Raw genomic sequence first — 72089 nt, forward strand, 5'->3', positions numbered from 1 at the left:
AGGGGAGAGGAAAGGAGAGGAGAGGAGGGGAGAGGAGGGGCGTCACACTTGTACTCGGGAGATAAGCGGCCGTAGCCTCTGATATCCCGACGATAGCCGCATGTAGGTCAGCGGCGCCTGCGGTCGGGGGACTTATGCTGCGAGTAGCCGGCTGCATCTCCCGGCTGCATCGCCGCTGACCTCCGTGCCGCACATGACCCGCTAACGGCCGCCATGTTTTTCAGAAATGCCGCATCGCTGATTGGCCGCGGCCAGACCAATCAGCGACCCGGGATTTCCAGGACAGACAGACAGACAGAAAGACAGACAGACAGAAAGACAGACAGACAGACGGGATAAGACAATTATATAGTAGATTAAAGTTCTCTGCCAGGAGGAACTAAACATTTCTCCTTCTGTCAATGAGGCCTAAGGCGTAACGTTTCTCCTTGTGGAGAGTGACAAGCCAGGCCTGGCATGTCTGAGTGAGGAGACTTATAAGCCATGCACGCTCCTCTGGGAAATTAAATATGCAAATTGTTTCTTCAGAGAAGAAGAGAACTAGAACTGCATAGCGCCACCTATTAGAAGCAGCGATCCTAAATGTCAATATCGACTTTTTAATATGACTTAGGATAGAAGGCAAAAAAGAATCGCAATTTGAAGACACAGTGTTTCGGGGTGTTGCCCCTCATTAGTATGAGATCTGGTTTGGCTAGGTGAGAGGCACTGGACTCGGTTCTAAGGGGTAACGTTTCTCCTTGTGGAGAGGAACAAGCCAAGCCTGGCATGTCAGAGTGAGGAGACTTATAAGCCATGCATGCTCCTCTGGCCGCTGTAAATTAGGCCAATATACCAGGCACTAAAGAGTGCCATATTTTGTAATGTGTCCTGGTGTTGAGAAATAAGATGTCTATCTATCTGTTGTAATAATGCTGCTCACTTGGGAGTGATCTGAGGTATCACAGGAACCGTTTCTATTTAAAATCCGGCTGGTTTATTTCAGTTCTCATAAACCACATCACAGGAAAACTTAAATACAGCCTTTCCGACACCAAGTGAACATAAAATAACTAGTCCATACAATAGTGCTGTTAGCCTTCCGGCTTAGAGTCCAGCTTCTTAGTCCTTTAGCAAAGGCACTCAATCCAGGAGATCTGCACACCTCCTTAAACACACAGACATGTATGAGACAACCAGCTCTCATTTTATCAAGTGAACCACACCCAAGGGTGGAGATATGGTGAGCAGCCATTCAGCTGCTCATAATCAACCTGTCATGGCCGATTAACCCCCTTTTGTCCTAGCATTACTCCAGGCTTATTTTCCATCCACTATGTGTCTAACAGCCACCTTACATTTTCTATCTCTATCTATCTATCTATCTATCTATCTATCTATCTATCTATCTATCTATCTATCACATATCTTTTATCTATCTATGACTCTATAAAGGGTCTTTGCAAAGTTTGAAAACCTTTAACATATAAAAATCATTATTTTCTGCTAGACATTTTATTCCGGTACATGTCACATGTACAGCACATGGATGATGCACACGTACACATGGACGGCACACGGACACTGAACACTGATAACACTGGTACTGTTTTTTCCAGTATTGGTATCATCAGTACGTGTGAAGTGCGATTATGGCGATACCAAAGTTGGATAGTTATTTTTATTTAAGCAATGAAAAAAAAATTGAGAAATTGGTTAAAAAAAAAAAAATTGGCCTATGTGAGACACATAATGTTTTCATTGTTTTGTCATTGGAGCTCATTTTTTTGTGTGGCGAGCTGCCGTTTTTTATTGACACTAGTTTGTGGTTTGATTGCTTTTTGTTGCATCTTTTTATGGAGGAGTGGTGACCAAAAAAACTGCAATTCTGGCGCTTTGATTTTTTTTTCTCTTCTCTGTTTATTTTACAGGTTAACTAATTTACTATTTTTATAGGATGTGACAATATCAAATATGTCTATTTTGTTCTATTTCTTTATTTTTAAATGGGGAGGAAGTGGAGTGATTTTCATTATTTTATATTTTTATTGTTTAAAAAAATATATTTCTTTTTTTAGTCTACTTATAGTACTTCAACCTGGCATTGTATGATAGCTTGTTCTTTATTGTATAATACTCCAGTATTGGAGTGTAGTGTGAAAATAACATTCTCCTATGAATCCCAGCCACTGGTCAGACTTCACAGGGGGATGGTATGTATCAACAGGGTCCTTTAACAGGCCTTATCCTGTTATGATAGCCCATTGCCATCCTGCTATCGCGTTGCGGTAGGGGTCGATGGGAGTCAGTGTGCGCTCACGTAATTTAAATACCACATATGTAATTATTCTCCAGGTGGTATGCGCTCCCGGAACACAGTAGTTGGATGCGGTGATATATTAAATAACCAAATTTTATTAACATAGCATTGTGTTTTACCAAGGCTTTAACTCTTTCACTCCCATATTATCAAGAGCTTTACAAGCATAGAGGTATAAACATTAAAAACTAATCTGAATGAATCCAATAAAAAAAAACAAAAAAAAATTCCAATGTCATGTATAAAATTCATATCTCAGTAAAAAACTTTTATTTATTTATTTTTTTTACATTTTTTTTTCTTCCTTTCTACTCAACAGTTACTGCTTATATATTTATTTTATTCTTATCCTTTATGTGTTTAAATTCTTTTCCTTTTTTTTCCTTTTCTCTCCCTTTCCTTTTCCAAAAACTTTTTAAAAACTTAAAAAAAAAAAACTCCTATAAAAAATGTTTCCCTTTTTTTTCCCCTTTTCCTTTCCCCCTTATCCTTCCCTTCCTTCCCTTTCTCTCTTCCCCTTTCTTCTCCCTTTTTCCCCTTTAAAAAATAAATAAATAAAAAATTTACAAAATAAATATAGGTGGTGGGTTTTTCTATTCTATTCTCTCCTACCTTTTTCATTTATCTCTTTTCCTTTTTAGCTAAACCCCTTCTACCACATCATTTAGCCCATCAGGATATAATGTTCTTAATCGAAAGATCCAAAAGGATTCTTTCCGGTTAAGCATTTGTATTCTATTTAAACACTTTGAACTTATTTGTTCAATTGGGGTGACAATAACATTAAATTGTTTATTATGTTTTAAACATAGGTGTCTAGATAGACTATGTTCTAATATTCCATTTTTGGCATTGTGCCTGTGACCATTCATGCGGGCACGCAAGGGTTGTGTTATGCGGCCCACATATTGTAGTCCACAGGCACAGGTAATCACATATATGACATAGTCCTTATCACATGTTAGATTCTGTGTGATTTCATACATCTCTCCAGTGCTGTAGGATGTAATGGATCTGCTATTATGTCCAATGATGTTACAACTACAGCATTTCTTAGAATCACATCTATACACCCCTGGTTTTACATCCATATGGTTTTTAGAGAATTTTTTCTCTGTGTTAGTTTTTGTCCCTCGTTCGATGTTTTTCTGAGGTTGCTTGGTGCTATTAACTGTATGACCCCTGCAAAAAGTAATCCCGGGCTTCTCTGGTATACAATTTAAATACCGCTGTCCGTGACTGTCAGCGCCTTTTAAATGATTAAACATCAGTGATCGGAGCTGGCTCCAGTCGCTGCTGTTGCGATCAGATGCTGACTGTGTAACACAGTGGGCATTTGAAAGGTATGGTGCAGGCTCAGCTCCACTCAATACATGGGGAACAGAAATAGAACGTACTATTACATTGTATGTTATGAAGAGGTTAAAATTTGTATTTTGTGCATTTTAGATGTGTTGATTTTTTTTTTACTTTGTAAACCTTAATAAACACATTTCAACTACAAAACAAAGGAGTGCAGAAACGGAAAAAGCCTATTGCAATTCACTTTGGAATTATCCAAGGATATCAAGTAATAGCCAAAACAACATATTAACAAAATAGAATAGAATAGATTATGTCCCAAAAAAGGTGAAAATACAACCACTGCGAATAATCAAGACATTTGTATTAGAAAATAGACAAAAAAATAATACTAAAAATAAAATGAATATAAAAAAATAAATAAAAAACAGGGAGAAAAAGGGAGACGGGAAGGGAGTAAAAAAGAGAAGGAAAGAAACTTAGGCAGAGAGACAGTAAAATTGTCTCATAGAAAATATTAGTGCCCTAGAAAGTAATAATGTCTCCTGTTTGCCCCTTTAACAGTTATAATATCTTGAGTGTAATTACTCTATGTCTGGAGTTTTTATAGATTTGCAATAAACAAGGAACTTTACGAGGACCCCATGCTGGTTGTACCTTCCTTTTTTTTACATACCTCGAGTGCCCCTTTCAAGTAATAATGTTCTTGATGCCCCAACACAGTATGATGGCCCCACAGCCCGTCACACACAGTATGATGCCCCCTCAGCACACTATAATATAGTAGGATGGCCCCAAAGCTCGTCACACACAGTATGATACCCCCTACACATAGTTTAATGCCCCACAGCCTCCCACACATCATAAGGGCTCTCACAGCCCTCCACACACAGTATCATACCCCCTCGACACAGTATAATATAGTATGATGGCCCCACAGCTCGTCACACACAGTATGATACATATAGTTTAATGCCCCTTTTGTCCCCTAACATACCATAATGGCTCCCACAGCCTTCCCACAGCAAAATGGCTTTCACAGCCCTCCACACACAGTATAATATCCCCTCAACTCAGTATAAGATAGTATGATGGCCACACAGTACCATAACCCTCCACACAATTTAATGCCCTGTTGTCCACCTACACAGTATAATGGCCCCACACACAGTGTGATGTCCCCTCAACACAGTATAATATGGTATCTAATGGAAATTTAAGCATAGTTGGACCAACCTCTTAGTTTGGAGTCCACTGTGCCATGTTGATGAGTTAGCTTGGTGACACATACAGTAACTACACATTTGAGCCATGGATGGCAGTCATCAGTTCCAAATGGAATTCTAGAGTTGGAAAGGATGATGCTGGTCCGAGCCACACCCCTGAGGAGTCTATACAGTAGTCTTTGCTGTGAGCCTGGTCAGTACGGGGGATTCGGTCACAAATAATCAAGTCTCAGCAACTCAATATAAAAGTCCTAAATATATACATATGTGGCAATCATTATATTGTAAGCTGGCATGCCATGCTATTAATATAGAGAGTCATTCTAAGGCCACAGCCCCACTATCAGTATTCGGTCAGTATTTTTTCTCAAGAGTGGGAGCCAAAACCAGGAGTGGGTGATAAATGCAGAATTGGTGACTTGTATCTATTATACCTTTTCTCTGATTGTTCCTCATCTGGTTTTGGCTCCCACTCTTGAGAAAAAATACTGACCAAATACTGACCAAATACCGATAGTGGGGCCGTGGCCGTAAAAGGCAAATTGGATATTAGGTTTGCTCCCTTGTGTAGGATCGTAAAGGATCAGGGTGTATAAAATGTATAAAGGATATATACTACAAACATTGGTAGTGCAAAAATAGGCACAACACTAGAAATAGCTTGCCTGGGATAGATAGCAGCGGGTGTGGGCTGCTGTTCCATGGGATTGTAGTCTTCTGATGCTAGTTGTCATCGGGATTTGGAGGTATTGCAGGGGAGTAAAACAATGATAATATGCAATCCAGAAACAAGAGCTGCACAGGAAGAGGAGTTGCAGAGATAAAAAATATATTTTATGTAGAGGTATTAAAAAACAATGCATTTCAGTGACGGACTGAAACGCGTTGTTTTTTAACACCTTTTAATAAAATTTATTTTTTATCTGTACATATTCTCTCCCTGTGCAGCCACTGTTTCTGGATTGTATATTAATGGCTTATTTTCTCTCCCTAGAAAGTCATTCTAATATACTTAATGCTCGAACGTTAATAGCGCAGTGTGTTCGTGGCGTTGTACGTTTAAAGAGCAGTTCGGGGATGACAATATGATGATTCCTACATCTATACAAAAAAATATGTAAAGGGTTGAGACCAGCACACCAAGAAATGATCATGAGTCCATGACACCAAGAAGTCCTCTCGAGACTTTGCAGACATAGATCATAGCTCCTACTATTACCCCATTTCACAAGCATCATTTTTTGTTTTCCAAAAGTGGAGAGAGATCTGCAGGAATACCAATCCATTCTGGCAGAAAAGCAGAAGAATACTTAAAAATATTTAGATAAGGAGAATCTGGTAACGTGAAGTTTGTTAGGTAAATCGTTTCACCTCCAACCAAATATGCAGCCCAGTATCCAAATGTCCCAATGGTCATGATGGTGTGGTTACAATGAGCCAAGAGGGCAAAATCACGGGCAGGAGACCCTTCTTGACCATCTCCAGCAAAGTGGACGTCACCTAGTGAATGATCAATGTTTTTCTTACACCAGTCCATCCCGTTACTGGTCACCAGAAAAAGAGGGTTGTCATACTTTCGTCTGAAATAGTCCATGGCTTGTTGGAGGTAATTTTTGTCCGCCACTACTCCTCTCCTTTTCTTAGGCATCACCTCTACATAATCTCCCCTACGAACATGGACCCCAACATAAGTCACGTTAGTCTTAGGCCCTTTCAATTTTTCTAAGAATGAATTTGCCTCCTTTTTGATACTATCGTGGAAAGTGAACTCTCGTAGAATCTCTTCTCTTATGTGATGATAGAAGGTCCATGAACATGGTGTCCCAAAAAGTTTCACGTATTGTCCTGAGATGTTTAGATATTCTGGGGACATCCAATCCTTTAGTGTATATTCCGTCCATTTGATGGAGTCAGCAACTTCTTGAGGGATAACAGGCAATGATATCTTAAAAATATTCCCAAGTTCACTTTGCATCTGGGGTAAAACATGGGCTTGATGATCATTGAGCTTGGCCAGGGCGTAAAGGACAGCATATTCTCCCATCTTGTTTCCTAAACGTGCGCTGGGATGCGCAGTCCATATTACTGCATTATTTCTAGTTTTGGTCGATATATGTCTTCTGTTGACATGATGGAAGTATGAGATAATCACAGTGATCAAAATCACCAAAATGGCAAATATTCTTGATAAAGAGGCTCTCATGGTGGGTTACATAACAGAAACTGAACTCCTAGAAAATAAAATGGTGAAAAAGTTAGTAGAGAGCAATAATGGCCAAACGCACACTTGCCATCAGTCCAAGTTTAGCAAAATCATGGCTAAAAACTATTTGGGGTTCTTCGGCATGTATTAGAGGTCCCCAATTTTTCCTTCTATGTGTTCAGTGTGCAAACAATCAGTTTTTATTTTAATAGAGGTAATTTGTCAGCAGGGTTTTGCTCTGTAATCTGAAAACAGCATGATGTAGGGGCAAAGACCCTGATTCCAGTGATGTGTCACTTACTAGGCTGCATTCTGTAGTTTTAATACAATCAGTGTTTTATCAGCAGGAGATTATCACTGCAGGATTAGGTGTCACGTGCAAGGCAGTCCAGCTAATCTGTGTAACCCCGCCCCCATCACTGATTGGCAGCTTGCTGTCAAAGTGCATGGCACAAGGGAAGCTGCCAATCAGGGATGTGGGCGGGCTTATACACAGCTCACATCTACAGTAGATAAAACAGGGATTCTATCAAAACTACACCAAGCAGCCCGGTAAGTGACACATCGCTGGAATCAGAGTCTCTGCCTCTACATCATTCTGCTCTCAAATTCCATAGCAAAACTCTGCCGACAGATTCTTTTTAAAGAGATACTAAATTTCTAAATACTGAAGGTCAGTTTTTATGTACAGGACTAGAATTCTGGAAATGTTTTAAGAAGTTCATGTATAAATGGCGGCACATGGTTAAATGACATTACCACAGGGTCAGTACGATTATATATTTTTTAGATTTACGATTTTTGCACAATAAAAACAGTTTCAAAACATTACTTCTCTCCACATTCCAAGACACATAGCATTGTTTTTATTCCATTATTGTGTTAAAGGGGTTGTCCAGACTTGGTGCTGACGTCTGCAGTCACTCTATGTAACTGCAGACTTATGAATCCTCACATCACGCACAGTGCACACTGTCAGGATTCTTTGGTGCAGGCAGATGTCTGACCATAAGTACAGTATGTGACTTGGAAACATGTTATCACATGCCGACTAGACATGCACTGCCTTGCTTAATACAAGTGAACTGAGCGAGGCCGGGCATGTCTAGTCGGGATGTGGCTGGGAGTATGCAGATTGCATATTTGCAGTGAAAGTATCTGCTAACTCCTGGCGCGCAACAGGAGAATCGTGAGAGAGCGCACTGTGCAAACTGTTAGGATTCATAACTCTGCAATCACTAAAAGTGACTGCAAACTTTATCCAAAAGCAGGGGCAACCCCTATACAGATGAATTCAAACACACAAGTATATTAAGTGGCTACGGATGCACATGTATGAACATCTGTGCCCCTATATGTTGTAGATGATGCACCTTTACATGAATACCCAACTTTATATATACATAGAGAGAGCCAGAAAAAGTATCCTGTTTTATGTACAGAACAGACCAAAAGTTTGGACACACCTTCTCATTTAAAGATTTTTCTGTATTTTCATGACTTTAAAAATTGTACATTTACACTGAAGGCATCAAAACTATGAATTAACACATGTGGAATTATATACTTAACAAAAAAGTGTGAAACAACTGAAAATATGTCTTATATTCTATGTTCTTCAAAGTAGCTACCTTTTGCTTTGATGACTGCTTTGCACACTCTTGGCATTCTCTTGATGAGCTTCAAGAGGTAGTCACCGGAAATGGTTTTCACTTCACAGGTGTGCCCTGTCAGGTTTAATAAGTGGGATTTCTTGCCTTATAAATGGGGTTGGGACCATCAGTTCTGTTATGCAGAAGTCAGGTGGATACACAGCTGATAGTCCTACTGAATAGACTGTTAGAATTTGTATTATGGCAAGAAAAAAGCAGCTAAGTAAAGAAAAATGTTGGCCATCATTACTTTAAGAAATGAAGGTCAGTCAGTCTGAAAAATTGGGAAAACTTTGAAAGTGTCCCCAAGTGCAGTTGCAAAAACCATCAAGCGCTACAAAGAAACTGGCTCACATGAGGACCGCCCCAGGAAAGGAAGACCAAGAGTCACCTCTGCTTCTGAGGATAAGTTTATCCGAGTCACCAGCCTCAGAAATCGCAGGTTAACAGCGGCTCAGATTAGAGACCATGTCAATGCCACACACAGTTCTAGCAGCAGACACATCTCTACAACAACTGTTAAGAGGAGACTTTGTGCAGCAGGCCTTCATGGTAAAATAGCTGCTAGGAAACCACTGCTAAGGACAGGCAACAAGCAGAAGAGACTTGTTTGGGCTAAAGAACACAAGGAATGGACATTAGACCAGTGGAAATCTGTGCTTTGGTCTGATGAGTCCAAATTTGAGATCTTTGGTTCCAACCACCGTGTCTTTGTGCGACGCAGTAAAGGTGAACGGATGGACTCTGCATGCCTGGTTAAGCATGGAGGAGGAGGTGTGATGGTGTGGGAGTGCTTTGCTGGTGACACTGTTGGGGATTTATTCAAAATTGAAGGCATACTGAACCAGCATGGCTACCACAGCATCTTGCAGCGGCTTGCTATTCCATCCGGTTTGCGTTTAGTTGGACCATCATTTATTTTTCAACAGGACAATGACCCCAAACACACCTCCAGGCTGTGTAAGGGCTATTTGACCAAGAAGGAGAGTGATGGGGTGCTACGCCAGATGACCTGGCCTCCACAGTCACCAGACCTGAACCCAATCGAGATGGTTTGGGGTGAGCTGGACCGCAGAGTGAAGACAAAAGGGCCAACAAGTGCTAAGCATCTCTGGGAACTCCTTCAAGATTGTTGGAAGACCATTTCCGGTGACTACCTCTTGAAGCTCATCAAGAGAATGCCAAGAGTGTGCAAAGCAGTCATCAAAGCAAAAGGTGGCTACTTTGAAGAACCTAGAATATAAGACATATTTTCAGTTGTTTCACACTTTTTTAAGTATATAATTCCACATGTGTTAATTCATAGTGTTGATGCCTTCAGTGTGAATGTACAATTTTCATAGTCATGAAAACACAGAAAAATCTTTAAATGAGAAGGTGTGTCCAAACTTTTGGTCTGTACTGTATATGTTAAACAAACTTTTTACTGCAAGGAAAGTTCGTAAAATGGCGAAATGCGTCATACAGGAACTGTGCTACATACAGTTCCTGTATGACGCATTTTGCCATTTTATGAACTTTCATCGCTGTAAAAAGTTTTACTAACATACATAAAACAGGATACTTTGTCTGCCTCTCTCTATGTATATATATACTGTATAGTTGGGGTATTCATGCAAGGTGCCTCATCTCTTAAAGGGTCAGTGCGTACATTAGGTTTTTTTTTCAACTTAAACCATAATACTACAAATAGTCTAACCAGGATCATCACTGGCCTTAAACATTTCTATGATCGATACAGGTGCATCTCAAAAAATTAGAATATCATCAAAAAGTTAATTTCAGCTCTTCAATACAAAAAGTGAAACTCATATATTATATAGAGTCATTACACACAGAGTGATCTATTTCAAGTGTTTATTTCTCTTAATGTTGATGATTATGGCTTACAGCCAATGAAAACACAAAAGTCATTATCTCAGTAAATTAAAATAATTAACAAAAAACACCTGCAAAGGCTTCCGATGTGTTTAAAAAGGTCCCTTAGTCTGTTTCAGTAGGCTCCACAATCATGGGGAAGACTGCTGACTTGACAGATGTCCAGAAGGCAGTCATTGACACACTCCACAAGGTCCCAGAGTCTGGAGGAAGAGTGGAGAGGCACACAATCCAAGCTGCTTGAGGTCTAGTGTGAAGTTTCCACAATCAGTGATGGTTTGAGGAACCATGTCATCTGCTGGTGTAGGTCCACTGTGTTTTATCAAGACCAAAGTCAGCGCAGCCATCTACCAGGACATTTTACAGCACTTCATGCTTCCCTCTGCCGACAAGCTTTTTGGAGATGGAGATGTCATTCTCCAGCAGGACTTGGCACCTGTCCACACTGCCAAAAGTACCAGTACCTGGTTTACACACAACAGTATCACTGTGCTTGATTGGCAGCAAACTCACCTGACCTTAACCCCATAGAGAATCTATTATAGAGAATCTATAGGGTATTGTCAAGAGGAAGATGAGAGACCCCAGACCCAACAATGCAGACGAGCTGAAGGCTGCTATCAAAGCAACCTGGGCTTCCATAACACCTCAGCAGTGCCACAGGCTGATCGCCTCCATGCCACATTGCCGCATTGATGCAGTAATTGATGCAAAAGGAGCCCGACCAAGTATTGAGGGCATTTACTGACCATACATTTCAGTAGGCCAACATTTTGGATTGTAAAAACATTTTTCAAGCTGTTGTTATAAAGTATTCTAATTTACTGAGATAATGACTTTTGTGTTTTCATTGGCTGTAAGCCATAATCATCCACATTAACAGAAATAAACACTTGAAATAGATCACTCTGTGTGTAATGACTCTATAATTTATGAGTTTCACTTTTTGTATTGAAGAACTGAAATAAATTAAGTTTTTGATGTTATTCTAATTTTGTGAGATGCACCTGTACTTTGTAAGGAGATGTGGTATTAGTCATTCTCCAGTAATAGTGAAAACCAAGTGAAGCCCATGAATATAAGTAGTGCTGTTTCTGGAAGAAAACAGATATATGTTTTTAATATCCTACAAACCTTGTAAATACCTATATGCCTGAATATCATTTAGTTATGCTAAAATATTAAGTGCCAGAAGAGATACTTAGGGAAAATCAAGTTTTATTTCAGTCATAAATAGCCAGAGGTAACCCCTAAAATAGCTGGTCACTCAAAGCATGATCTATTACTGAACATATACTGATATCTACCAATTTATAATACTGATTTCTAACATGTCCAATTTATACTACTGATGTCTTTTTATGTGGCAGAGAAAAGCCTTAGGGTCCTCAAGGCACTGTTACAACCCAGGGTTATGCTGTATCCTTTAAGAATTAAAGCACTAAGATGATGGTGACAAGGCTTTGTCAAAAGTCAATGAGTGACAAATGCAACACTGCTCAAAAACTAAAGGGAACACTTAAACAACAGAATATAACTCCAAGTAAATCAAACTTCTGTGAAATCAAACTGTCCACTTAGGAAGCAACACTGATTGACAATCAATTTCACATGCTGTTGTGCAAATGGAATAGACAATAGATGGAAATTATTGGCAACTATCAAGACACCCTCAATAAAGGAGTGATTCTGCAGGTGGGGACCACAGACCACATCTCAGTACCAATGCTTTCTGGCTGATGTTTTGGTCACTTTTGAATGTTGGTTGTGCCTTCACACTCCTGGTAGCATGAGACGGACTCTATAACTAACAGAAGTTGCTCAGGTAGTGCAGCTCATCCAGGATGGCACATCAATGCGAGCTGTGGCAAGAAGGTTTGCTGTGTCTGTCAGCGTAGTGTCCAGAGGCTGGAGGTGCTACCAGGAGACAGGCCAGTACACCAGGAGATGTGGAGGGGGCCGTAGGAGGGCAACAACCCAGCAGCAGGACGCAGGACCGCTACCTCCGCCTTTGTGCAAGGAGGAACAGGAGGAGTACTGCCAGAACCCTGCAAAATGACCTTCAGCAGGCCACAAACGTGCATGTGTCTGCACAAACGGTTAGAGACCGACTCCATGAGGGTGGTATGAGGGCCCGACGTCCACAGATAGGGCTTGTGCTCACAGCCCAACACCGTGCAGGACGCTTGGCATTTGCCACAGAACATCAAGATTGACAAAGTCGCCACTGGCGCCCTGTGATGAAAGCAGTTTTCAATGAGAATATTTCATTCATTCAGATCTAGGATGTGTTATTTGAGTGTTCCATTTATTTTTTTTAGCAGTGTATGATGAGCACATCCCCTGATACCATGGCAGATAATATAAAAGGTTCTTGTTTCCTGTGAGTAAACGTTAGACATATGCAGACTATGCAGAAAGGCAAAAGGAGAACTGTGCAGCAAAGAAACATCTGCAGCAGAGCTAGCTAGCAAGTGGGAATAAGAAGCGCTAGCCATAAAAGGTGTGCTACCCCAGGACTTTAGAGAGGGTCAGAGAGGAGCAACTAATGAATTCCAGCTTGTTCTGCAGTCCAAAGGAGTAGCGCACCACCATTACATACAGAAAGAGGTTTGATGAGCTACAGAAATGAGAGCGGGAGGTGAGTGAGAGAGGGACTGTGAGTTTGTAGTGTGTTGTATTGAAAGGTGAAAGTAAAGGAGATACTGAAGGAATTATCAGCAGACTGTGTGACATGTCACATGTGTAAGCCCATCATTGTTGTAAATGGTAACAGTCTATTTTGCCTCTTGTCAAACTGTTGCCTTTTGAGAGAATTTTTAACCAACAAGGTCATTGCTTTCCAATAAAGCTGTTGATATATTGTGTGTACTCCTACATTCCTTCCGAGCTTTGCTGTCCTGACAATGTTCTGGCAAATAGTCACCTTGATCTCTTTACAACTTGCTCACCAAAACATTGCATGCTATCAGGATTCTCTGGTGCCAGCACCAGGAGTGCGCGGTCATGTGATCACAAGTACACGATTTGAATAATCCCAGCCACATTCCAACTAGCCATGCTGACCTTGCTAAGTGCCAATGAATTGAGTAAGACTGTGCACGTCTATTTGGCATGTGATTGCATGGAAGCAAACAGCATAATTGCAGTCACATGACTGCCCACTCCTGGCTCCGGCACTGGAGAATTCTGATAGCACCCAATGCGCACACTGAGTATTCAGAAGTCTGCAGTCAGAAAGAGTGACTGCAGACTTTAATCTTAAGTTTGGACAACCCCTTTAATGCTTTTATCAGAAATGTGTCACTATGTATCACTTTGAGATTGAAAAAATAAGATGGAAGCAGAGAGTAGATGACAACCTGAGATGATAGACCCCATTGATACAGATTTTTACCAGCACCATCATCAAGGTCACTGTCTTCAGACTATTTATAAATTAGTGACAAAAGATTTCCCTACTGTTGAGATTGATGATATGAATAAGAATAATTTGAGAAAATGCAAATTATTTGCTCTCAAATCCTTGAAAGAGAATAAGTCTATCATAATATGTGCTGCGTGATTGGCTCGAATATCAAAGGGAGGACATTAAGATATTGAGGGATGTGAAATGCTATAGAAGGTTGGACCAAAACCCACTCTCACACCACCTTTGTAAATATATGGGAATGGTGGGAAGGACAACTGCTTCGGGTGAGAGGACCTTTCACTAAATTTTTCATGTTGACCTGGACAAAGGATGTTCTAGTAACTGAAGAGTGTAATAAAACATTTTTTTTCATCTCTCTGTAGCAGAGATATTAGCAATCAAAGAACTGGCACCTAATGAATTAACTTTTGTTAAGTCTATTTCGGTGTTAACAGACAGTTTTCACTGGGGGCGTGTCCTTCTTCTCCCTGTATGAGTTGCTATTACTGGGGGCGTGTCCTTCTTCTCCCTGTATGAGTTGCTATCACTGGGGGCGTGTCCTTTTTCTCCCTGTATGATTTGCTATCACTGGGGGCATGTCCTTCTTCTCCCTGTATCAGTTGCTATCACTGGGGGTGTGTCCTTCTCCCTGTATGAGTTTCTATCACTGGGGGCATATCCTTCTTCTCCCTGTATGAGTTGCTATCACTGGGGGCATGTCCTTTTTCTCCCTGTATGATTTGCTATCACTGGGGGCATGTCCTTCTTCTCCCTGTATCAGTTGCTATCACTGGGGGCGTGTCCTTCTCCCTGTATGAGTTTCTGTCACTGGGGGCATGTCCTTCTTCTCCCTGTATGAGTTGCTATCACTGGGAGCATGTCCTTTTTCTCCCTGTATGATTTGCTATCACTGGGGGCATGTCCTTTTTCTCCCTGTATGATTTGCTATCACTGGGGGCATGTCCTTCTTCTCCCTGTATGATTTGCTATCACTGGGGGTATGTCCTTCTTCTCCCTTTATCAGTTGCTATCACTGGGGGAGTGTCCTTCTTCTCCCTGTATGAGTTGCTATCACTGGGGGTGTGTCCTTCTTCTCCCTGTATGAGTTGTTATCACTGGGGGCGTGTCCTTCTTCTGCCTGTATGAGTTACTATCACTGGGGGCGTGTCCTTCTCCCTGTATGAGTTGCTATCACTGGGGGCGTGTCCGTCTTCTCCCTGTATGAGTTGCTATCACTGGGGGCGTGTCCTTCTTTTTGTATGAGTTGCTATCTAATAACACCCAAAGGTTAACTCATTAGGTGCCTAACACTTTGATAGCTAATATCTCCACAATGGAGAGGCGAAATTGTAAAATTCTAAAAACATCTTATTCCTCTCCAAAGCCTTTATTACATCGTGTGTCCATGAAAAGTTTGGTGAAAGGTCCTCTTACCCAAACCAGCTGCCATTCCACCTTTCCCAAATATTACAAAGGTGGTCTTTGAGTGGGTTCCAGTTCAACAAAAAATACATTTGGTGAAAGGTCCTCTTTCTCACTATCCAAGACCCGAGCTCCCCCTTCTTCCACAATTTACCAAAAATCAACAAAGATGAGAGGAACCCCCCCACCAGGTAGACCAACAATATCAGGGATTGGTTCCTGTTTGAGTCAATCATCCCATATCATTGATTTACATTTGCAGCCTTTAGTCACTAAATGACATTGCTACCTGGAGGATTCTAGTTCATTGATGTGATTTATGCAAATGGTGTCAAAAGCAATAAAGAGGTTGTGCACTATTTTTTCATGAATGACCTGTCCCCAGGATAGGTCATCAATGTCTGATCGGTAGGGGTCCGAATCAATTATTAAAAAGGTGTTGAGAGTAAGAATGTGAGTGAGGGACAATGAGCAGGATAAAGACACAGATAGGCTGTGTGCCCATGCGTTTTTAATGAGTTTCTGCAGCGTTTTTGCAGCTGCGGAAACGCATTAAAAACGCATGGTAGAAGGCCTGCCATGTTCCCCAATGATACTCCGCATGTGCTGTGCACATGCTGCGGAAATTTCCGCTGCGGATTATCATTGCGGAAAAAAACGCAGCACTACCAATTATTTTGCGGAAGTGCTGCCTTTTCGCCGCCATTGATTTGCATTAGAACGTGCCAATTCCGCAATACTGCATCTGTACTTGCGTAATTGGCGCGTTCTAATGTGCAGATGGTACCCGGGTGTAGAGGAGAGGAGAGCCTCATCCACACCAGGTACCATTAAAAAATCTGTGAAAAAAGAATAAAATAAAAAATAAATGTATATTTACCTTCCGGCAGCCCGCGCTGCGCTCCTCCTTGCTTCTCGGTGGATTGAAGGACCTGCGCTGACGTCAGAGTCATGTGACGGGTCACATGACGCTGACGTTTGCAGGTCTTTCAATCCAACGCTGCCGGCAAGGGAGAACGGAGTGTAAAGCAGGACACTGGGGGCCATCGGAGGGTAAGTATACATTTATTTTTTTATTTTTAACCACTCTCTCGGGTCACACTATATAAATCCATGCTGTTTGCATGGATTTATATAGTGTGACCTAGTTGTCACAAGCACTTTCCAAGTGATGCTAATCGCTTGGAAAGCGCTTGTCAATCCGCATGCGGAAATGTCAGTGAATAACGCTCCATTTCCGCATGTCCCTGGCAGGAAAATGCATGTACAATCCGCATGTACAATCCGCATGTGCAATCCGCATGTGCAATCCGCATGTACAATCCGCATGTACAATCCGCATGTACAATCCGCATGCGTTTTTTTCTGCCAGGGAGATGCAGAAACGCTCAGGAAAAAATCCTGAGCATTTCTACATCGTGGGTACATAGCCATAAGAACAAACATTAGGAGCAGGAAACGATAGATTTGAATAAATCATACTCCGACAATAGCAAGAGCATTAGGAACAGAGAGATCATTCTCTGGCAATAGTAAGAGACAAGCACTAGGACCTGGGAGTGTTAAGTATCAGTCTTTTGCTCATTACACTTTCCATCCCAGGGACCTCATCACTATGGTGTTTGGAAAAGTAGTGGCAAGGCTCCTTAAAGAGAACCTGTCTCCAGGATTTTATATTCCAATCTTATGGCATGTATATATAGGCACTTTAATTCTAATTAAATCCTTGCCTTTCTTGAAGAAATCCATTTTGCTGTATAACCCCACCCACACCACTGATTGGCCACTTTCTGTGTGCACTGTGCATAGGCAGAATGCTGCCAATCAGTGGTGGGGGCGTGGTTATACAGAGCTTATGAATATGGAGGACAACATAGCACTAGACAGCTAGGCCTCTAGTGCTAACTTACTGCTGATAAAACTTTTTTCAAAACTGCAGCAAATAGCCCAGTTTGCCGAACGGTAAAAATTATGTGGTAAAAATTGATACACTCACAGCAAAAATCACACTAACAAGAATTAAAATTCCCCCAAAAATTCAAGAAAAATTTATATAAATTTTTAACAGCAAAAAAGGGCAGCAGTGTTTACCTGCCCAGATCTTCAAAGCCAAATGCACTACCAGCATGCTGCAGACCCACATAAAGATGGCAGACACACAGGTGCAAAATACTGATGAGACAATCACTCACAACCTACCATTTCATGGAGGGGGTGACTGCTTAATATTAGAATTGCACAAAGATAGAATTTTAATTCTTCTTAGTGTGGTTTTTGCTGTGAGTGTTTAGAGTAGGACTCGTAAGCATGAGGACCCTTGACGCGGGTTACGAGCTTACGTATTTCGGCCAAAATGTCAACTAATACCTCATATATTATATATATATATGTAATTTTACACATGACTCGCCCCCTTGGCTGTGGGGCACTCGGAGCCGGGCAATAGGGAGACGATGGGGGTAGTAGTGGCAACCCGGTCCGTGGCTCAGGGTGGTCAGACCAGTGGCAGTCCATTATAAGTTTTAAGTGATGTCCGACTACGCCACCCGTGGATTGCGGTCAGGGCTAACCGCCGCTGCAGTGCAGATCGCTGGGGCTGATATAAATGTGCAGCACTGAATTGTTCAACAACGGGAGGAGTATGGCCCCAGGGCAGAATATATAATGGATGATGGAGGGGATGATTCCGACCGCGATAGCCAGGAAACGGAGGCCTCTTAAACAGTTCAGGGTCTTTATTAGAACAGGTAATATGACCCAGAAACAGGCCTGGCTAGGAAGGGGCCTGGATGTCTGAGAACAAGTGGGAGGCTGGCCCTGGTCAGGGTGAGGGTGTAGGCCTACCGTGCTCTCTGTGCTCCTTCTGGCTATTTCCCTCCTTGTAGGGTAACAGCCCACGTTCCCGAGCTCACCGTGTCCTCTCGCCCGTATGGCTTGCAACGTGGGTCCCTTTCTACTCCCGGCCTGGTACGGTTTTGCTGGTCCCTTCTGCTGTGGCGGAGCCTCCGGGCTTCTTAGGCCAAGGAACATACAGTCCCCTGCGGACTGGTTTCTGCTGTGGGACGTGGAATCCTCACAGCCTCAGACACCAAAGTCTGGTAGATTAGTCTCTTTGTCTGCCAGGACAGGCGCACTTCGCCTCTTGTCCCTGGCTCGTGGCTCTCCTACTGCCACACGTCCTCTTAGGCTGCAACACAACTGTCTGTCCCTGCTCTGGGATACCTCTCAATCCAGAGACAGGTTGTCCAGTTCTCCCTAACCCTGCCCCCAGCTCCAGCTTTTATAGGGGAAGCCTGCTCCCCCTACTGGCCTGAGACAGGAGGTATTGCATGCTAATGTTCCTTGACTAGAGAACCTCCCCCTTGCTCTCAGACACAGCTTTATTATATTTGTGGCATCCAGGCCAGGGTGACACATTCCCCCCTAGTAAAATTTAGTACTCCGGGACTAACAAGAAACAAGAATAACATGCATGACCATAAAACATTAGTAGACAGACGACGCACAGGTTGAGTTCTTAAGGTTACAGTGTGGTCTGTGACCAGGTGTCCATATCACCAACACAGCGGGGAGCCTTAACCAGGTGGGGGGGTCTGTCCTAGCCCCAAGTCTTTTACAGTCTTAGTTCATTCCTGGGTCAGGCTCCGAACGCATTCCATACAAAGTCCCGGTTATTAAAAGTTCATAACCTTTGAGTCCGTACGGTAACTGTAAGAAACTGAAATACACAATTACTAATCATGCATGTAACTTTGCAAACATTTCAACACTTGGCAACAAGGTTATTTACAGATTTCGCGCACCCTATATTCTCCAGCGAGCGGGTATCTGCCCCTTTGTGCTCCTGGTTGATCTCCTTAACCCACTGTCTGGTGGTGGACCGACCTGGCTTTCCCCACTAGCGTTAGGGGTACAGCTACCAGCTGGGTGTACAGGTAGGGCAGGCAGCTGTCTGCGGGTCCTTTGGCTCACCGCAGGCATGGCAGGCTCACTGTCGGCAGAGGGTTGACTCTCCTGGGCTGCTGGTACAGGCTCTTCTGCCTCTGGAACTGCTTGCTCTTCTTCACCTTCCGGCTCTGGTGTAGGTTGTTGCTGAGCCGGTTGCAGGAAATGCAGGACGGGTACCACTATGGCATCGTTTATTCGAGTCCAGGACTGAGGGAACTCTCCGAGAACGGTGCTGATCATTTCTTCCTTGTCCTCTGCGGGTTCAAGGTCACTTTGATCCTCTTCTGCACTACGGAGTTGCTCGGGGCACCTTTTTAGGTGGTCTCTGGAGATGGTACTAGTGGTTTCTCCTCCATCCCTGGTGATCACTCACACCTTCGAGTTGTCGTGATCAGACTGCAGTACGGTGTAGGGTTCCCTTTCCCACTGTTCGTCCAACTTATGTAGCCTTCTCTTTCACTTCAGGACCTGCTCACCAGGTTCCAGGGGACCAGCAGGGGCGTGTTGGTTGAAGAGTCTTTCTTGCCTTTCTCTCACCTGGGCCAGGCTCTTCTCCACACTCTCCTGTACCTTCTTGTACTGCAGTTGCCTTTCCGTATCCCAGTCCGCATCCGGGGAGGTGTCCTCAGGTGTTAGGACTCCCATCTCCAGGTCTATGGGCAGCTTACCTGGCCTGGCTCGCATCAGGTAACCGGGGTGCAGTTTGTAGCATTCACCGGGATATGGTTGTATAAGTCTATTAGATTCGGCAGTTTTTCTGGCCACAGGCTGCGTTCCTCCAGGGGCAACGTCATCAGGAGATCAATGACTATATTGTTCATTTTCTCACACATCCCGTTGGTTTGTGGGTGGTAAGGCGTTGTCCGAATCTTCTTACAGCCATAGAGGTTGCAGAACTCTTGGAAGATTTCAGCCTCGAACGCTGGACCCTGGTCTGTCAGAACTTGTTCCGGATACCCCTGTGCATGGCAGAAGTATTGCTGGAAGGCTCTGGCCGCCGTTTGGGCTGTCAAGTCTTTTACCGGGACCACCACTAGAAAACGGAAATAGTGGTCCACGATTGTCAGGGCGTAGATGTATCCTGACCGGCTTAGAGCCAATTTGACGTGGTCCAGAGCTACAAGCTCAAGAGGCTGCTGGGTGATGATGGGCTTCAAGGGTGTCTTCTGGCTGGTGCGGTCTTTTCTCCTTAAGTTACAAGGGCCACAGTCCCTGCACCACTTCTCTACAGCCCCTCTCATGCCGACCCAAAAGAACCGTCCTCTTAGCAGGAACTCCAGTTTCTTCCAACCGAAGTGCCCCGCTCTGTCATGGTAAGCCCCAAGGACCATAGCTGCATCCCGCCTTGGGACCACGACTTGCCAGGTCAGCTCGTGTGTCCGGTGGTTGACAAGTCTTCTGCACAGCTTGCCTTCATAGAGGAACAGCTTGCTCTTCTCTTTCCATAGCTGCTTGGCTTCCTCTGGAGCATCCGGATCCATGCGGGCGTCTTCCTGGGTCAGCAGATCTTTCACCAGGCGGATTGCAGGGTCACTATCTTGGGTCCCGGCCCAGCTGTGGTGAGGTAGGGGATTGATCATAACGGTTGTTAAATCTTCCTCCTTCATGCGGTGGGAGTATTGAGCGACTCCATACCGGTGAAACGCGGGGAGTTCTACCTCCTCCAGCTCTTCTGGGTCTTCGTCACCTTCAGGTAAGTGAGGCATTCTCGATAGGGCGTCAGCGTTGGCATTAGTTTTGCCTGCCCGGTACTTGATCACGAAGTCATAATTGGAGAGACGGGCCATCTACAGCTGTTCCAGGGCACCAAGTCTTGCACTGTCTAGGTGTGTTAACGGGTTGTTGTCCGTGTACACATGAACTCTGCGGAGGCCAGGTAATGCTTGAAGCGTTCCGTTACGGCCCACACCACCGCTAAGAATTCTAGCTTGAAGGAGCTGTAATTCTCCGGGTTCCTCTCGGTGGGCCTCAGCTTCCGGCTGGCGTACGCGATCACCCTTTCTCTGCCCTGTTGGTTTTGTGACAGTACGGCTCCCAGTCCCACATTACTGGCATCTGTGTGAAGAATAAAAGGCTGGCCATAATTAGGGTAGGCCAGGATCTCATCCCCTGTGAGGGCCATCTTCAACTGGCGGAAGGACTCCTCTTCCGGTTTATCCCACTTGAAGGGTGGCTTTTGGCTTCTGGACTTAGACTGTCCTATCAGGAGGTCCTGCATAGGAGCTGCTATCTTAGTGAACCCGGGGATGAACCTTCGGTAGTAGCCTACTAACCCGAGGAATTGTCTCACTTCCTTGATGTTCGAAGGGCTTGGCCAGCTCTTGATTGCCGTGACCTTGTCAGGGTCGGGGGCTACTACTTCCGCACTTACCACGTGCCCTAGGTACTGGACCTTCGGTTTCAACAGGTGACGCTTTGATGGTTTCACCTTCAGGCCATAGCCTGCCAGGGCTTCGAACACCTCGGCCAGGTGCTTTAGATGGTCCTCGTAAGTCTTCGAATAGACGATCACGTCGTCCAGGTAAAGGAGGACCGTCTCGAAGTTTCGGTGCCCTAGACAGCATTCCATCAGCCTCTGGAAGGTCCCTGGTGCGTTGCAGAGCCCGAAGGGCATACAGTTGAACTCGCTCAGTCCCATCGGGGTGGTGAAGGTGGTCTTCTCCTTGTCAGCCTCTGCCACAGGAACCTGCCAGTACCGCTAGTAAGGTCCAAAGTAGAAAAGAAGTTAGCTGATTTTAGTGCGGCTAAAGACTCCTCTATTCTAGGCACTGTATATACGTCTTTGTGGGTGATACGATTGATTTGTCTATAGTCCACGCACATTCTCATGGTGCCGTCTTTCTTTTTTACCAGAACCAAGGGGGCTGCCCAGGGGCTACAGCTATCTCTAATGACCCCAGCTTCTTTCATTTCCCTCAGCATACCCTTGGCGTTCTGATAATGTGCAGGGGGTACAGGCCTGTGTCTCTCTTTTATTGGTGGGTGGCTCTCCGTGGGGATATGGTGTTCTATCCTTTTTACTCTGCCGAAGTCTAGCGGGTGCTTACTAAAAATTCTCTCATACTCCTGGACCACCCGGTAGACTCCTTGTTTTTGGTGCAGGCGAGTGGAGTCAGCACCCACATGGAGTTTCTGGCACCAGTCCTCCTTTTGTTTCTGGGAGCCATTACCCTCTGCCTGAGGAGATGGAGGCAAAGGCTCCACGGCCCTGATAGCTTTGTGTTCGACAGCAAACAGTTTGGCAAGTGTAGCGTACCTGGGTAAGTGTACCTTCCCCTCCCCAATGTTGAGAATGCAGACGGGCACCCTCCCATGACGGACATCAACCACCCCCCGGGCTGTCAAAATGGTGGGCCTGCTGTCTGAGTACACGGGTTCTACCATGGCTTGGTAGTCTTTACCTCTCAACCCGATTGCAGTCCGACACCAGATCATCATTTCACTTTTGGGAGGCATGGAAATGGGGAATGGGTCACTCAGTCTTACGCTACCGATCTCACCACCAGACAGTTCTACATGCTGCCGTCTCATCAGGGCTTTTATCTCCTTGTTGAGGACTCTCTGTTGGCTGGAACTAGCATTCACCGCCACCTGTTGTAGAATTACAATTACCTCTGAAAGACAATTTTCAATCACGTTAGTACCCACAGTTATTTTAGGGTGACTTTCACGACGGTCAATGTCCACAATAATCACTCCCTGTGCCGGTAGTTCAACTTTACCAATTTTAATGGTCATCTCCTTGAACCCCATCTGTGGCACGGGCAAGCCATTACTGGCGATGATGCTCAAGTCACTGTCTGGATACCGTGTTATATCAGCATCAGTCCAATACTGCTTAAAAAGTACATAAGGGATAGTAGTTACTTGCGACTCGGTATCCAGCAAAGCGCTCATGGGGATACCGTCCAGCACCACGGGTAAAACCGGGCGCCTCCTAACGTACTTATCACGCCAATTATAAGGGCCTGGTGATCTTATGCCTGGGGGTTGGCCCTCTGCCCCAGGTTGGACCCGTTTAAATTACAGTACCTGGAAATGTGTCCGGGCTGGTTGCATCAATGGCAAATGGGCTGTCCATCCACTGCGTAGCGGTCTGTGGGCCTCCCTCAGAACGACGGGATCCTCCTCTGTCGACGCCACGGGACATCCTCCGGACTTGAAGCCAACTCGATGGATCTTGACGGGTCCACTTGTAACGCCTGGACGGTCCTGGTCAATGCCGCAACGCTCCTGGTCAGCTCCTGGACTTGGTGGTGCAGATCTTTCGACGGGGCTTGGTTCAGGGCCTGTGCATCAGCCCCCACGGAGTCCATAGAGGACGGCGCCGCCTCCTGGTGGTAGGTAAGAGCAGGGCGCCGGGGGTTTATAGCGCCACTTGTTGCGGGTTCACGGAGCACCCTTATGGCCCTGTCCTTAAACTGGGCAAAGGTCAGATCAGGGTTCTGAAAGAACATGAGGCGCAGCTGGGTCCTGTGGGCGCTAGACAGCAGACCTTCTATGAACTGTTCTGTTAGTAGCTTATCCGTATTCTGCACGCTGCCAGTGTCAGCTTGTTTGATGGCTCTCAAGGCTTCCTGCAAATTTAGGGCATAGTCTCTGATGCTGTCCTGTGCCCGCTGCTTACACCCGTAGAACCGCATTTTAATTTCAGCGGAGGTACGTGTATCAAAGGTACCCCGCAGCCGGGCCAGAATGTCCTTTACAGTTCTTTTCTCCTCAGCGGGCCATGACTTTACCTCCCGCTGGGCTGCCCCAGTTAGCTGCCCTGTCAGTATGCTAATCTTCTGTTCCACTGTCAGGGGGTAAACTTGGAACAAACTGTACAGCCTTTCCTTAAAGTCAGTTAGGGCATGGGGCTCCCCTGAATACTTGGGCAGCCAGGCCGCTCCAGGGATGTAAGGCAGGGAAAATGGCATCACCGCTGCTGCTTCTGCGCCGGTGGAAGTGGGCGCCTCCGTGTCCGACATTTTCCTCCCCCCTAGTTAAGCGCGGCCTACCTTCCGACGATCCTTTTCTGTAGGCCGCGGCTCTGCTGGTGCTGCTCTGGACGAGGACCTTGCGTCGCGTCCTGGTGACGTCAGCTTCGCTCTCTCTCCCTTCCAGGACCTTGCGCAGCGTCGGTGTGTGGGGCGGAGCTTCGGGTCTCGCGCGGTTTGGACGTCCACGCCCCTCTTCTTCCCGCGCGGCATTCTGAAGATGGCGTCCGATGGCGGGAAAACGGCTGAAAATGGCGGGAACCGACGGAAGATGGCGGGAGCCGCCTGAAAATGGCGGGAAACGGCTCCGGATGGCGGGAAAACTCTTCTTCAGGTGCGTGTACAATCTTTTTCAGGCACGCAATACCCGTTTGTGGCGGGTTGGTTACTATCCTGCTGACTACGCCAAAGCTGACTCGCCCTCTGGGCCGTGGGGCACTCGGAGCCGGGCAATAGGGAGACGATGAGGGGTAGTAGTGGCAACCCGGTCCGTGGCTCAGGGTGGTCAGACCAGTGGCAGTCCTTTATAAGTTTTAAGTGATGTCCAACTACGCCACCCTTGGATTGCGGTCAGGGCTAACCGCCGCTGCAGTACAGACCGCTGGGGCTGATATAAATGTGCAGCACTGAATCGTTCAACTCCCCACGGGAGGAATGTGGCCCCAGGGCAGAATATATAATGGATGATGGAGGGGATGATTCCGACCGCGATAGCCAGGAAATGGAGGCCTCTTAAACAGTTCAGGGTCTTTATTAGAACAGGTAATATGACCCAGAAACAGGCCCGGCTAGGAGGGGGCCTGGATGTCTGAAAACAAGTGGGAGGCTGGCCCTGGTCAGGGTGAGGGTGTAGGCCTACCGTGCTCTCTGTGCTCCTTCTGGCTATTTCCCTCCTTGTAGGGTAACAGCCCACGTTCCCGAGCTCACCGTGTCCTCTCGCCCGTATGGCTTGCAACGTGGGTCCCTTTCTACTCCCGGCCTGGTACGGCTTTGCTGGTCCCTTCTGCTGTGCCGGAGCCTCCGGGCTTCTTAGGCCAAGGAACATACAGTCCCCTGCGGACTGGTTTCTGCTGTGGGACGTGGAATCCTCACAGCCTCAGACACCAAAGTCCGGTAGATTAGTCTCTTTGTCTGCCAGGACAGGCGCACTTCGCCTCTTGTCCCTGGCTCGTGGCTCTCCTACTGCCACACATCCTCTTAGGCTGCAACACAACTGTCTGTCCCTGCTCTGGGATACCTCTCAATCCAGAGACTGGTTGTCCAGTTCTCCCTAACCCTGCCCCCAGCTCCAGCTTTTATAGGGGCAGCCTGCTCCCCCTACTGGCCTGAGACAGGAGGTATTGCATGCTAATGTTCCTTGACTAGAGAACCTCCCCCTTGCTCTCAGACACAGCTTTATTATATTTGTGGCATCCAGGCCAGGGTGACACACACACTTTTATTCCAGGGTGCACCCAGGCCCATCAGTGCGGGCATTGTAAACTAGGGTGTCTGTTCCCAGGGGGTGCACTTGGATAGTACCGGGCAGCCCACCTAGTCGAATAGTATGGGCGTAACTAATAGGCTGTAAGCCGGATACTGTGCACTACCCTGGTGTGAACAGCACCCTATACAAGCCTATCTTTGTGCAATTCTAATACTAAGCAGTCACCCCCTCCATGAAATGGTAGGTTGTGAGTGATTGTCTTATCAGTATTTTGCACCTGTGTGTCCGCCATCTTTATGTGGGTCTGATGCATGCTGGTAGTGCATTTGGCTTTGAAGATCTGGGCAGGAAAACACTGCTGCCCTTTTTTGCTGGTAAAAATTGATATAAAATTGTTAAGAAAAATACACATATGTGGTATCAACACGTTCAGAAAAGTCCAATCCATCAAAATATAAAAACAATTAACCAGATTGGTAAACATCGTAAATAAAAAAAATTCAAGAACACCAAAATTTGATTTTTTTGCTATTCCACAAAAAAATTCTGTAACAAATTGTCACATTTATCCCAAAATGGTATCAATAAAAATGTTGTCTCGCATCGCAAAAAAAGAAGCCACCACACAGCTCTATCAACAAAAAAAAAGAAAACATTACGGCTCTCGGAATATGGCGACAAATCCCCAAAAAAGTTGCAAATTTCAGATTTTTTTTCCACCACTAAAAAACCAAAACACTGAACATGTTTGGTATGGCCGTAGTCATACTGATGAGCAAAATTATTTCATGAGGTAATTTTTACCACAAATTGCCCCCTCAGTGTCTCCACATAGTAATAGTGCCCATTGGTGTCTCCACATAGTAACAGTGTTCCTTGGTGTCTTCACATAGTAACAGTGCCCCTCTGTGTCTCCACATAATAACAGTGCCCCCTCGGTGTCTCCACATAGTAAAAGTGCCCCTCGGTGTCTCCACATAGTAATAGTGCCCTTGGTGTCTCCATATAGTAACTACTCCCTCAGTGTCTCCACATAGTAACAATGCCCCTCTGTGTCTCCACATAGTAACAGTGCCCCTTGGTGTCTCCACATAGTAACAATGCCCCCTCTGTGTCTCCACATAATAACAGTGCCCCCTCAGTCTATCCACATAGAAAAAGTGCCCCTCGGTGTCTCCACATAGTGACAGTGCCCCCTCGATGTCTCCACATAGTAGCAGGGCCCCATCGGTGTCTCCACATAGTAACAGTGCCCCCTCGGTGTCTCCACGTAGTAACAGTGCCCCCTCGGTGTCTCCACGTAGTAACAGTGCCCCCTCGGTGTCTCCACGTAGTAACAGCGCCCCCTCGGTGTCTCCACGTATTAACAGTGCCCCCTCGGTGTCTCCACGTAGTAACAGTGCGCCCTCGGTGTCTCCACGTAGTAACAGTGCCCCCTCGGTGTCTCCACATAGTAACAGTGCCCCTTGGTGTCTTCACATAGTAACAGTGCCCCTTGGTGTCTCCACATAGTAACAGTGCCCCCTCAGTGTCTCCACATAGTAACAGTGCCCCCTTGGTGTCTCCACATAGTAACAGTGCCCCCTCGGTGTCTCCACATAGTAACAGTGCCCCCTCGGTGTCTCCACATAGTAACAGTGCCATCTCGGTGTCTCCACATAGTAACAGTGCCTCCTCGGTGTCTCCACATAGTAACAGTGCCCCCTCGGTGTCTCCACATAGTAACAGTGCCCCTCTGTGTCTCCATATAGTAACAGTGCCCCCTCGGTGTCTCCACATAGTAACAGTGCCCCCTCGGTGTCTCCACATAGTAACAGTGCCCTCGGTGTCTCCACATAGTAATAGTGCCCCTCGGTGTCCCCACATAGTAACAGTGCCCTTTGGTGTCCCCACATAGTAACAGTGCCCATCGGTGTCCCCACATAGTAACAGTGCCCATCGGTGTTTCCATATAGTAACAGTGCCCCCTCGGTGTCTCCACATAGTAACAGTGCCCCTCAGTGTCTCCACATAGTAACAGTGCTCCTTGTTGTCTGCACATAGTAACAGTGCCCATTGGTGTCTCCACATAGTAACGGTGCCCCCTCGGTGTCTCCACATAGTAACAGTGCCTATCGATGTCTCCACAAATTGTACACCGTAAAAAAAATTCCCAAAAAACAATGTCAGAATTGCATTTTTTTCACAATTTTTCCCCACTTGGAATTTTTTTCCTGTTTTCTAGTACACTATGCAGTAAAATAAATGGTGTCATTCAAAGCTACAACTCGTCCAGCAAAATACAAGCCCTCGTATGTCTATGTGGATAGAGTAATAAAAGAGTTATGGCTGTGGAAAAAAGGGAGGAAAAAACAAAAATGGAAATTGGTCCCATCCATCGTGAATGGGTTAAAGAGGACCTGTTACTTTGTAAAAAAAATTGAGCTAAATACCTTGATAAAATATTGTTATTCTGCCACTCTTTTTCGTTTTGCGATGTGTTATTCCATTGCAGAGATATTCACATTTGTTTGTTTTTTTTGTAGCGCAGTATGTGAAATCTCTGTTTTCAGACCAAGTGATTATTCAGAGTCTTCTTTGGGGACGTGTGTTTTTACCCCTCCCTCCCAGATGCTGCCCATAACAGCTCATCAACTGATCTAGCAATATATCAAGAGAGAGAAGCTCTGGAGAGGGACAGAAGCGCACACAAAATAGGGCTATACCGTCTGGCAAAGGATAGGTATAATCAATGGTAGCACTCACCTAAGGGTGTTGTGTGCAGGCACAACAACTATAAATGCATGAAAAGCCGCCGCCGCTGCTACCCCGTGGCTGGAGGAAAGGGGTTTTCCAGAGGCAAAAATGAAAGCTGGTGTTATGTTCTGCTACCAGAGCTAAGGAAAGAGAGGAGATCTGTCCCTACGATAGAACTCAGCTTAATCCCTACGATGTAACAGGGAACCTGATCCTGCGATCAGACCTGCTAAAGTCCTAAGCTAGTCTGTACGGAGACCTATAGATGTGGGGAAGGAATCCCTACAAGTACTAAGGACTGGGAGGAATATGGGACACCTCCTAACAGAAATAGTAGCAGACAGACGAACAAACAAAATATATAGAACATAGAGGTCAGTAGACCAAGCAAACTAACAGAGCAAGACACAGAGCACAGGCTAGCTAGAAAGTAGATATACAATGAAGTCCAGCAAAGCCAGAAGGGCGGAGCAGGATTAAATAGGCCAACAAGGTCATGTGACCAGCAAAGGAAAAAAAACCTAAGAGCAAGGTTCTAACAGTACCCCCCCTTCTAAGAGGATCCTCCGGATCCCCTAGGACCAGGCTTATCAGGAAATCTCCTGTGAAACGCTCTGATAAGTCTGGACGCGGAAACATCATCCGACCTCACCCAAGAGTTATCCTCGGGACCGAAACCTTTCCAGGCCACAAGATACTGCAAACTACCTCTATACCGTCTAGAGTTAAGGATGCGAGAAATTTCATATTCCCCGTCCTCCACCACCGGAGGAACAGAGGCAGAGGCGTCACAATCCGATACAACAGCTTTTTTCAACAGAGAGACATGAAATACCGGATTAATTCTCCAGGAGGTAGGAACCTCCAACCTAACAGCAGATTGGTTGACAACCTGAAGCACCTTAAAGGGCCCTACAAACTTGGGACCCAATTTCTTTGAAGGAATCCTCAACCGCAGATTCCTAGAGGACAACCAAACCATGTCACCAACAGCGAACAAAACCTCCTGTCGTTTCCTATCAAAGTAGTCTTTAGATTTTCTGTTGGCCTCCTGAAGATTACCACGCACATCCGTCCAAACTCTCTCCAAATCACCGGAAAAATTCTCCTCCTCAAGCACGGCAGATCCCAACTTGGAGAACGACCCAAACGACGGATGTCTCCCAGAACAACAAAAAAAAGGCGAACAACCAGCAGAAGAAGATGTATGATTGTTCAGAGCAAATTCAGCAAGTGGCAGAAACTCAGACCACCCCTCTTGATTGTCTGCCACAAAACAACGCAAGAACTGCTCAACATCCTGGTTTTTCCTTTCTGTCTGGCCATTAGATTCAGGATGATATCCGGACGAGAACGACAAATGAACTCCCAACCTATCACAAAAGGCACGCCAAAAACGAGCCACGAACTGAGGACCCCTATCAGAAACAATGTCAGTAGGAACGCCATGAAGTCTGACAATTTCCTTGACAAAGGCCTTAGCGAGAGTTTTAGCGCAGGGCAGTTTGACGAAAGGAACCAAGTGACACATCTTGCTAAAACGGTCCACGACCACCCAGATGACAGTAAAACCCTCAGAGGGGGGAAGGTCAGTTATAAAGTCCATAGCCAAATGTGTCCAAGGAGCACTGGGAACCTCCAAAGGACAAAGCAACCCCGCAGCAGGAGTATGTGAGGACTTAGATCTAGCACATATAGTACATTGACGCACCCACTTAATGACTTCCTTCTGCCATCCAGGCCACCAAAAACTGCGACCCACCAGTCTCTTGGTCTCAGAGATTCCGGGATGACCTGCCAACCGAGATTCGTGACACTCAACAAACAAATCTCTCCTAAAGGTCCCAGGCACAAACAACCTCCCATGAGGAGTGTTAGAAGGGGCATTCTCCTGTGCTTTAAGAATCTCATTTTCCAAAACGGAGTCCAAAGCAGCTATCACAACACCTTCTTGTAAAATGTTCTCCTCTTTCTCAGCACCGACTATGGGAGAAAAACTGCGAGACAAGGCATCCGCCTTAACATTCTTAGTACCAGGGATGTAAGTAACGGAGAAATTAAACCGCGAGAAAAACAGTGCCCACCTAGCCTGACGGGCATTCAGGCGCTTGGCAGCATCAAGATATATCAGATTTTTATGATCCGTAAGAACCTGAACGGGAAATTCCGCACCTTCCAAGAAGTGGCGCCAGTGTTCAAATGCGAGTTTAATAGCCAATAATTCCCGATTACCAATATCGTAATTCAGTTCAGTCTCCGAAAATTTTTTTGAAAAAAAGGCACAGGGATGTAATCCATCCCCGTTATCCTGAGACAATACTGCGCCAACCCCCACAGAGGAAGCATCAACCTCAACCAAAAACGGCCTAGTAACATCAGGCTGCATAAGGATGGGAGCAGAGGTGAACCTCTCCTTGCGATACACAAAAGCTTCAATGGCCTCAGAAGACCACTGAACCGCATCAGCACCTTTCCTGGTGAGATTAGTCAGAGGTTTGACAATACTAGAAAAATTTTTTATGAATTTTCTATAGTAATTGGCGAAACCCAAAAACCTCTGTATCGATTTCAAACCAATAGGCCTAGGCCATTCCTGCACAGCCTGAACCTTAACCGGATCCATCTCAAAACCTTTGCTGGAGATAATGTAGCCCAAAAAACTAATTCTCTGTACAGCGAACTCACATTTCTCCAGCTTAGCAAAAAGCGAATTGTCCATTAATAACTGTAATACCTCACGCACGCTCCGCCAATGAGACTCCAGATCCGGCGAATAAATCAAAATGTCATCCAAATACACAACCACATTTTTACCGATCAAAGGTCTAAGGATGTCATTAATCAGATTCTGAAAAAATGCAGGAGCATTAGTAAGACCAAAAGGCATAACCAGATTCTCAAAATGACCCACAGGAGTGTTAAAAGCAGTCTTCCATTCGTCACCCTCCTTCATGCGCAACAGATTGTATGCCCCCTTAAGGTCAATTTTAGAGAACCACTTGGCCCCCATTAACTGGTTAAACAGATCAGGAATCAATGGCAGTGGGTAAGGATTGCGTACAGTAATTTTGTTAATCTCACGAAAATCCAGACAAGGACGTAAACCGCCGTCCTTTTTTTTTACAAAAAAAAATCCAACCGCCACAGGAGACTTAGAGGGCCTAATGTGACCGGCGGCCAAACTTGTCTGTATGTATTCCTCCAAAGCCTTCCTCTCAGGAATAGTAAGGTTAAATAAACGACTTTTAGGAAGAGTCGCTCCAGGGACAAATTCAATAGAACAATCATAGTCTCTATGGGGAGGCAAAACCTGCGATTCATTCTCAGAAAAAACTCTCCAAAAATCCTGAATAGGAACAGGCAATTCTCCCCTATCCAAAGCTGCAATACGCCCGTTACAACACTTGTCATAACATTTATGGCTCCAGGATTTAATTTCACTGGTAGACCAATCCAGTACAGGATTGTGAAATTTTAACCAGGGCAATCCCAATATTACTGGAGAAGGCAAGTTATTCAACACTACCAAATCCAATTTCTCATGGTGAACACCATTAATAGTGAGAGGAAATTCACAGACCTTGAGAGTAATATTCTTCAAAGGGGAACCATCCACAGAAACCACAGCAATGGGGGATGATAAAGGTTCAGGTTTTAAATTGAGTCTTTCCACGAATCCCCCATCAATAACATTCAGAGTAGACCCACAATCGACAAACACCCGAAATTCCATTAATTTTTCCTGAGCAATCGTGGAAGCAGCTAAAAATACACCCTTGGAATTTAAACAGGCAATACAGGCATGACTGACCATTTTTTTTTCTTTCTTCATACGAAGCTCACAGCCTTTAATCAAATGACCAGATTTTCCGCAATAGAAACACAAGCCTTCAAAAAATCTACGGTCTTTTTCTTGAGAGCGAGGTGCCACCGATCCAATCTCCATCGGTTCACCACTGTTAGTACACACATTCTCATAACCAGAAACTGACATAGCAGAGGATTTGCTCTCATTAACCCTTGCACGCAGTCTTCTATCCACCCGTATAGCTAATTGCATAGCCTGTTGCAAATCTTCAGGTGTAGGATAAGCAATTAGCAGGTCTTTAACCCTTTCACTGAGCCCAGCAAGAAATAGACTTTTCAGAGCAGAATCGTTCCACCCTGTTTGAGTAGACCAACGACGGAAATGAGTACAATATTTTTCCACATTACCTGATCCCTGTTTTAAACGTCTCAACTCAGTCTCAGCTGATGCGACACGGTCAGGATCATCATATAATAGTCCCAAAGCAGAAAAAAAACTATCCACTGATCTGAAGCATGTATCACTAGGTTGCAAAGAAAAGGCCCACTCCTGAGGCTCTTTGCGCAAAAGTGACATTATGAACCCTACGCGCTGGGATTCATCCCCAGAGGACTTAGGTCTCAAACGAAAATACAATAAGCAAGCATTTTTGAATGAAAAAAATTCTCGGTGTTCACCAAAAAATAAATCCGGCAAACATACCTTAGGCTCCAAGAAATGTGCTCCAGGACAGTTACTCACGTGCTGACGGAGCTCGGCCACCTCCAGAGAGAGTCCCTGCAGGCGATGAACCAAATCCTGAACCGACACCATGATGGAACAGAAAAATCTTTCCTTAGAGAATTTGCTGGCTGGACTTACTGTTATGTTCTGCTACCAGAGCTAAGGAAAGAGAGGAGATCTGTCCCTACGATAGAACTCAGCTTAATCCCTACGATGTAACAGGGAACCTGATCCTGCGATCAGACCTGCTAAAGTCCTAAGCTAGTCTGTACGGAGACCTATAGATGTGGGGAAGGAATCCCTACAAGTACTAAGGACTGGGAGGAATATGGGACACCTCCTAACAGAAATAGTAGCAGACAGACGAACAAACAAAATATATAGAACATAGAGGTCAGTAGACCAAGCAAACTAACAGAGCAAGACACAGAGCACAGGCTAGCTAGAAAGTAGATATACAATGAAGTCCAGCAAAGCCAGAAGGGCGGAGCAGGATTAAATAGGCCAACAAGGTCATGTGACCAGCAAAGGAAAAAAAAACCTAAGAGCAAGGTTCTAACAGCTGGCATATTTAGGCAGGCTGCGCCATGGGATTACAAAACGTTTTTTATTAATACCAACGCGTTTCAGCGCCAGACCGGCGCCTTTCTCAAGGTATCACTACCTTGAGAAAGGTACTTTGAGGTATCAGTCTCAAACGCTGCCGAGCGGTGATTGACAGCATCTGGGAGAGAGGGGTGAAAGCATATGCCCCAAAAGAAGACTCTGAAGAAATGCTTGGTCTGCAAGAAGAGATTTCACATACAGCACTCCAGGAAAAAATAGTGAATATCTCTGCAATGAAGCAACACAGAGCAAAAAGGAAAACAATGGGAGAATCAGCATAGCCTGGGGATTTTTACACCTCATTCTCCTCTGCAAACACATAGCCTGGAGAAAATGAGGAAGCTGGTAGGAGAGAGTCCATAGCTCCTCTGGTGAGGACAGCTGTGGACATACCTGCAGATAAGAGGTGCTGTTGAAACACTGTACCTAATATATAACTGCGCCAGTGCATTAACTGGCAACTAACATCTCACTGGAAAGTAACTGTGATTGCTAGATAAGAATTGAGCCTTCACAACCAGTGAGCTTGACGTGTCTGTGTATTTTTGCATAAATGTTTTCAAAATGCTCCAGCGTCATTCCTGTTTTCTGGACTATTTTGGCTCACACGCCAGGAAGCAGAGGTTAATTAAGTGCACCCTGGCATCACAAATGTTCCCTTTTGTCCCTGCCATGGCAGAGGGTGACTTCTGCACACCACCCTTTATGGAGCCTAAAGTTGATACGTCTTACCTTACAGATCCGTACTCCTACATCGCTCAAGGCGACAAATGTTTATTTCCTTCCGTTGAATTGCACGGGACTGAGAAAAAAAAAGTACAGAAGTAGGAGGTGTCACACAGAAAGCCGAGACTGAAACTCCAAAACTGAGAACAGATTATTTCATTGTGATCTGACGGGAACACATCAATGCCCCCACACTTGATAAAATAAACACGACTGCTCTTCGTCATGTGTTGGTGCAGGGGGCTGCAGGTCTGACCTATGCTGGGAGGATTTTTTGCTGTCACCACCATCATCTGACTCTCCAGTTTCTAAGCTGCGGAGCTCGTGTTTTTTTTCATGCAGCAAATATAGAACATCACGTGAGCCGAGCCAGTGTTGCTTCTTCTAAATAATGGCAAACGCCCATCCAAAAGTGGTTAAAGTCATATGATGTAAGTATATTACAATATTAACCAAGCAGAAAAAAAATATCTGGGCAATCGCTTAAAAGCCTCTTCCCCCCACTTACCCAGATGGGGGTCTCTATAACAAATATGACCCTGCCTGATATTGAAAGAAAAGAAAAAAAATTACTGCAAGACTAATATTACCAAAAATAAACACTGTATATGGATTAATAGTACCGCCATGCTACGCACATATAATACTACCACATAGCAATGGAATAATGCCAATATAATGATCGTTAGCAGTATGACTGTACCAAGACCAATATTACTATGAATATTCCAAAAGAAGAGACAAATAATACCGCCAGACCATACCCACATATTACCAACATGTACTGTAATCATAATACTGCTATACTGATCATTAACCAAAGACTTATATTACCACCATACAGTGACTATTGTAATGGTAGATATCAGTTCTACACTGAGGTTCTGCAGATCACATAATATATATACAGTACAGACCAAAAGTTTGGACACACCTCATTTAAAGATTTTTCTGTATTTTCATGACTTTGAAAATTGTACATTCACACTGAAGGCATCAAAACTATGAATTAACACATGTGGAATTATATACTTAACAAAAAAATGTGAAACAACTGAAAATATGTCTTATATTCTAGGTTCTTCAAAGTAGCCACCTTTTGCTTTGATGACTGCTTTGCACACTCTTGGCATTCTCTTGATGAGCTTCAAGAAGTAGTCACCGGAAATGGTTTTCACTTCACAGGTGTGCCCTGTCAGGTTTAATAAGTGGGATTTCTTGCCTTATAAATGGGGTTGGGACCATCAGTTGTGTTGTGCAGAAGTCTGGTGGATACACAGCTGATAGTCCTACTGAATAGACTGTTAGAATTTGTATTTTGGCAAAAAAAAAGCAGCTAAGTAAAGAAAAACGAGTGGCCATCATTACTTTAAGAAATGAAGGTCAGTCAGTCCGAAAAATTGGGCAAACTTTGAAAGTGTCCCCAAGTGCAGTTGCAAAAACCATCAAGCGCTACAAAGAAACTGGCTCACATTGAGGACTGCCCCAGGAAAGGAAGACCAAGAGTCACCTCTGCTTCTGAGGATAAGTTTATCCGAGTCACGAGCCTCAGAAATCGCAGGTTAACAGCAGCTCAGATTAGAGACCAGGTCAATGCCACACAGAGTTCTAGCAGCAGACACATCTCTACAACAACTGTTAAGAGGATACTTTGTGCAGCAGGTCTTCATGGTAAAATAGCTGCTAGGAAACCACTGCTAAGGACAAGCAACAAGCAGAAGAGTCTTGTTTGGGCTAAAGAACACAAGGAATGGACATTAGACCAGTGGAAATCTGTGCTTTGGTCTGATGAGTCCAAATTTGAGATCTTTGGTTCCAACCACCGTGTCTTTGTGCAACGCAGAAAAGGTGAACGGATGGACTCTACATGCCTGGTTCCCACCGTGAAGCATGGAGGAAGAGGTGTGATGGTGTGGGGGTGCTTTGCTGGTGACACTGTTGGGGATTTATTCAAAATTGAAGGCATACTGAACCAGCATGGCTACCACAGCATCTTGCAGCGGCATGCTATTCCGTCCAGTTTGCGTTTAGTTGGACCATCATTTATTTTTCAATGACCCCAAACACACCTCCTGGCTGTGTAAGGGCTATTTGACCAAGAAGGAGAGTGATGGGGTGCTATGCCAAATGACCTGGCCTTCACAGTCACCAGACCTGAACCCAATCGAGATGGTTTGGGGTGAGCTGGACCGCAGAGTGAAGGTAAAAGGGCCAACAAGTACTAAGCATCTCTCGGAACTCCTTCAAGAGTGTTGGAAGACCATTTCCGGTGACTACCTCTTGAAGCTCATCAAGAGAATGCCAAGAGTGTGCAAAGCAGTCATCAAAGCAAAAGGTGGCTACTTTGACGAACCTAGAATATAAGACATATTTTCAGTTGCTTCACACTTTGTTAAGTATATAATTCCACATGTGTTAATTCATAGTTTTGATGCCTTCAGTGTGAATGTACAATTTTCATAGTCATGAAAATACAGAAAAATCTTTAAATGAGAAGGTGTGTCCAAACTTTTGGTCTGTACTGTATATATGTATATATATATACTGTATATATATAGATCGAGTGTATGTGTGTATAATGTGCAGATAAATGTACAGGTATATACTGTATATATACAATAGACAGTTGACATTCTCACTGACTGTAGTCATCAATTTCCTTTTTTTATTTGACGAGCCCCCAGGGCCGTGGGGTACTCGGCAGCCGGGATTCTGGTTGCCGGGGGATATCACGGTGGCTGGCCCGGTCCGTTACCCAGGGCGGTCAGTGAAATGGGGAAACTTCTATTATTTGGGGTTTTGTAGTGACGCCACCTGTGGTGTCTGGTGAGGATGACCAGCGCTGCAACAGTCCTCTGAGGCAGATGTTAGGGCAGCAAATGATGGGACAGCTCCCCACAGGTGGAGCAGGCCTCAGGGCAGTGTAGGGGATGAACTGGATGGTGGTGCAGGGGAGAGATGGCAGGTCGGTCCCGGAGGAAGGATGGACACTCACACAGGGGGTCAGCTTCAGTACCTTTACTGGTGATGCTGCAGGCACGGTCCAGGGTACTCCAGGTGAAGGGCGCACTTCTGGACTCTCCCCAGTGAGCGGGTATAGGGCCTCCTGATCCGTCGCTTTACTCTCTTAGCTTCTGGTCTGCCTGGAGCTGGGACTAGCTTGGTTACTGTCTCTTTTTGCACCTGCTGACCTGGTGGTAGGGTCTTCTCTTTGGAGATCACTCTCCCTGGATGCTGGAACTTCTGTGACTCCTAGCCCTGGTACTACAATCAGCATTCGGTGGACCTGGGACCTGTAGTTCTCCAGGGGTTCCGGTGGTTCCTACTGGGTGTAGAGAGTCCCTGTAGGCACGGACCCGGTGTCCGGTATACATATATCGGGGTGAGCTTACTAAGCTCCTCTGCCCCCTAAGTTCCACTCTCTCTTTTTCCTCGCCGTCGACCACACTCGGGGCCCTCACTACTTGGCAGCTAGCGTGCTGCGTCTTCACCGCTCTCTGAGCGTCGGCACACTCTCTGCTCACTCAGAGCTGTGTTCCTGTCTGGACACTCACAGACTGAACTGAAACTAAGACCAAGACTGAGCTGCCTGGCTCCACCTTCCCTTTATATATCCCTAGCGGACTCCCTCTGCTGGTCTGACGTGGAAGGTGGAGGTGTATGAATGTAGTGAGGGCTTCTTGTGGAGAAGTCCATCCATGCACCCTTCTGGGTTCTGTGGCACCAATGCGCAGCAGGGGCACCACATTCCCCCCTAGTAAAACTCAGTACTCCTGGACTGAAGCATTTTTCAAAACAGGTTAAACAATAACTCTTCCCTTTATGGGAGGCACATCTCTTGAACGTTACAGGCCGAAAGACATAATAAATATATATAAAATATTGAGCGTCCTTAGAGTCTTATAAGTTAATGGTGTCCATCTCACCGGTGGAAGAACATGAGGCACATGAGGGACCCGCCTGAAAACCCTCAACGTAGGCCCTGGGCGTGGCTACAGGGCATAGGTGATCCAGGTGCTGGACCACGTCTTCGGCCACGCCAAACGAGTTTTTGTTCAGTGGTCACTTGAAAGGGCACTCCAGGGAGTGCAACTACATACATAAGAGTTTTTAGGCTGCTCACAGTCCTCAGCCGCTGAGTCCTTTATATATACCCTTACGGGTAATTAATGTTCATATAAATTGTTCATTGTAAGGCAAAACACATTAATAATTAAATACATGAAAATCACACAAGAATAACATACAACTATTTATGCTATCAGAGTTTCTCTTTTTACTCTCTATATCTGACAGGGGTCTGACCTTGCGTGCTACGTGTTGACCTACGTAGTACTCGGATGTGTGTGGTACTGGTGTTTGTACTACCTCCCATTCTGTCAGTTCTAAGTGTGGAGGGACTGCAAGACTGACTTGACCTCTCTACGGGACTGGCAAGTGTACCATTGGCTGGGCCTTCTTGCTCTGCTCCAACCGGGGATCCTTCTTCCGGTGATTCTTCCTGAGCAGGCTCTTCTGGGGCACTTACAGGTTCTACTTGCTGTGGAGGGTCTTCTGGTTGTTGGAAGAAGTGGATCACAGGTATTATCACTGCTCCATCCAATTGAGGCCAATCTGCCGGGAAATCTCCTAATTCAGTATGTATCACTGCTTCTTTAGGCTCCTCCGGTACGATGAGAGGCACTTCTTCTTGGGGCTTTAGCAGACCTGGACACAACTTCAGATGGTCTCTAGATACCGTTGCAGTCGTTCTTCCTCCATCATTGGTAATTAAGCAGGTCTTTCTGTTATCAAATCTTGAATTTAACAAAGTGTAGGGTTCCCTCTCCCACTGGTCATCAAGTTTGTGGTTTCTCCTTTTGCTCTTTAGCACAACTTCTCCAGGTGCTAGGGGTTCTGCTGGCGCACTCTTGTTGTACTGTGCTTTCTGCTTGTCTCTTACCCTATTCAGACACAGGCTTGTACTCTCCTGTACTGTTCCTGTCGCGTCGTGTCCCAGTCCTCAGTGGACATATCTGCTTCGGGTTCTACTACACCAAGCTCCAGGTCCATGGGCAACTTTCCGGGTCTTGCTCGCATGAGATACGCTGGAGTACAATTGGTGGAACTCACAGGTATGTGATTGTACAAGTCTACCAGGTCAGGTAGCTTGTCGGGCCACTGGTTTCTTTCTTCTAGCGGTAAGGTCTTTAACAGGTCGATGACGATGTTGTTCATCTTTTCACATAACCTATTGGTTTGGGGGTGGTACGGTGTAGTCTGGATCTTCTTACACCCGTACAGATGGCAGAACTCCTTGAACAATTCGGCTTCAAAGGCAGGGCCTTGATCTGTCAGCACCTGCTCCAGGTATCCATGGGGCCTGCAGAAGTACGCCTGAAACGTCTTCGCCGCAGTTTCTGCCATCAGATCCTTGACGGGGGCGACCACCAGGAACCGGGAGTAGTGATCCATCATGGTCCGGGCATAGGAATATCCTGACCTGCTGGGTGACAGCTTGACATGATCCAGGGCCACGATCTCCAAGGGTCGAGTTGTCTTGATGGGTTGCAGGGGTGCCTTCTGGCTGCTGTAGTCTTTTCTTCTGAGGCTACAGGGTCCACAATCCTGGCACCATCTCTCTATGGAACTGCACATTCCAAACCAATAAAACTGACCTTTCAGCAGGGTTTCTAGCTTCTTCCAGCCAAAGAGCCCCGCTTGATCGTGGTAGGCCTCCAACACCATCTGGATGTCCGTCCTAGGCACTACAATCTGCCATACCATCTAATGGGTCCTCGGGTTGACGTACCTTCGGCACAGCTTCTCTCTATAGATAAACAGCCGGCTTCTCTCATTCCACAGTTGCTTGGCTTGTGGAGACGCGTCCTTCTCCAGGGAGGATCCTTCCTGGGCTATCAGTTCTTTGATACAGCTGACAACCGGGTCGCTGTCCTGGGTCTCCTTCCAGCTGTGGTGAGGCAAAGGGTTTAATGTCTTACCACGATACCTCCTGGAGGTGCGCTGCTAGTGGACCATCCCATTCCTATGGGAGGCAGGTAGCTCAATCTCTTCCAGGTCATCCACTTCCTCTTCAATGTCCGACTGGTGAGGCATGCTGGACAGGGCATCGGCGTTGGCATTCTTGCGGCCTGCCCGGTACTTAATGGTGAACTGGTAGTTTGACAGCCGAGCCATCCATCGTTGTTCCATGGCTCCTAACTTGGTTGTTTCTAGATGAGTCAAGGGGTTATTATCAGTGTAGGCAGTGAACTTACTGGAGGCTAGGTAGTGCTTGAACCGCTCGGTGATGGCCCAGACCAGGGCCAGGAACTGCAACTTGAAGCTGCTATAGTTCTCTGGGTTCCTCTCGGTCGGGCAGAGCTTCCTGCTTGCATAGGTGATCACCTTCTCTCGGGCATTCTGCTTCTGACTTAACACAGCTCCTAATCCCTCGTTGCTGGCATCAGTGTACAGCAGGAACGGTTGGCTGTAGTCAGGGTAGGCCAGGATCTCTTTGCCGGTCAGGATCTCCTTCATTGCCTCAAAGGATTCAGCTTGCTCCTTACCCCACTGGAACGGGGGTTTTCTGCCTCTCCCGGACTGTCCTACCAGGAGATCTTGCAAAGGCGCCGCTTTCTTGGTATAGTCCTTCACAAACCTCCGGTAATACCCGACTAGTCCCAGGAACTGACGTACCTCCTTGAGGCTCTTCGGCTCCGGCCATTTCCGAATGGCAGTGACCTTCTCCGGGTCAGGTGCTACTCCTTCTGGACTGACGATGTGCCCCAGGTACTGTACCTTTCGCTTGAGCAGGTGGCACTTGGAGGGCTTCAGCTTCATCCCATACCGGGACAGCGACTCAAATACCTCTGCCAGGTGCTTCAAATGGTCCTCGTAAGTTTTGGAGTACTCTATCACGTCATCCAGGTATAGCAGTACAGTCTCGAAGTAGCGGTGTCCCAGGCAGCACTCCATCAGTCTCTGGAACGCTCCGGGGGCGTTGCAGAGTCCAAACGGCATACTGTTGAACTCGCAGAGTCCCATCGGGGTAGTGAAGGCCGTCTTCTCCCGATCCTCCTCAGCAACAGCAACTTGCCAGTACCCACTAGTGAGGTCAAGGGTGGAGAAGTAATTTGCAGACTTTAATGCAGCCAGGGATTCCTCTATACGGGGCAAAGGGTATGCATCTTTGTGTGTTATGCGATTTACCTGTCTGTAATCTACACACATTCTCATGCTTCCGTCCTTTTTCCTGACTAGGACCAGGGGAGCTGCCCAGGGACTACAGCTATCCCTTACTACCCCGGCCTTCTTCATGTCGTGCAACATCTCCTTCGCCTTCTGGTAGTGTGCTGGCGGTATGGGCCTGTAACGTTCTTTGATGGGTGGATGGTCACCTGTGGGTATATGGTGTTGTACCCCTTTAATCCTCCCAAAGTCAAGTGGGTGTTTACTGAATACCTGCTCATATTCCTGAACCACCCGGTGTACACCCTGTTTCTGATGGGCAGGAGTGGTGTCTGTCCCAACATGGAGCTGTTGACACCAATCCTTCACCTGGGTTCCCGGGTCATTATCCTCCACTTCGTCTGGTGAGGCTAAGGACTCCGCCGTGTGTATGGAGTTTTTGTCTCCTGTGTACAGTTTGGCAACAGTGGCGTAGCGTGGTAATCTAATCTCATCCTCCCCATAATTTAGGAGGCGTATGGGTACCCTCCCATTGCGTACCTCCACCACTCCTCTGGCAGTCAAGAGTGTAGGTCTATGCTCCGAGCTAAGGGGCTCTACTACCGCCTGGCAGCTCCGTCCTTTGAGACCTATTGCTGCTCTACACCAAATCAGCATCTCACTCATCGGGGGGATCACAATGGGTATCGGGTCTGTCACCCGTACATTACCAATTTCACCACCTGATAGCTTTACCCGTTGCTGGTACATAAGGGCTCGGATCTCTTTCTGGAGCACCCTCCTCTTCCCTGGTCTAGCGGTGTCAGTCATCTGTTGGAGCAAGAACAACACTTCTACCAAACAGTTACTAACAATATTTGTGCCAAGTACCATATACAAGTCTGTATCATCAGGATTGGTCTCTACTACAATTAGTCCCTGGTCCTTCAGTTCCACTCTTCCCACCTTTACTGCTACATCCTTAACCCCGACTAGGTTAAGGGGGAGGCCATTAGAGGCATAAACGGAAAGGTTGGTATCTGGCGGGTGAATTTCATCTATGGACCAGAACCTTTTGTAGAGGACATCAGGCATGATGGTTACCCGAGATCCTGTGTCCAGCAGGGCAGGTGTCGCGATGCCGTCCAGCACAATGGACAGTAAAGGTCTTCCTCCCACGAGCCGGCAGTACCGGTTAGATGGGCCTGGTTGGTCTACTCCTGGGTGTCGGCCCTCGGCCCCAGGGTTTCCTCGTTTAAAGGGCAGGTCCGCGTGGTGTGGCCTGCTTTCTGGCAGCGATAGCAGATGAACTCTCCTGGAGGGCGACGTTGGTCATGGGTCCTCCCACGGGGTGGCGTTGTCCTCCTACGGGGAGGCGTTGTCCTCCTTTTTTCTTCTCATCCAGGGGACATCCTCAGGGCTATCGGCTAGCAGGATCCTTCCATCTGGCTCAGGCTCCGTCTGTAGCTGCAGGGTGCTCATGACAGTGGCCAGGGTTTTACTTAACTGGCGCACTTCAGAGCGTAAACTGTCCAGCTCACTAGGGGGCACTGTTTGCATCCTTGTTTCGGCCGTTAGTGAAGGAGCGGTGGGTGCTGCAGGCACTGGGGTGGCCCCACCCTGGTAACGCTGGATAGCAGTGTCTGTGGCTTCCAGGGGCTGCAGGCCCTTTATAGCCATGTCCTTAAGGGTGTCAAAGGTGGCATCTGGATGGTCTAAGGCCCACCACCGTACAATTCTGCTCTCCTTCTGGGACTTCAACCCCCAGATGAACTGTTCCGTCAGCATTTTATTTTCCTCATGGATGCTGGCTGGACTAACCTGTTTCAGGGCCCGCAGGGACTCCTGTAAGTACCAGGCATAGTCCCGGATACTGTCCTCGGGTTTCCGGACACACTTATAGAACCTCATCCGGAGATCTGTCTCAGTGCGGTTTTCAAACGCTGTTTGTAATCTTTTAAAAATGATGGACACTGATTCTTGGTCTGCGGCTGGCCAGGTTTCAACTTCTCGCTCAGCGGCACCAGTTAATTGTCCTAACACTACAGCGGCTCTCTGCTTGCCAGTTATAGAATACATATCCAGTATGCCGCATATTTTCCTCTTGAATCCGGACAGTGTGTGCGGTTTACCATTATACTGGGGGAACCACTTCGCTCCAGGGATATACGGCAGAGCCATAGGTATCAACGGAGTTACGACCCCTGCTGGTGGAGCGACCACTCCGGTCTGTGCAGCGCCGGGCGCAGATTGGGCATCAGAAGCATTAACCGGTGCTCCGGCGGCTTGCTGGTCGTCGGCCATGGTTGCACCCCCCTAGTGAACCGGAGCCTACCTTCTTCAACAGGTAGGCCGCAGCTCCGCGGGCAACGGTCTTCTTTCAGGACCTTGCATCGCTTGCGTCTGACGTCAGAGCGTCCTCTGGCTCCTTCCAGGACCTGACACTTCCTGGTTCGACGACAGGGGCAGGGCGTGTCCTCAACTTCGCGCGCTTCTAGCGGTTTCGCCTCCCAGGTTCCCGCGGTTACGCCCTTCTTCTTCCCGCGCTGCAGCGCGATAATGGTGGCGTTCCTCACCGCAGTTTAACACGCAGTTCAGTTCAATAAAGACGCACAGTACCCGCTGGCAGCGGGAATGCAATCCTGTTCGTGACGCTAAAACATGACGCGCCCCCAGGGCCGTGGGGTACTCGGCAGCCGGGCTTCTGGCTGCCGGGGGATATCACGGTGGCTGGCCCGGTCCGTGACCCAGGGCGGTCAGTGAAAAGGGGAAACTTCTATTATTTGGGGTTTTGTCGTGACGCCACCTGTGGTGTCTGGTCAGGATCACCAGCGCTGCAACAGTCCTCTGAGGCAGATGTTAGGGCAGCAAATGATGGGACAGCACTCCACAGGTGGAGCAGGCCTCAGGGCAGTGTAGGGGATGAACTGGATGGTGGTGCAGGGGAGAGATGGCAGGTCGGTCCCGGAGGAAGGATGGACACTCACACAGGGGTCAGCTTCAGTATCTTTACTGGTGATGCTGCAGGCACGGTCCAGGGTACTCCAGGTGAAGGGCTCACTTCTGGACTCTCCCCAGTGAGCGGGTATAGGGCCTCCTGATCTGTCGCTTTACTCTCTCAGCTTCTGGTCTGCCTGGAGCTGGGCCTAGCTTGGTTACTGTCTCTTTCTGCACCTGCTGACCTGGTGGTAGGGCTTTCTCTTTGGAGATCACTCTCCCTGGACGCTGGGACCTCTGTGACTCCTAGCCCTGGTACTACAATCAGCATTCGGTGGACCTGGGACCTGTAGTTCTCCAGGGGTTCCGGTGGTTCCTACTGGGTGTAGAGAGTCCCTGTAGGCACGGACCCGGTGTCCGGTATACATATATCGGGGTGAGCTTACTATGCTCCTCTGCCCCCTAAGTTCCACTCTCTCTTTCTCTTCGCCGTCGACCACACTCGGGGCCATTACTACTTGGCAGCTAGCGTGCTGCGTCTTCACCGCTCTTTGAGCGTCGGCACACTCTCTGCTCACTCAGAGCTGTGTTCCTGTCTGGACACTCACAGACTGAACTGAAACTAAGACCAAAACCGAGCTGCCTGGCTTGACCTTCCCTTTATATATCTCTAATGGGCTCCCTCTGCTGGTCTGAGGTGGAAGGTGGAGGTGTATGAATGTAGTGAGGGTCTCTTGTGGAGAAGTCCATCCATGCAGCCTTCTGGGTTCTGTGGCACCAATGCGCAGCAGGAGCGCCACATATTCACCCCAGATGACCATGACCACTTTCATCTATGACTAATTTCTGCAAAATGTAACACACAGACATCTTTGGCTTTCTGCTTTTCCAACCCCTCCTCACACCCCACACCTCTACCCAAACCATATAGTGCTATACCCACTGCCTTAGTCAGTAACAATGCCCCTTTTGTGCTCTGCACAAAAAAATAATTTTATTGTGACCTACACAGTAACAGTGACCCCTCAGTGTCTCCACATAGTAACAGTGCCCCTCAGTGTCTCCATATAGTAACAGTGCCCCTCAGTGTCTCTGTGGCGCCCCTGAGGGTTTGGTCGTTACAAGGGGGGATACTGCAGCCTGTCAGCAGGTGTAGTGTCTCCTCACCCAGGTAAGGAAGGTGCACTGGTCAGGACCCTAATCTACATTCAACACTACACACACTCCTGACCTATGGGAGGCAGGTATGCACCATAGTGCTGCCTCAGCAGGATCACAAGTGAGGGGACCCAAAAGTAGGGGGAACCATGTAGTGGGTGAAGGGTAGAACACAGTTTTAGTTTGCACACATAATTTGCTATATAATAGCCAGCCATCTTGAGCACAAGGTTCTTGGTTCCGTTCTTGATTCTTAGTTCCTACTGATGGAGTGTAATCTTCACAGCTGGCAGCGGCCATGTGTTGGAGCCTGCAGCATGTTGTAGATGCACGGTCCTCGTGCTCTGACCTTGACACGAGGAGCGGGTATGAGTTAACAGTGTCTCTACCCCGGTCAAGTTCCCTTGCTCAAGAAGGTCGGGAGCTATACTGAAACAGCTCCATAAGCAAAAGGATCCCAGGGAGCACGGACGGAGCGGCGTACGCCACCTGTACTCTCCACTCTGGCCTAGCCAGAGGGACTCCTGCTGCAAGAGGGGTACCGGCCCCCGATATCTGACTTTGCCACTTCACGTCTCTGTCAGAGAAACCCAGAAGGCTACAGTGGATCCCGTTGCGGGACGGACGGAACAGCAATTGCCGCCATGCCCCCAAATCTGTGCATAATCCAGAGGGAGACCCAGCCTTTCCACGTACACGGACAGGAGAGGTCAAAAGGAACAGTTTAGGAACACTCAGAGGGTCCTGATCGAAGTGCCTGAATATCTTGGGTGCGCTGAGCCCTCGTCTCTGGTGGCCGCAGAGCGCCGTGAGGAGCAGGGAGAAGCCTTGCCGCTGCTTACCAAACCGCAAGTAAAGACCTGGAAGACTATCCCTAAGGCCTCCGGACTCTTATTACACCGCACCGCACAGCACCAGAGTATTCCTATAACTACTCCCTCCATCCTCCTGCTCCCCTGCCCTGAGGCCCTGCTCCGCCTGTGGGGAGTCATAACATCTCAAGCTGCCATAACATCCAGCCTCAGAGGACTGCTAGCAGCGCTGGTGGCATATCACCAGACACCGCAGGTGGAGTAGTCGATTGTAACCACTCAACCCTGATAGCCCATTACTTTCATGTGACGGCCCTGGGGCACAGAACGGGTCCAGGCCATAACTGCCTCCCCAACATCTGACCCGGCTCCGAGTACCCCATTTCCCAGGGAGGGCTGTGAGCGTCACATCTCCACATAGTAACAGTGACCCCTCAGTGTCTCCACATAGTAACAGTGCCCCTCAGTGTCTCCATATAGTAACAGTGCCCCTCAGGGACTCCATATAGTAACAGTGCCCCTCAGTGTCTCCATATAGTAACAGTGCCCCTCAGTGTCTCCATATAGTAATGACTCGCCCCCTGGGCCGTGGGGTACTCGGATCTGGGCAATAGGGGAACGATGGGGGTAGTAGTGGCAACCCGGTCCGTGGCTCAGGGTGGTCAGACCAGTGGTAGTCCCTTTATAACTTTAAAGTGATGTCCGACTATGCCACCCGTGGATTGCGGTTATTAGGAACCGCCGCTGCAAGGCAGACCACTGGGGCTGATGATGTATGCAGCTGGGATAGTGTGACTCCCCACGGGAAGAGTGGGGCCCAGTGCAGTATAATGGAAGATGGGGGTGATGGTGCAGGACATCCCAGTACCGTTAGTGCGGGAGGAGCAAGGAGCACACAGACAACAGGTTGCAGTCCAGGGCCACAGTCTCTGCACCACTTTTCTACAGCCCCTCTCATGCCGACCCAAAAGAACCGTCCTCTTAGCAGGAACTCCAGTTTCTTCCAACCGAAGTGCCCCGCTCTGTCATGGTAAGCCCCCAGAACCATAGCTGCATCCCGCTTTGGGACCACGATTTGCCAGGTCAGCTCATGTGTTCGGTGGTTGACAAGCCTTCTGCACAGCTTGCCTTTGTAGAGGAACAGCTTGCTCTTCTCTTTCCATAGCTGCTTGGCTTCCTCTGGAGCATCCGGATCTAAGCGGGCGTCTTCCCGGGTCAGCAGATCTTTCACCAGGCGGATGGCAGGGTCACTATCCTGGGTCTCGGCCCAGCTGTGGTGAGGTAGGGGATTGATCATAACGGTTGTTAGATCTTCCTCCTTCACGCAGTTGGAGTATTGAGCGGCTCCATACCGGTGAAACGCGGGGAGTTCTACCTCCTCCAGCTCTTCTGGGTCTTCGTCACCTTCAGGTAAGTGAGGCATTCTCGATAGGACGTCAGCGTTGTCATTGGTTTTACATGCCCGGTACTTGATCACAAAGTCATAATTGGAGAGACGGGCCATCCACCGCTGTTTCAGGGCACCCAGTCTCGCATTGTCCAGGTGTGTCAACTGGTTGTTGTCCGTGTACACGGTGAACTTTGCGGAGGCCAGGTAATGCTTGAAGCGTTCCGTTACGGCCCACACCACTGCCAAGAATTCTAGCTTGAAGGAGCTGTAATTCTCCGGGTTCCTCTCGGTGGGCCTCAGCTTCCGGCTGGCGTACGCGATCACCCTTTCTCTGCCCTGTTAGTTTTGCAACAGTACGGCTCCCAGTCCCACATTACTGGCGTCTGTGTGGAGAATAAAAGGCTGGCCATAACCAGGGTAGGCCAGGATCTCATCCCCTGTGAGGGCCATCTTCAACTGGCGGAAGGACTCCTCTTCCGGTTTATCCCACTTGAAGGGTGGCTTTTGGCTTCTGCATAGGAGCTGCCATCTTAGTGAACCCGGGGATGAACCTTCGGTAGTAGCCTACCAACCCGAGGAACTGCCTTACTTCTTTGATGTTCGAGGGGCTGGCCCAGCTCTTGATGGCCGTGACCTTGTCAGGGTCGGGGGCTACTCCTTCCACACTTACCACGTGCCCTAGGTACTGGACCTTTGGTTTCAGCAGGTGACACTTCGATGGTTTCACCTTCAGGCCATAGCCTGCCAGGGCTTCGAACACCTCAGCCAGGTGCTTTAGATGGTTCTCGTAAGTCTTCGAATAGACGATCACATCGTCCAGGTAAAGGAGGACCGTCTCGAAGTTTCGGTGCCCTAGACAGCATTCCATCAGCCTCTGGAAGGTCCCTGGTGTGTTGCAGAGCCCGAAGGGCATACAGTTGAACTCGCCCAGTCCCATCGGGGTGGTGAAGGCGGTCTTCTCCTTGTCAGCCTCTGCCACAGGAACCTGCCAGTACCCGCTAGTAAGGTCCAAAGTAGAAAAGAAGTTAGCTGATTTTAGTGCGGCTAAAGACTCCTCTATTCTAGGCAGCGGATATGCATCTTTGTGGGTGATACGGTTGATTTGTCTATAGTCCACGCACATTCTCATGGTGCCGTCTTTCTTTTTTACCAGAACCAGGGGGGCTGCCCAGGGGCTACAGCTATCTCTAATGACCCCAGCTTCTTTCATTTCCCGCAGCATACCCTTGGCATTCTGATAATGTGCAGGGGGTACAGGCCTGTGTCTCTATTTTATTTGTGGGTGGCTCCCCGTGGGGATATGGTGTTCTATCCCTTTTACTCTGCCGAAGTGTAGCTGGTGCTTACTAAAGACTCTCTCGTACTCCTGTACCACCCGGTAGACTCCTTGTTTTTGGTGCAGGGGAGTGGAGTCAGCACCCACATGGAGTTTCTGGCACCAGTCCTCCTTTTGTTTCTGGGAGCCATTACCCTCCCCCTGTGGAGATGGAGGCAAAGGCTCCACGGCTCTGATAGCTTTGTGTTCGACAACAAACAGTTTGGCAAGTGTAGCATACCTGGGTAAGTGTACCTCTCTCTCCCCAATGTTGAGGATGCGAACGGGCACCCTCCCATGACGGACAGAAACCACCCCCCGGGCTGTCAAAATGGTGAGCCTGCTGTCCGAGTACACGGGTTCTACCATGGCTTGGTAGTCCCTACCTCTCAACCCGATTGCAGTCCGACACCAGATCATCATTTCACTTTTGGGAGGCATGGAAATGGGGAATGGGTCACTCAGTCTTACGCTACCGATCTCAACACCAGACAGTTCTCCCTGCTGCCGTCTCATCAGGGCTTTTATCTCCTTGTTGAGGACTCTCTGTTGGCTGGAACTAGCATTCACCGCCACCTGTTGTAGAATTACAATTACCTCTGAAAGACAATTTTCAATCACGTTAGTACCCACAGTTATTTTAGGGTGACTCTCACGACTGTCAATGTCCACAATACTTACTCCCTGTGCCGGTAGTTCAACTTTACCAATTTTAATGGTCATCTCCTTGAACCCCATCTGCGGCATGGGTAAGCCATTACTGACGATGATGCTCAAGTTACTGTCTGGATACCGTGTGATATCAGCATCAGTCCAATACTGCTTAAAAAGTACATAAGGGATAGTGGTTACTTGCGACCCAGTATCCAGCAAGGCGCTCATGGGGATACCGTCCAGCACCACGGGTAAAACCGGGCGCCCCCCAACGTACTTATTGCGCCAATTGTAAGGGCCTGGTGATCTTATGCCTGGGGGTTGGCCCTCTGCCCCAGGTTGGACACGTTTAAATTACAGTACCTGGAAATGTGTCCGGGCTGGTTGCATCGACGGCAAATGGGCTGTCCATCCTCTGCGTAGCGGTCTGTGGGCCTCCCTCGGAATGACGGGATCCTCCTCTGTCGACGCCACGGGACATCCTCCGGACTTAAAGCCAGCTCGATGGGTCTTGATGGGTCCACTTGTAACGCCTGGACGGTCCTGGTCAACGCCGCGACGCTCCTGGTCAGCTCCTGGACTTGGTGATGCAGATCTTTCGACGGGGCTTGGTTCAGGGCCTGCGCATCGGCCCCCACAGAGTCCATAGAGGAGGGCGCCGCCTTCTGGTGGTAGGTGAGAGCAGGGCGCCGGGGGTTTATAGCGCCACTTGTTGCGGGTTCACGGAGCACCCTTATGGCCCTGTCCTTGAATTGGGCAAAGGTCAGGTCAGGGTTCTGGAAGAACATGAGGCGCAGTTGGGCCCTGTGGGCGCTAGACAGCAGACCTTCTATGAATTGTTCTGTTAGCAGCTTATCCGTTTCCTGCACGCTGCCAGGGTCAGTTTGTTTGATGGCCCTCAAGGCTTCCTGCAAGTTTAGGGCATAGTCTCTGATACTGTCCTGTGCCCGCTGCTTACATCCATAGAACCGCATTTTAATTTCAGCGGAGATACGGGTATCAAAGGTACATCGCAGCCGGGCCAGAACGTCCTTCACAGTCCTTTTCTCCTCAGCGGGCCATGACTTTACCTCCCGCTGGGCCGCGCCAGTTAACTGCCCCGTCAGTATGCTGACCTTCTGTTCCTCTGTCAGAGGGTAAACTTGGAACAAACTGTACAGCCATTCCTTAAAATCAGTCAGGGCATGGGGCTCCCCTGAGTACTTAGGCAGCCAGGCCGCTCCAGGGATGTAGGGCAGGGAAAATGGCATCACCGCTGCTGCAGCTGCGCTGGTGGTAGTGGGCGCCTCTGTGTCCGACATCTTCCCCCCCCCTAGTCAAGCGCGGCCTACCTTCCGACGATCCTCTTCTGTAGGCCGCGGCTCCGCTGATGCTGCTCCGGACGAGGACTTTGCGTCGCGTCCTGGTGACGTCAGCGTCGCTCTCTCTCCCTTCCAGGACCTTGCGCAGCGTCGGTGCGTGGGGCGGAGCTTCGGGTCTCGCGCGGTTTGGACGTCCACGCCCCTCTTCTTCCCGCGCGGCGTCCTGAAGATGGCGTCCGATGGCGGGAAAACGGCTGAAGATGGCGGGAACCGACAGAAGATGGCGGGAGATGGCTGAAAATGGCGGGAAACGGCTCCGGATGGCGGGAAACCTCTTTTCAGGTAGGTGCACAGTCTCTTTCAGGCACGCAATACCCGTTTGTGGCGGGTTGGTTACTATCCTGCCGACTACACCAAGGCTGACTCGCCCCCTGGGCCGTGGGGCACTCGGATCCGTGCAATAGGGGAACGATGGGGGTAGTAGTGGCATCCCAGTCCGTGGCTCAGGGTGGTCAGACCAGTGGCAGTCCCTTTATAAGTTTTAAGTGATGTCCGACTACGCCATCCGTGGATTGCCGTTATTAGGAACCGCCGCTGCAAGGCTGACCGCTGGGGCTGATGATGTATGCAGCTGGGATAGTGTGACTCCCCACGGGAAGAGTGAGGCCCCACGGCAGTATAATGGAAGATGGGGGTGATGGTGCAGGACGTCCCAGTACCGTTAGTGCTGGAGGAGCAAGGAGCACACAGACAACAGGTTGCTGTCCAGGGTCTTTACTAGAACAGGTGAACTGACCCACAAACAGTCCCGGCTAGGAGGGGACCCGGATGTCTGAGAGCAATTGGGAAATTGGCCCTGGTCAGGGTGAGCGTGTAGGCCTACCGTGCTCTCTGCGCTCCTTCTGGCTATCTCCTCCTGATAGGGTAACAGCCCACGGTCCCGAGCTCACCGTGTATTCTCGCCTGTATGGCCTGCAACGTGGGTTCCTTTCTGCTCCCGGCCTGGTACGGCTTTGCTGGTCCCTTCTGTTGTGGCAGAGCCTCCGGGCTTCTTAGGCCAAGGAACATACAGTCCCCTGCGGACTGGTTATCTGCTGCAGGACGTGGAATCCTCACAGCCTCAGACACCAAAGTCTGGTAAAATGGAATTCTTTGTCTGCCAAGACAGGCTCACTTCGCCTCTTGTCTCTGGCTTGTGGCTCTCCTGCTGCCACACTTCCTCTTAGGGTGCAATACAACTGTCCCTCACTGCTCTGGGACAACTCTCAATCCTGAGACAGGTCGTCCAGTTCTCCCTAACCCTGCCCCCAGTTCCAGCTTTTATAGGGGCAGCCTGCTCCCCCTACTGGCCTGAGACAGGAGGTATTGCATGCTAATGTTTCCCTGACCAGAGAACCTCCCCCTTGCTCTCAGACACAGCTTTATTATATTTGTGGTATCCAGGCCAGGGTGACACAGTAACAGTGCCCCTCGGTATCTCCACATAGTAACAGTGCCCCTTGGTGTCTCCACGTAGTAACAGTGCCCCCTCGGTGTCTCCACATAGTAACAGTGCTCCTCGGTGTCTCCACATAGTAACAATGCCCCTTGGTGTCTCCACATAGTAACAGTGCCCCCTCAGTGTCTCCACATAGTAACAGTACCCCCTCGGTGTCTCCACATAGTAACAGTACCCCCTCGGTGTCTCCACATAGTAACAGTGCCCCCTCAGTGTCTCCACATAGTAACAGTGCCCCCTCCGTGTCTCCACATAGTAACAGTGCCCCCTCGGTGTCTCCACATAGTAACAGTGCCCCCTCGGTGTCTCCACATAGTAACAGTGCCCCTTGGTGTCTCTGCATAGTAACAGTGCATCCTCGGTGTCTCCACATAGTAACAGTACTCCCTCGGTGTCTCCACATAGTAACAGTGCCCCCTCATTGTCTCCACATAGTAACAGTGCCCCCTCGGTGTCTCCACAAAGTAACAGTGCCCCTTGGTGTCTCCGCATAGTAACAGTGCCTCCTCAGTGTCTCCACATAGTAACAGTGCCCCTTGGTGTCTCCACATAGTAACAGTGCCCCCTCGGTGTCTCCACATAGTAACAGTGCTCCTCGGTTTCTCCATATGGTAACAGTGCCCCTTGGTGTCTCCACATAGTAACAGTGTCCCCTCGGTGTCTCCACACAGTCACAGTGCCCCTTGGTGTCTCCACATAGTAACAGTGCTTCCTCGGTGTCTCCACATAGTAACAGTGCCCCTCGGTGTCACCATATAGTAACAGTGCCCCTTGGTATCTCCACATAGCAACAGTGCCCCCTCAATGTCTCCACATAGTAACAGTGCTCCTCGTTTTTTCCATATAGTAGCAGTGCCCCTTGGTGTCTCCACATAGTAACAGTGCCCCTCAGTGTCTCTGTGGCACCCCAGGGGTCTGGTTTCCACAGTAATAGCAATATTACGTCTGAGAGCAGGTGGGAGGTCTTCTGGCCAGGAATCCTATGCATGCCACACCTCCTGCCCAGTCCTGGGAGGGGAAGAACTTCCCCTATATAAGACTGGGGCTGAGGCAGGGTTAGGGAGAAAGGGGAGAAGAAGAGTCCCAGACAGAGACATAGTCTGGTCTGGAGAGGAGCAGCTATAGGAAAGAAAGATCAGGAGCTCAGTGGGAGCAGTGCTAAAAGGAGTCAGGGGCTGGAAGCTGAAGAGCTCGCCCTGATTGAAGAGTTCTCACCGGACCCGGAGTCCGAGGCTGTGGGGACTAATCCTTACCCAGCAGCAGAAACCGACCGGCAGGGGATTTCAGGTCCTCTGGCCAAGAAACCCGAAGGCACGGTCACACGCAAGGGACCAGCACCGCCGTCGTGGAGCGGAAGCTACCAGAAGGCCCCGAGTCACCGGCCATACGGGTGAGCACCACACGGTACACTCAGGGACGTGGGCTACTTTTACCCGCCTCTAGCAAGGTAGCCAGAAGAGTACAATTAGTTGGGGAGGCCTACAACTCCGCCTGGCCAGGGGAGATCCCATCTGCTCACGGACTGACCAGGCCCCGATCGCTAGCCAGTACTCCGGGAGGGTCTACCTTTGTCATCAGTAAAGACCCTGAACTACACCGCACCGTCTCTGAGTGGTTCCTGCTACCTGCATGCTATTCTGCTACCCCCTTCAAACACGTCGGCTGCCCTGAGGCCATACCCGTCCCGTTGGGGGTTATACCATCTACGCTGCACAATCATACCACCGGCCTCAGCGGTCTGCCCTGCAGCGGCGGCCTCATAGCCGCATTCAACGGGTGGCGTAGTCGAACACCGTACCATCTTCTGCTAAACTCTGCCACTCAGTTTGACTCCCTGGGCACGGACCGGGTCACCGCCACGAGACTACTACCCCTATCACATCCGGCTCCGGGTAGGCTCCCGCGTGCGCAACGCTGCGCGACTCAGGCCCAGGGGCGCGTCATCTCCACATAGTAATAGTGCCCCCTCGGTGTCTCCACATAGTAACAGTGCCCCCTCGGTGTCTCCACATAGTAACAGTGCCCCCTCAGTGTCTCCACATAGTAATAGTGCCCCTCGGTGTCTCCACATAGTAACAGTGCCCCCTCAATGTCTCCAGATAGTAACAGTGCCCCCTCGATGTCTCCACATAATAACAGTGCCCCTCGGTGTCTCCACATAGTAACAGTGCCCCCTCAGTGTCTCCACATAGTAACAGTACCCCCTCGGTGTCTCCACATAGTAACAGTACCCCCTCAGTGTCTCCACATAGTAACAGTGCCCCCTCAATGTCTCCACATAGTAACAGTGCCCCCTCGGTGTCTCCACATAGTAACAGTGCCCCCTCGGTGTCTCCACATAGTAACAGTGCCCCTTGCTGTCTCCGCATAGTAACAGTGCCTCCTCGGTGTCTCCACATAGTAACAGTACTCCCTCGGTGTCTCCACATAGTAACAGTGCCCCCTCATTGTCTCCACATAGTAACAGTGCCCCCTCGGTGTCTCCACAAAGTAACAGTGCCCCTTGGTGTCTCCGCATAGTAACAGTGCCTCCTCAGTGTCTCCACAAAGTAACAGTGCCCCTTGGTGTCTCCACATAGTACCAGTGCCCCCTCAGTGTCTCCACATAGTAACAGTGCTCCTCGGTTTCTCCATATAGTAACAGTGCCCCTTGGTGTCTCCACATAGTAACAGTGCCCCCTCAGTGTCTCCACATAGTAACAGTGCCCCCTCGGTGTCTCCACACAGTAACAGTGCCCCTTGGTGTCTCTGTGACACCCCAGGGGTCTGGTTGCCACAGTAATAGAGATATTATGTCTGAGAGCAAGTGGGAGGTTTCTCTGGTCAGGATCCCTAAACATGCAACACGGTCCGCCCAGACCTGGGAGGGGAGGAATCTGCCCTTTAAACTGGGTCTGGGGCGGGATTAGAGCAGTCAGAGCCTGGAGTTCAGTTCCAGACACAGAGAAAGCAAGAACAGGAGCTCTGTAGGAGCAGTAGCAGAAGTCCAGGGGCTGGAGCTGAGCAGAGTTCGCCCTGGACGAAGATACTAAAGCCGGACACAGGAGTCCGATGCTGTGGGGACTGATATACACCCAGCAGCAGAAACCAGCCGGCAGGGGATTCCAGGTCCTCTGGCCATAGAAGCCCGGAGGCTCAGTCACAAAGAAGGGACCAGCGCCGCCATCCAGGAGCGGAGGCTAACAGAAGGCCCCAAGTCACCAGCCATACGGGTGAGCACCACACGGTATACTCAGGGACGTGGGCTACTTGTAACCGCTGACAGCAAGGTAGCCAGGAAGAGTGCAGACAAACGGGGAGGCCTACAACTCCACCTGGCCAGGGGAACTCCTGCTTGCTCGCAGACTGACCAGGCCCCTTATGCTAGCCAGTACTCCCGGGAGGGTCTGCCTTATACCATCAGTAAAGACCCTGAACCGCACCACACGTCTCTGTGATTCCTTGCCGCACCAGCACCATTAGCACTGGGACGCTCACACCATTACTCCCATCATTATCCACACTAGCTGCCCTGAGGCAATACTCCTCCCGTGGGGAGTTATCCCATACTCGGCTGCGCAACCAACATCAGCCTCAGCGGTCGGCAGCGCAGCGGCGGTCCCCACTGACCGCAATCCACGGGTGGCGTAGTCGGACACTTATTACAACATTTAGACTGCCACTGGTTTGACCACCCTGGGCACGGACCTGGTCACCGCCACGGAGAACTACAACCCCCAGCGATCCGGCTCCGGGTATTCCCCCTGCACAGCAGCAGCAGCACAGGCCCAGGGGGCGCGTCAACTTTGGCGTAGTCGGCAGGATTTCGTGCCCGCAACCACCGGGTACTGCGTGCCTGAAAAAGAGACTTTTATACTTACCTGTGGTGAAGTTTCCCGCCATCCGGAGCCGATTCCCGCCATCAGACGCCATCTTGAACCGTTTCCCGCCGTCTTCTGCCTTCTTCCCGCCATCCGCAGCTGCTTCCCGCCTTCGGACGCCATCTTTGGGACGCCGCACGGGAAGAAGAGGGGCGTGGACGCCAAAAGCGCGCGAGATCCGAAGCTCCGCCCCACGCTCTGACGCTGCGCACGGTCCTGGAAGGGAGGAAGAGCGACGCTGACGTCATCGGAGCGCGACGCCAGGTCCTCAACCCCGACGATCGACTGCGGAGCCGCGGCCTACGGAAGAAGAGCATCGCAAGGTAGGCCACGGTCCACTAGGGGGGAAGGAGGATGTCGGACACCGAGGGGAGCTCCACTGCCACAGCCACCGCCAGCGCAACCGCTGCAGCAGTCATGCCATTCACCATGCCCTATATCCCGGGGGCAACCTGGCTACCCCAGTACTCAGGGGAGTCACATACTCTAAATGACTTTAGAGAAAGACTGGATAGCCTCTTCCAGGTGTACCCCCTCACAGAAGAGCAAAAAGTGAGCATCCTGGTGGCCCAATTAATCGGGGCAGCCCAAAGGGAGGTAAAGTCCTGGCCACCTGGGAGGAAGAGGACTGTCAGAGACATACTAACCCGGCTGAAAGACACATTTGACACCCGCACCTCAGCCGTAATAAAACTAAGATTTTATGGGTGCAAACAACGGGCACATGAGAGTATAAGAGACTATGCTCTAAACCTACAAGAGGCCCTGAGAGCCATTAAGCAGGCAGACCCTGACAGCGTGGGAAATGAAGATAAGCTGTTGACTGAACAATTTATTGAGGGTCTACTGTGCAATGCCCACCGAACCCAGTTGCGGGCAATGGCCTTACAGGACCCTGACCTGGACTTTGCACAGTTCAAGGACAGAGCCATCCGGGTGCTCCGAGAACCGGCACCAGGTGGCGCTGTGACCCACAGGCGCCCTGCTATCACTTACCACCAGGAGACGGCGCCCTTGTCTGCAGGGCCTGTGGGAGCTGATGCGCAGGCTTTAAACAGTGACCCGGCTACAGACCTGCACCATCAGGTCCAAGAGCTGACTAAGAGCGTTGCCGCGCTAACCAGAACTGTGCAGTCTTTACAGGTCTCTTCTCCAGGAAAGATCCAGCTGGCATCCGGACCGGAGGACGTCCCGTGGCGCCGACTGAGGAGGACTCCACCGGCCAGAGGAAGACCCAGCGACAGATACAACGAGGACGGACGACCCATCTGCCGCCGCTGCAATCAACCCGGACATGTGGCAAGGTACTGTCATTTAAACGGGCACAACCTGGGGTAGAGGGCCAACCCCCAGGCATAAGACCATCAGGCCCATCAAACTGGCGTGATAAATACGTAGAGGGACGTCCAATCTTGCCTGTGGTACTGGATGGCATTCCTATGAGTGCCCTACTAGACACTGGGTCACAGGTGACCACCATCCCGTACGTGCTCTTTAAACAGTACTGGAATGACTCGGACATAACCCGCTACCCAGATGACGACCTGAGTATCATCGCCAGCAATGGTCAGCCCGTGCCGCAGGTGGGATTCAAAAAGGTGACCATTAAGATCGGTAAAGTCGAACTGGCGGCACAAGGACTGATTATAGTGGACATAGACCGTCATGAGAGTCACCCTAGAATAACCTTGGGAACTAATGTGATCGAAAATTGTCTTGCAGAGGTGATTCTCATTTTACGGCAGGTTGCCAAGAACGCCAGTTTCGGCCAGCAGCGTGTGCTCCAAAAAGAGATCCGGGCACTGATGAAGCGGCAACAGGTGGAACTATCTGGTGGTGAGATAGGTAGCGTGAGAATGTGTGACCTGTTCCCTATTGCCATGCCCCCAAAAAGTGAGATGATGATTTGGTGCCGGGCAGCTATTGGTCTAAGAGGTAGAGACTACCAAGCAATGGTAGAACCTGTCTACTCAGACAGTAGGCCCACCATTTTGACAGCACGGGGGGTGGTCGATGTACGCCATGGGAGGGTGCCCGTTCGCATCATAAATATCGGGGAGAGAGAAGTACACCTGCCCCGGTATGCCACGCTAGCCAAATTGTTCACCATAAACCAGAATTCTGTACAGGCCGTGGAACCCTTGCCTCTATCTCAACCAGAGGAAGGTAACGGCTCTAAGAAACCAATGGAGGACTGGTGTCAGCAACTGCATTTGGGTACTGACTCCACTCCCTCACACCAGAAACAGGGAGTCTATCGGGTGGTTCGAGAGTACGAGAGAGTGTTTAGTAAACACCCGCTAGACTTCGGGCGAGTAAAGGGGGTAGAACACCACATCCCCACGGGAGACCATCCTCCCATAAAGGAGAGATACCGGCCTGTACCCCCGGCACACTACCAACACGCCAAGGGGATGCTTAGAGACATGAAGGAGGCTGGGGTAATCAGGGACAGCTGTAGCCCCTGGGCAGCTCCACTAGTCTTAGTGAAAAAGAAAGACAACACCATGAGAATGTGTGTAGACTACAGGAAGGTCAACCGTATCACACACAAAGATGCGTACCCGTTACCAAGGATAGAAGAGTCCTTAGCTGCATTAAAATCTGCTAACTTCTTCTCTACTTTGGATCTCACTAGCGGGTACTGGCAGGTTCCTGTAGCAGAGGCGGACCGGGAGAAGACCGCATTCACCACCCCGATGGGTCTCAGCGAATTTAACTGTATGCCGTTCGGGCTCTGCAACGCACCAGGAACCTTCCAACGGTTGATGGAATGCTGTCTGGGACACCGGAACTTCGAGACGGTCCTGTTATACCTGGACGATGTCATCGTCTATTCCAAGACCTACGAGGACCACCTGAAACACCTGGCAGAAGTGTTCGAAGCTCTGGCGAATTACAGCCTAAAGGTGAAACCCTCCAAGTGTCACCTCCTGAAACCAAAGGTGCAGTACCTGGGACACGTGGTGAGTGCTGACGGAGTGGCTCCCGACCCTGATAAGATCACCGTAATTAAGGACTGGCCAAGACCCTCCAGCATAAAGGAAGTGCGGCAGTTCCTCGGGTTGGTAGGCTACTACCGAAGATTCATTCCCGGTTTCACCAAAATGGCAGCCCCTATGCAGGACCTCCTGATAGGTCAATCTCGGAAAGCCAAGAACCAGAAGCCGCCCTTCAGGTGGGAAAGGCTGGAAGAGGAGTCCTTCTGCCAGCTGAAGATGGCCCTCACGGGGGATGAAATCCTGGCATATCCAGACTACAGCCAGCCCTTTATCCTCCACACGGACGCAAGCAACATCGGGCTAGGAGCCGTACTGTCCCAGATCCAGCAAGGGAAAGAACGGGTAATCGCTTACGCCAGCCGAAAGCTACGGCCCACGGAGAGGAACCCTGAGAATTATAGCTCATTCAAGCTGGAGTTCCTGACAGTAGTGTGGGCAGTGACCGAACGTTTCAAGCATTACCTTGCCTCCTCCAAATTCACCGTGTACACGGATAACAACCCGTTGACACACCTGGACACTGCAAGGCTCGGTGCCCTGGAACAGAGATGGATGGCCCGCCTGTCCAACTTTGAATTCACCATCAAATACCGGGCAGGACGATCAAATGCCAACGCGGATGCCCTGTCTAGAATGCCGAACTTACCGGACGTAGGGGAAGATCCAGAAGATCTGGAAGAAGTTGAGCTCCCTGCGTTCCACCGTCATGGGATTACCCTGTATTCCCACCGTGTGAAGGACAGGCGCTCCGTGACGTTCAATCCCTTGCCCCACTACAACTGGGCGGAGACGCAAGACAGTGATCCCGCAGTCCGTTTAGTGAAGGAAATGCTGACCCAAGCCGATGCCAGTCTTGACCCAGACGCTCCGGAGGAGACCAAGCAACTGTGGAAGGAGAAAAGTAAGCTGTTCCTCTACAGGGAGAAGCTGTGCCGGAGAATGGTTAACTCTCGAACGCATGAGTTGACCTGGCAGGTAGTGGTCCCAAGACGAGACGCGGCTATGGTTCTGGAGGCATACCACAACGGAGCAGGGCATTTCGGATGGAAGAAGCTGGAGTTCTTGTTGCGTGAACGGTTCTACTGGGCAGGCATGAGAGGAGCCATCGAGAGGTGGTGCAGAGACTGTGGCCCGTGCCACCTGAGAAGAAAGGACCGTGCCAGCCAGAAGACTCCCTTGCAGCCCATCATCACCAGACAGCCACTGGAACTGGTAGCCCTGGACCATGTGAAACTGGCTCCAAGCAGATCTGGGTATGTCTACGCCCTCACAATCGTAGATCATTACTCCCGGTTCCTGGTGGTGGTCCCGGTCAAGGACTTAACGGCTCAAACAGCAGCTAGAGCCTTCCAGCAGCACTTCTGCCGTCCACACGGGTACCCGGACCAAGTGTTGACAGACCAAGGACCAGCCTTCGAAGCGGAGGTCTTCCAGGAGTTCTGCAACCTGTATGGCTGCAAGAAGATAAGAACAACGCCCTATCACCCTCAAACCAATGGACTCTGCGAGAAGATGAACCAGGTGGTGATAGATCTGCTAAAAACACTGCCCCTGGAAGAACGCAGTCTGTGGCCTGAGAAACTGCCCGATCTGGTGGACCTGTATAACCACATCCCTGTAGGTTCCACCAACTGTACCCCGGCTTACCTAATGAGAGCAAGACCTGGTAAGCTGCCTATTGACCTGGATATGGGAGTCCTGACGCCTGAGGACACCTCGCCAGAGGCAGACTGGGATACAGAACGGCAGCAGCAGTATCGGAAAGTACAGGAGAGCATCGAGCGAAGTCTGTCTCAAGCTAGAGAAAGGCAAGAGAAGGCTTATAACCAGTATGCTCCCGCTGTTCCCCTGGTACCTGGAGAGCAGGTCTTGAAGAGGAAGAGGCGGCTCCACAAGTTGGACGACCAGTGGGAGAAGGACCCGTACACCGTACTGCCATCAAGCCATGAGAACCCAAAATTCTGCGTAATCAGTAAGGATGGAGGAGAAAACACAGCCATTGTCTCCAGAGACTACCTGAAGAAGTGTCCCGAGCAGCTGCAAAGCCCTGAAGAAGATCAAGAAAACCCTCAACCCGCAGAGGAAAGGGAAGAAATGATCAGTACTGTACTCGGAGACTTCCCCCGGTCTTGGACACAAGTAAACGGCGCTGTCGTGGTACCCGTCCTCACCTTTCTCCAGCCAGCCCCGCAAGTGCCTACAGAGGAACCGGTAGAGCTGGAAGAGCAGCCGGCCCAAGAGGCAGAAGAGTCCACACCAGCAGTACAGGAGGATCAACCCTCTGCTAGTAGTGAGCCTGCCGTGCCCCTAGTGAGCCAAAGAGTGCGCAGAAAGCTGCCCAGCTTGCCCATAACACCTCCTACACCCTGTAGTGCAGGACCAGTTAGTGAGCTCCATAGGTCCACTAGAGTCACTAGAGATCAGATGCCCGCTCGCTGGAGAATCTAAACCAATGCACTGTAAAGTTGACTGTTTATTGAAAAATGTTTATGGTTTATGTTTGTTGCCTGTTACTAATTATGTTTCTCAGTTACCCTGCAGATTTATTTGGACTAACAGGTTATGGACACTGGATAACCGGAACAGTTTTGTAGATAGTTGCACCTTGGTGCCTCTTGCGAAGACGGTCGCAGAAGAGAAAACCTGTCTGGCGTGGCCTCCTTGCGGCCCAAAGTAGTTAGTCTACCCTTGCAGCCACGCCCAAGGACAACGCAAGGGGTTTGCTTTGGACAGGTCCCCTATTCTGTGCCAAGACTTCGCCTTGTTGGGTGACATGGACACCCCCTTTGTTTCATAAACTTCACCTTGGGTGATATGGACACCCGGTCACGGAAACGCCGTGACCTCTACAGACTAAAGTTTCTTGTAAATATGTTGTCTTGTTATTGTTATACCTTGTATTTATGTTTCTTTAAAAATGTGTTTAGTCCCGGAGTACTAAAATTTACTAGGGGGGAATGTGACACCCCAGGGGTCTGGTTGCCACAGTAATAGAGATATTATGTCTGAGAGCAAGTGGGAGGTTTCTCTGGTCAGGATCCCTAAACATGCAACACGGTCCGCCCAGACCTGGGAGGGGAGGAATCTGCCCTTTTAAACTGGGTCTGGGGCGGGATTAGAGCAGTCAGAGCCTGGAGTTCAGTTCCAGACACAGGGAAAGCAAGAACAGGAGCTCTGTAGGAGCAGTAGCAGAAGTCCAGGGGCTGGAGCTGAGCAGAGTTCGCCCTGGACGAAGATACTAAAGCCGGACACAGGAGTCCGAGGCTGTGGGGACTGATATACACCCAGCAGCAGAAACCAGCCGGCAGGGGATTCCAGGTCCTCTGGCCATAGAAGCCCGGAGGCTCAGTCACAAAGAAGGGACCAGCGCCGCCATCCAGGAGCGGAGGCTAACAGAAGGCCCCAAGTCACCAGCCATACGGGTGAGCACCACACGGTATACTCAGGGACGTGGGCTACTTGTAACCGCTGACAGCAAGGTAGCCAGGAAGAGTGCAGACAAACGGGGAGGCCTACAACTCCACCTGGCCAGGGGAACTCCTGCTTGCTCGCAGACTGACCAGGCCCCTTATGCTAGCCAGTACTCCCGGGAGGGTCTGCCTTATACCATCAGTAAAGACCCTGAACCGCACCACACGTCTCTGTGATTCCTTGCCGCACCAGCACCATTAGCACTGGGACGCTCACACCATCACTCCCATCATTATCCACACTAGCTGCCCTGAGGCAATACTCCTCCCGTGGGGAGTTATCCCATACTCGGCTGCGCAACCAACATCAGCCTCAGCGGTCGGCAGCGCAGCGGCGGTCCCCACTGACCGCAATCCACGGGTGGCGTAGTCGGACACTTATTACAACATTTAGACTGCCACTGGTTTGACCACCCTGGGCACGGACCGGGTCACCGCCACGGAGAACTACAACCCCCAGCGATCCGGCTCCAGGTATTCCCCCTGCACAGCAGCAGCAGCACAGGCCCAGGGGGCGCGTCATCTCCACATAGTAACAGTGCTTCCTCGGTGTCTCCACATAGTAACAGTGCCCCTCGGTGTCACCATATAGTAAAAGTGCCCCTTGGTGTCTCCACATAGTAACAGTGCCCCCTCGATGTCTCCACATAGTAACAGTGCTCCTCGGTTTTTCCATATAGTAACAGTGCCCCTTGTTGTCTCCACATAGTAACAGTGCCCCCTCAGTGTCTCCACATAGTAATAGTGCCCCCTCGGTGTCTCCACATAGTAACAGTGCCCCCTCGGTGTCTCCACATAGTAACAGTGCCCCCTCGGTGTCTCCACATAGTAATAGTGCCCCTCGGTGTCTCCACATAGTAACAGTGCCCCCTCAATGTCTCCAGATAGTAACAGTGCCCCCTCGATGTCTCCACATAATAACAGTGCCCCCTTGGTGTCTCCACATAGTAACAGTGCCCCCTTGGTGTCTCCACATAGTAACAGTGCTCCTCGGTTTCTCCATATAGTAACAGTGCCCCTTGGTGTCTCCACATAGTAACAGTGCCCCCTCAGTGTCTCCACATAGTAATAGTGCCCCCTCAGAGTCTCCACATAGTAACAGTGCCCCCTTGGTGTCTCCACATAGTAACAGTGCCCCCTCAGTGTCTCCACATAGTAACAGTGCCCCCTCGGTGTCTCCACAAAGTAACAGTGCCCCTTGGTGTCTCCTCATAGTAACAGTGCCTCTTGGTGTCTCCTCATAGTAACAGTGCCTCCTCAGTGTCTCCACATAGTAGCAGTGCTCCTCGGTTTCTCCATAAAGTAACAGTGCCCCTTGGTGTCTCCACATAGTAACAGTGCCCCCTCAGTGTCTCCACATAGTTACAGTGCCCCCTCGGTGTCTCCACACAGTAACAGTGCCCCTTGGTGTCTCCACATAGTAACAGTGCTTCCTCGGTGTCTCCACATAGTAACAGTGCCCCTCGGTGTCACCATATAGTAACAGTGCCCCTTGGTGTCTCCACATAGTAACAGTGCCCCCTCGATGTCTCCACATAGTAACAGTGCTCCTCGGTTTTTCCATATAGTAACAGTGCCCCTTGGTGTCTCTACATAGTAACAGTGCCCCCTCAGTGTCTCCACATAGTAATAGTGCCCCCTCGGTGTCTCCACATAGTAACAGTGCCCCCTCGGTGTCTCCACATAGTAACAGTGCCTCCTCGGTGTCTCCACATAGTAATAGTGCCCCTCGGTGTCTCCACATAGTAACAGTGCCCCCTCAATGTCTCCAGATAGTAACAGTGCCCCCTCGATGTCTCCACATAATAACAGTGCCCCTCGGTGTCTCCACATAATAACAGTGCCCCCTTGGTGTCTCCACATAGTAACAGTGCTCCTCGGTTTCTCCAAATAGTAACAGTGCCCCTTGGTGTCTCCACATAGTAACAGTGCCCCCTCAGTGTCTCCACATAGTAATAGTGCCCCCTCGGTGTCTCCACATAGTAACAGTGCCCCCTTGGTGTCTCCACATAGTAACAGTGCTCCTCGGTTTCTCCATATAGTAACAGTGCCCCTTGGTGTCTCCACATAGTAATAGTGCCCCCTCGGTATCTCCACATAGTAACAGTGCCCCCTCGAGGTCTCCACAAAGTAATAGTGCCCCCTCTGTGTCTCCACATAGTACCAGTGCCCCCTTGGTGTCTCCACATAGTAATAGTGCCCCTCGGTGTCTCCACATAGTAACAGTGCCCCCTCAGTGTCTCCACATAGTAACAGTGCCCCCTTGGTGTCTCCACATAGTAATAGTGCCCCCTTTGTGCCTCCTTATCATTGTAGAGCCCCCTTATAGTAATATGCTCACTCTGTCTCTCCATAGTGGTGATAATTCCCACTTTTGCCTCCTCCTCATATTAACCCCTTTGTAGCCCAGGGCATACTAATACATATCTGCGCCCTGGGACTTAAGACCCTGATACGTATTAGTACGCCCTATCTTTAATGCGGCACCGCGACTTCGGTCGCTGTGATCGCATTAAATTTCCGGCGCCATCTTACCTTAGGGTAGACGGCGTTGTCATCTCGGGGGGTGTCGCCGCCCCCCGCAACCATGATCGCTGTGATTGGCTGTTCAATTCTGAACAGCCAATCACAGCATTTCTCACTGTTTCTGGCAATCAGATTGCCGGAAACAGTGATGTGCAGCCTAGGACCGGTGCTTCTAAGAGCACCGATCCTAAGCTGTTGCGAGGGGAGACCCCAGCCCTGGCCCCAACCCACTATGATCGGTGCGATCGCCAATCACATCGATCACACCGATCATAGCGCGACGGCGCGGCGACAGGGCGGTGACCAGCTTGTGACCTGCCTGTCACCACCCCATGACCCCCTGTGATGTGATCAGAGGCCCCAGACAGCTCTGATTGGAGCGATTGAAGATGGCATCGATTGCTCCAATCAGAGTACCTGAACACAGGTGACAGGGCGGTCACAGTGCGGTTACCGGCTTGTGACCTGCCTGACACTTCCCTGTGACCCCCTGCGATGCTGCCCAGGCCCCAGCCATCTCTGATTGGTGTGATCGATGTCATCATCGATCGTACCAATCAGAGTACCTTACCGCGAGGTGACCGGGTGGTGATCGGCCTGTGACCTGCCTGTCACCACCCTATCACCCCCCTGTGACCGTCCTGCAGTTCCTCACACTTGGAGAGGATTTCTACAGAGCGGTCACACTGCTGATCTCTCTGTGCTGGGCCTTGTGGTGCCACAGCATTTGTGACACCACAAGACCTTCTCCTAACGGTCTCACGACCGTGCACTGTCATACAGCACATTATCCATAGCACGGTCGTGCTCCTGTCCATTTAGCGCCGCTTCATTTATGCCCCTCTCTCCAGTGATTTTGCATTTGATTGATCTTCTATACATCCATTGGGCAGCATCCTGTTCTGATGAAGGCCGTTTGAGGTTGAAACGTCCAAAACAAATTTTGAAGAATCATGTAAATAAATTCCTACAATTTTTTCACCATATCTTAGAGTGCCAGGTTCATTTTGTTTTCTTTGTATGTAGTGGAATCCTATCTGGGCTCCTAAAACAATAGGAGTGCCACGTAGCCTTTTTGACTATTGATCAGTACTTGATCGCTCTTAATTTGTCATTTTTTTTGTGCTTCCTGCAGCGAGCAAGCGCTTATCAGTGACCACAGATCACTGATCTGCACTTGTGCTCGCTGTTTTACACAGCCTCCTCCTTTGCACCACATCCGCACCCACACCCAGCAGCCGCCGAATGTTGATCGGTGACATAGTTCATCGATCCGCACTCATGCTCGCTGTTTGCACCACCTACGGTGGTACCTTTTTTTCTCTTTTTTTTTTCAGAAAAAAAGTTCACACCAAGCACACTGACACACACACACACTCTAAAGTACTGACACACACACACCACATACATAACGAAAAAAAATGTCCCGCTCATCCCAAACTCGCTATTCAGCGGAGTAGGCATATGCTTTTCTTGCCTCCGACACTGACAGCGAGGGCGAGGATCCCACCTTTCTTTATTTTTCTGATTCCTCCTCTTCTTCCTCCTCAGGTGCTGCTAAACCGCCATGCAATCGCACCTAGAAGAGAAGATGAACCAGCGCCCCCCACTACTGACCTCGTATGGACCTCGCCCCCCGAAAATTATGAGCCACTGATTCCTGATTTCGCGGTGGAATTAAGAATCAAGTTTGACACCACCGGCCTCACAGAACTAGACTTTTTCAAAGTCTTTTTCTCTGAGGAGTTCGTAAACCTCATGGTGGGCCAAACTAATTTATACGCTCATCAATTTTTGGAACAAAACCCGTCTTCATCATTTTCTAACTGGTCTCCTGTAGACGCAGTAGAAATGATGAAGCTTTGGGGCCTGGTCCTTCATACGGGGATCCTGAAGAAGCCAGAACTTCGGCAATACTGGAGTGTTGACGTGTTGTATAACACTCCAGGGTTCAGAATGGTCATGACCCGGAAACTTTTTGAGGCCATCCACAAGTTCATGCATTACAACGATAATGCTAGGTGTCCTGAGCGTGATGACCCGAACTTTGATCGTGATTTCAAAGTTCAGCCGGTCATCGACCACTTCAACAACTAGTTTGCTGAAGTGTACGTGCCCCAAAGGGACATCTGTGTGGATGGGTCCTTAATCGCTTTTAAGGGGCGGCTTGGATACTGGCAGTACCTGCCCAGTAAGAGGGCCAGGTACGGAATCAAGCTGTATAAACTTTGTGAGAGAACCTCAGGCTATACTCACAAGTTAAGAGTTTATGAAGGGAAGGACTCCCGGATTGAACCCCCTGAATGCCCCCTTGTTCTGGGAGTGCATGGGAAAATTGTGTGGGACTTGGGGCACCCACTGCTGGATAAAGGTTATCACCTGTATGTGGATAACTTTTAGGCCATGTGCCCACGTAGCGTTTTTGTAGCGTTTTTACTGCGTTTTTACGGCCGCGAAAACGCTTGTAAAACCGTCTGCCATGCAAAGCAATGTGAATTTGGATGTGCTGTGCACATGATGCGCTAATTAGCGCACCGAATTCGCATTGCGTTGCAAAACGCAGCATGACCATTTCTACTGCGATTACACTGCAAATTCGCGGCCATTGAGGAACATTGAAACGCAGCAAACCCGCAGGTATATGTGGATTTGCTGTGTTTCAATTAAATTCAATGGCCGTGAATTTGCAGCGTAATCGCTGTGTGTGTGGTACCCAGGACGTGGTGAAAAAAAGAAAAAAAAAGTAAAAAAAAAAAAAAAACCTGTATACTCAACTCTCCGGTCTCCAGCCGGCGGCGTCCTCTCTCCTCAGTGTCCCGCGGTGTACTTGCAGGACCTGCGGTGACGTCATTTAGTCAGCTGATGGTCACGCGACCGCTGACGTCAGCGGTCAGGTGATGGTCGCGTGACCATCAGCTGACTAAATGATGTCACCGCAGGTCCCGCCAGTACATCGCGGGACGCTGAGGAGAGAGGACGCCGCCGGGAGCAGACCGGAGAGGTGAGTATACAGGTTTTTTTTATTTTTCACTTTTTAATTCTTTTTTTTATTTATTTTTTTTACTATAGATGCAGCATTTAAAGTATCTAAGTTGGTCACACAATATAAATCCATGCCGGTTGCATGGATTTATATTGTGTGACCAACTTGTCAAGCACTTTTTCAAGTGATGCTCAAAATCGCTTGGAAAAGTGCTTGAAATATCACATGCCAAAACTCATGTAAAAACAATGAAAAAACGCTTCTCTCTGGCAGAAAAAAACGCATGTAAAATGCGTTTTTTTCTGCCAGAGAGAGGCAAAAACGCTCTGCATCAAATTTGCTACGTGTGCACATGGCCTTATACCAGTGTCCCTCTTCAAGTTCCTATCTGCGCGACGTACCACAGCCTGCGGTATTATCCGCTAAAATCAGAGAGGCCTCCCAAAGACGCTAATTGGGCAGCTGCTCAGAAGGGGTGAGAGCAGAGCCCAATGTAGCGACCACCTTCTAGTGGTCAAGTACAAGAGGGATGTCCTTTTCTTGACCACCATACATGGTGATGACAGCACCCTCAGCACTGTACGAGATTCCACTACACAGGTCGTCAAACCAGACTATGTAGTTGGGTACAACAAGTACATGGGGGAGTTGATCTCTCTGATCAAGTCCTCCAGCCGTACAGTGCTTTGTGAAAGGCCAGAGTGTGGTACAAGAAGCTGGCCGTGCACATCGTTTAGATGGCAATGCACAATGCTTTCCTTCTGTCACAATGTGCAGGCCAAACTTCTGCTTCGTACCTTCAGTTCCAGGAGGTAGTGATCAAGGCCCTGATATTTGGCAGCGGTGACGGAGCGGGCCCCAGTACTTCCGGAACTGAAGGACCTCGAATTGTAAAAGGTCAGCATTTCCTGGGGCAGATCCCTCACAGCGGAAAAAAAGGTAGGTTACAAAAGAAGTGCCGAGTGTGTTATAAAAGGGGAATACGCAAGGGCACCATTTATCAATGTGACACCTGCCCCAACAAACCTGGCCTGTGCATGAAAGACTGCTCCAAAAGATACCATTCACTACTAATTTAATTTCTGACGTATGACAACCTGACAAACACTACACAACAGACGTAGTGTTCGTCATGTTGTCCTACGTCAGTTGTGTAGTGTTCGTCAGGTTGTCTTACACAACTGAAGTATGACACTACATTATAAAATTCTAAAATCAGTTATCACTTCCAAAAAGGGGACACTTATTGGGCATTTCCACTGTTTAGGCACATCAGGGGCTCTGAGAACGTGACATGACGCCCACAGACCATTCCATCAAAGTCTGCATTCCAAAGCGTCGCTCCTTCCCTTCCGAAACCTGCCACGCACCCAAACAATGGCTTTCCCCCACATATGGGGTATCAGCGTACTCAGGAGAAATTGCACTACAAATTTTGGGGTCCAATTTCTCCTGGTATCAGCATACTCAGGAGAAATTGCACAACAACTTTTGGGGTCCAATTTCTCTTCGTACCCTCGTGAAAATAAAAAATTGCGGCTGAAAGATCGATTTTGTGGAAAAAAATATATATTTTTTTTATGGCTCTATGTCATAAACTTTTGCGAAACACTTGGGGGTTCAAAGTGCTCACCACACATCTAAATAAGTTCCGTAAGGAGTCTAGTTTCCAAAATGGGGTCACTTGTGGGGGGTTTCCACTGTTTAGGCATATCAGGGGCTCTCCAAACGCAACATGGGGTCCGCTGTCAATTCCAGCGCGAGTTTTGCATTGAAAACATCAAATGGCGCTCCTTCCCTTCCGAGCCCTGCCGTGTGCCCAAACAATGGCTTTCCCCCACATATGGGGTATCAGCGTACTCAGGAGAATTTGCTCAACAACTTTTGCGGTCCAATTTCTCCAGGTACCCTCATGAAAAGAAAAAAATTGCGGCTAAAAGATTGTTTTTGTGGAAAAAATGATTTTTTTTTTCACGGCTCTACGTCATAAACTTTTGTGAAACACACTTGGGGGTTCAAAGTGCTCACCACACATCTAAATAAGTTCCTTAAGGGGTCTAGTTTACAAATTGAAGTCACTTGTGGGGGGTTTCCACTGTTTAGGCACATCAGGGGCTCTCCAAATGCGACATGGGGTCCACTGTCAATTCCAGCGAGTTTTGCATTGAAAACATCAAATGGCACTCCTTCCCTTCCGAGCCCTGCCGTGCGCCCAAACAATGGCTTTCCTCCACATATGGGGTATCAGCGTACTCAGGAGAAATTGCACAACAACTTTTGGGGTCCAATTTCTCCTGGTACCCTCGTGAAAATAAAAAAATTGTGGCTAAAAGATCATTTTTGTGGAAAAAATGATTTTTTTTTTTACGGCTCTACGTCATAAACTTTTGTGGAACACTTGGGGGTTCAAAGTGCTCACCACACATCTAAATAAGTTCCTTAAGGGGTCTAGTTTCCAAAATGGGCTCACTTGTAGGGGTTTCCAATGTTTAGACACATCAGGGGCTCTCCAAACGTGACATGGGGTCCGCTGTCAATTCCAGCGAGTTTTGCATTGAAAACATCAAATGGCGCTCCTTCCCTTCCGAGCCCTGCCGTGCGCCCAAACAATGGCTTTCCCCCACATATGGGGTATCAGCATACTCAGGAGAAATTGCACAACAACTTTTGGGGTTCAATTTTTTCTATTACCCTTGTGACAATAAAAAAATTGGTGTCTAAAATAAAATTTTAGTGAAAAAAAGTTAAATGTTAATTTTTTCCTTTCACATTCGATTAATTGCTGTGAGTCATGTGAAGGGTTAATAAAGTTCTTCAATGTGGTTTTGAGCACCTTGAGGGGTGCAGGTTTTTGAATGGTGTCACTTTTGGGTATTTTCTGTCATAAAGACCCCTCAAAGTGACTTCAAATGTGACGTGGACCCTAAAAAAAATGGTTATGTAAATTTTGTTGTAAAAATGAGAAATCGCTGGTCAATTTTTAACCCTAACGAAAAAAAAAATTTAGTTCCAAAATTGTGCTGATGTAAAGTAGACATGTGGGAAATGTTATTTATTAACTATTTTGTGTGACATATCTCTCTGATTTAAGGGTATGGAAATTGAAAGTTTGAAAATTGTGAAATTTTAAAAATTTTTGCCAAATTTCCATTTTTTTCACAAAGAAATGCAAGTGATATCGAAAAAATTTTACCACTATCATGAAGTACAATATGTCACGAAAAACATTCTCAGAATCAGGGGGATCCGTTGAAGCGTTCCAGAGTAATTACCTCATAAAGTGACAGTGGTCAGAATTGTAAAAATTGGCCTGGTCATTAACGTGCAAACCACCTTGGGTGGTAAAGGGGTTAATAATAATAACTCTTGTGTCTTCCCATAAAATTATTACAATAATAATAATGTTCCCCTGTCCCTTCTTATAATAATGTAATGGCCTCTAGGTCTGCATAAAATGATAATAGTGCCACCTGGGCCTCCAAATAAAAATGCCCCCTGGACCTCCTTATAAAAATAATAAGGATAGTACTCCTCCATCCTGTTTCTCCTTATAATAATGATAGTATCCCCCTTGGCCTCCTTTTGAATATTAACACTGCCCATGTCAGCCTTTTTATAGAAATAATTATGATAGTGCCCCCTTGGCTTCCTTATAATAATGATAATAATAGTGCCCCTTGTACCCCCT

The 72089-nt window shown here is 48.5% G+C and overlaps 1 protein-coding gene across 1 annotated transcript; it reads right to left on the reverse strand.

Annotated features, from left to right (window-relative positions):
* Positions 1-2658: 2658 nt before the first annotated feature.
* LOC141172138 (galactoside alpha-(1,2)-fucosyltransferase 2-like) lies at positions 2659-34676 on the reverse strand. The gene is made up of 2 exons (XM_073656004.1): positions 34353-34676; positions 2659-7058 (listed from the first exon to the last, which is right to left on the reverse strand). The coding sequence occupies exon 2, from the start codon at positions 7028-7030 to the stop codon at positions 6062-6064; it is 969 nt and encodes a 322-aa protein (XP_073512105.1). The 5' UTR covers positions 7031-7058; positions 34353-34676; the 3' UTR covers positions 2659-6061.
* Between the last annotated feature and the right edge of the window lie 37413 nt (positions 34677-72089).

This window comes from Phyllobates terribilis, unplaced genomic scaffold, assembly GCF_046119375.1.
Source record: "Phyllobates terribilis strain yellow unplaced genomic scaffold, ASM4611937v1 Scaffold_12__6_contigs__length_324123572, whole genome shotgun sequence".
NCBI lineage: Eukaryota > Metazoa > Chordata > Amphibia > Anura > Dendrobatidae > Phyllobates > Phyllobates terribilis.

Coding starts and splice junctions, on each gene's coding strand:
- LOC141172138 (XM_073656004.1), bottom strand. CDS start 7,030: ATGAGAGCCTCTTTATCAAGAATATTTGCCATTTTGGTGATTTTGATC.